Source organism: Hydra vulgaris, chromosome 02 (assembly GCF_038396675.1).
Source record: "Hydra vulgaris chromosome 02, alternate assembly HydraT2T_AEP".
Classification (NCBI taxonomy): Eukaryota; Metazoa; Cnidaria; class Hydrozoa; order Anthoathecata; family Hydridae; genus Hydra; species Hydra vulgaris.
In genome coordinates, this window is record NC_088921.1 from 2,038,281 (window position 1) to 2,105,467 (window position 67,187).

At 27.7% G+C, this 67,187-nt stretch overlaps 1 protein-coding gene across 1 annotated transcript; it reads right to left on the reverse strand.

Moving 5' to 3' along the window:
* Window positions 1–4,469: 4,469 nt before the first annotated feature.
* LOC136076644 (uncharacterized) lies at window positions 4,470–55,472 on the reverse strand. Its single transcript, XM_065789952.1, has 6 exons — window positions 55,025–55,472; window positions 42,074–42,381; window positions 28,355–28,402; window positions 23,582–23,629; window positions 10,787–12,142; window positions 4,470–4,638 (listed from the first exon to the last, which is right to left on the reverse strand). The coding sequence occupies exons 2-5, from the start codon at window positions 42,369–42,371 to the stop codon at window positions 12,063–12,065; spliced, it is 474 nt and encodes a 157-aa protein (XP_065646024.1). The 5' UTR covers window positions 42,372–42,381; window positions 55,025–55,472; the 3' UTR covers window positions 4,470–4,638; window positions 10,787–12,062.
* Window positions 55,473–67,187: the final 11,715 nt, after the last annotated feature.

Genomic DNA, 67,187 nt, shown 5'->3' on the forward strand with positions numbered 1-67,187 from the left:
TCTACTGGCATTAAAGCCCTCAACTTTTGCCTTTTTCAATCCCTAACTCAAAGAGTCAACTTTCCAACTTGCTTTCCAGACAAACTGAATCATTTACCTTCACTACTCTACTTATGCATTGTTTCTGATCCTAGTCAGTGCTCAGTTTCTCCACATTCACCATTAGGTGCTTCTGATCACGGTTTGATCTCTCTAAAACTATTATCTCATTCTTCTTCGTCATCTGAATCCCCCTATCATCGTACCTCTTGTAACTACCTTAAAGCTGACTGGGGCTCTTTCTGTGATTTTCTTAGTGATGGCCCTTGGGTAGAAATCTTTTGTCTTCCTGCTGACAAATGTGCTTCTTACATAACGTCATGGATTAAGGCTGGCATGGAATCTTTTATTCCCTCTCGATGATTCCAGGTCAAGCCTCACTCTTCTCGATGGTTTTCCTCATATTGTGCTGCTGCTATTGCCAATCAAAACCATTACTTCCGTATCTAACAGCAAAACAATTCTTAAGAATACAGACATCTGTTTATTACTGCTTAAAACCATTGTAAAAAAAGATTTGTCTAACACCGAGCCCGCTATTCTCAGGTCACGAGAATAGTGGGCTCGGATTTCATCTCAAAAATTAGGCTCTCGTGATTTCTGTAGAATCTTCAACAGTATCAATAATAAGGGCAAATCTATTATTCTAATTCTCTTGTATTTTTCAGACTTTGTCACCTCACCTAAAGATAAAGCTGAATAGTTTGCTAAGAACTTTTCACCAATATCATCTCTTGATTCCACTAGTTGCGTTCTACTTGATTTTGCCAAAAAACAGGTTGATCCATTGCTTGACATTCGTATCACTCCAGCTTTAGTATCTAAAGTGATTTCCTGCTTAGACTGCTTTACAGCTTGTGGTCCATACAACATACCTGTTATAGTCTTGCAGAAGTGTTCTCCATAGCTGTCGTCTATATTTTTAAAACTTTTTAACAAGTGCTTATCAGAGTCTTGTTTTCCAGCCTGCTGGAAAGCGACATCTGTTATCCTATTTAATCGCATCTGTTATCCTATTTAATCTGTTATCCTATTTAATTGCATCTGTTATAAATATTTTAATTGTAAGGATAATATGCATAAAAGTTAGTATAAAATGTTTTTAAGAATTTTTTAAAATTGATATTGTTTAAGATGGAATAAAGGTATTTTAGGATATAGTTTTTTGGACTCATTCAAAATGGATACAAGGCTCCTGTTCCATTCACAGACGCACTGTTTTTAGTAGGGTAGGAATGTAATAGTCTACTTTCTGTGAACAAGTTTGTGATAGGAGATGGTAAGTTTTTATTTAATGAGTCAAAAACAAAGAAAATTAGCATACTTTACTAGCGCTGGAAATGTTGGAATAAAAAGTTTTTTGAAGGACTTCGATGTATCAGATTTAATTGGTTGGAAGTTTATTATTCTAATGGATTGACTCTGAGACTATAAGCAACTACTAAATAAGATAGTTTCCAACTTGACTCCAAACCTGACAATAATATCTAAGATGAGATGAGAATAATGCACAGTAAATATTCTTAAGTGCAACTTTATTGACATAATGACGAATTATTGAAAGCATACTGTTAGCTCGAGAGTTTCTTGCTTGGTTCATTAATGTGAAAGTTCCATGTAAGATTACAATCAATTAATACACCAAGATATTTAACAACTCTTGAAGGATATAGCCATTTATTATTAATTTTGATTTTATTTTCAACATTTTTACAGAAAAAATTTTTTCTCGGAGAAAATTAATTCAGTTTTTTTTCGGTGTTGAGACATAATAGTTTAGCATTTAACCAGTGAACTATACCTTTTAGATCCGAATTAACATTCTTACATAAATAACGATACGATTTGTTGATGTGCAAAAGATTTTGCAAGACAGTAAACAGATGAACTGAGGAGAAGAGAACAGAGTTGATTAGGTTGTTAACGTAGATTAAAAATAAAAGAGGACCTAGAACAGAACCTTGAGGAACACCACGTAAAACTGATTTAATACTAGAATTAAAACCATTAATACTTACAAATTGTTTTTGATCTGAAAGATAATTCCATAATGTTTTAATTTAGAAATCAAAAAAATATGGGCAACAGTATAGAAAGCTTTTTGTAAATCGATAAAAACACCACAAACGAAATATCAACCAGTATCAAGAGCTTTCCTAATTTTTTCGGTTATACTTATTAATGCATGGCAAGTAGAATATTTTGATCGAAAACCAACTAGAAAATCATTTAAACAATTGAATGAGTTTAGAAAAGAGTACACTCTAGAAAAGAGTACACTCTAGTTTCTTAAGAAACTTAATAATAAAAGAGAGTAGTTTGAAAGTTTTGCATGAAAGTTTAGAGCCATTTTATTGTACAACTGCCTCTTGCTTAGATGTGCTTTATTTTTGAAAATTTTTTTGATTTAGATACATAAGTGACAAAGTTTTTATATATATTGATGCACTATAAGAAAATATTATACCCTGAAGTGATATGTGAATTTTATTGTTTTCAAATTTATATAAATAGTTATAAACACAATACTACAGGTGGTATAGTCATGACATTTGCAACTCTAAAAATTTGGTGATAAGCAATGACCCATTCAAGCAACTGCTACTTTAGCATTATTAATCACATAAAAACATCACTCTGACAAAAAATGTGCCTCATTCATTTATTCAGATATTCCTTCATCTGATACCCTAGGACTACACAGCTTTGAGCTACCTGTTCTTCTACCCCTATGGATCAGCCATCTTCAAAAGAAAGCAGCAAGTCTAACAGCAAAGGGGACATTGGAGGTACAAGCTATAGTTTAACAGGTGAAGTTGAGTAGTAGAGGTCATAATATAGACAGTTCATTCTGGAGACTCAAAGCCATGTTGCTTCACAATAAAAACAACTGGTCAACCATTCTGCTGGCTCCTTCTGTGCATCTCAGGGAGGACAAGACTAGTGCCAAGACGTTGATGAGTACCTTGATATATGATAACTAGAGGTAATCAAAAACCTGAAAATGGCATTATTCTACTAGACCTTCAAGGCTTTCAAACTAATTCTCGATATCTTTCGCATCACAACAAAAAGGTAAGAAATAGCTACAACGAAATAAGTTCTCTGTGGGAAACAGCAATGTGGAAGCTGCTGATTGAACTCCAGAAAACACTGCCAATACTGAAAATCAATGCACATATTCATAAAAATCTTTTCCAGAACCTGTCTGAGGCTAAGGTTAGAGCTTATATCTTAGCCAAACCACAGATAAAAAAGATCATAGAATCAAGATAATTATAAGGCTGAAAACTCTGTGGAAAACAGTTTATCCCAGAAAATCAAAGCCATGTTGCTTCACAATGAAAACAACTACCCTTCTGTTCTGATGGTTCATTCTACAAAATCTCAAGGAGGACAAAACTAATGTCAAGAAGTTATTGAGTGCCTTGATGTATTACAACTACAGAGGTCATCAAAGGTTTAAAATTGGCATCATTTTACTGGCCCTTCAAGCTTATTGTATAATTTTCAATTTCCAATTTCCTTTATTTCTGGGACAGTAAGGACACTACCACAGAAAAAGCTGGTTAGAAACCAAGTTCTTTGAGGGTAAGAGCAAAGTTTAGTGGGAGCAGCTGATAAAACCCAAGAAAAAACTACCACCACTGCAATTCAGGTTTCATCAAAATCTTTTTCAGAAGATGAGGCTAAGCAACAAAGCAACTTCGTTGAACCAAAAATCAAGAAATCATAGAAAATGATGCCCTGAAAGAGTAATTGTATATATGATAATCACAATTATAGGTAAATACAATTTTAAAATACAATCCTCTAGGCCATAAGACCAAGGTGACAACTAGAGTTAATGAGAATACTCTTTTTTATAAATTGTTACAACACTATATCAACCCTATAGTTTCAAAACATAAATCTAACTAAAGCAAACAAGGAGTGTAAAGAAACACACAAAATGTCACTAATATAAGGTAAAAGGAGATTCAAATGTCAAAGTCCATTCATCTCAATAAAATTAAAAAACAACAAGGAAGCTTATTCAGAAGGGCAAGGAAAGAGCTTATAGCAAAATTATATTAGATGTCATTATCAAGGACAGTATATCAAATGCATTATGGAGAAATACATTTAGTGACTACTTCGTGAAACTTATTATCATTTTCTTAAGTTGAGTTTCTTAAACCTCCAGAGGGGTTGGTAAACTCTTGAAAATCTATTTATTTCTGAAGCTTATTTCAAATGATTTTTTACTATCTTTGTCTATTTATTATGCAATTGCTGTTTATTATTAGACAAAATAAATGAAAATATGAAACTTTTCTTGTACTGTTTCATTAAAAACAAGTTACAGTAATTTCATAAAAGCAAAGTTTAGGCTCAATAAAGTCATTTTTTCAGTCTTTAGACGTGAGCAATTGAAATGAATCCTGACTAGCAAGTCATTTGGAGTACCACAAGGCTTGGCACTCTACTACACAACTCTATATACTTTAAATCAATGATTTGCCATATCACATTGCCAGCCATGTTGAACGCTACATAGACGATAACAAGATCATTAGCTTCATTAAGTTTGCAGACGGCGCACTCAGCATAACTACCCTAAATAAGCAATTAGCGAAAAGCTATATCAGCAGCAAAAAACTATACAATATATGAAAAACCAGTAACTGAAGCATTTGCTTAAAACATAACTTTTATTGATTTTTAAAGACACAATTGTTGTTTGTCAACATTTTTTGTAAAACTAATTAAACATTTTTAAGAAAATTATGTTCAAAGATTTAAATTTATAATAAAAAAATGCTATCATATAAATAAAAACAATATATAATTTTTTATATATTGTTTTTATTAAAAAAAAATTATAAAAACTTTTATAATTTTTTTTTTTTTTTTTAAATTTTTTATTTTATAAATCTTTATTTAAAATTGATTAGCATTACAAGTAATGAATTGTACAATTTTATCTGTCCTTTAATATCAATAGTTTGCTAAGTATACAGGGGAGGATTATTATTTATGCATCGAAAAGGCAGTAGAGCTTCCAATATTGCTTGGGAGGTAGAGGTCACTGACGCCATCACGAAGGATTCGGAGGTATTTTTGAATAAAAGTTTTCTGGTAAGTAATTGTTTTTGCGGTGTTAAGTGCATACGGGATCTATTAGGGTTTCTGCTGTTGGTTTGAGTTAATTTAGTAGTTATAGGATGGCATGGGTCTGCAAGGATCTTTTTGAGTGTATTAATACAGATTCTGTCAAGTAACTCTTCAATGTCAAAAATAATATAAATTAAATGTGTTTAATTTAAATAATCTTTAGAAACAATTAGTTACTTAATTTAAAACTGTTTCATGTTATGATGAAAAGCAATGTTTTATTCATGAAATAAAAAAAAAAGCTTTATTCATGCTTTCCTTTATACTCCTTAATTTAGGAAAATATTTTAGAGATATAATACACACAGATATAACGTTGTGTCAAGCAACTTGGTATTTTTAAAATATTTTCCAAAAAACTATAACTAACAACTATAAATTAAGAAAAACACAGAAAAATTCAGAAAAATAGTAATAACCTGATAAGTTGGCCTAAAATCTAAAACAACTATAATGTATAGCAACATAGGTTGGGTTAAATAAAATTGACATTTTTAATTTCTTGTAATTGGGACGCTAAAAACAGAAAAATTTATTAAAAAAATTATTAAAGTATTAGTAAAAATTTTTTTTTATTAATATTATTTAAAATGGCAACAAAACAACAACAAGTGTGTCATACAATTTTGTATGCTCAAGTGGAAATTCCTAATTTGCCTCTCAAATCAAAAATAAAAACTTTTGGATGTTCTAAAGGCATTATAAACCTTAAATAAGTATTTGACGCTTAATACAACAAATAGAAGCGTGACAGCTGAAACAATTTAACCTTAACAAATAACTGAAGATGAATGTTTTGCCAAAAATAAGGGCAAATCCTAACATTTTTGAGCAAGATTGTTTTTTTTGTTTTTTTTTTAAACACCTTCGCTTCCAACAAGGCATCAGGCAGCCACTAATTAAAGTTGGAATTTACTGAAAGAAAAAAGATGAAAATTATAGAGCAAAATAACGATTGACAGACGACTTAAAAGATTGCAAATTATATGAATCAGGAAAGCAAGATGAAGGAAGCGAATTCCAAAGAGCTGATGTTCAAGGAAAAAAACTAGACAATTAAGCGTTTTTGGAGCACTTAGGAACAGTCACAGAAAAAGGATGACACTTGATTGAATGACGAGTAACACGAGAATGAATTTTAGTAGATGGCACAAGAGACGCTAGCTATTTAGAGCAGTGCCCATTACAGTATTTGTAGAAAAAGAGAAAGAGAAGCAACATTTGGATGATGTGACAAAGGTTGGAGGTTGGCTGCAGAAGCAGGTCCAACTATGTTTACAATGCGTTTTTGCACCTTGTCTCAAAGAAAAAGGGCATCATTAAAAGAACAGCCCCAGATATGGCAACAGTATTCCATACAAGGCCGGATTTGAGATTTATAGAGATAGAGAATAGAATCCGAAGTAAGAAAGTGACAAGCTCGATAAAGAGATGCAACCTTAGCAGATGCTAATTTTGCAACTGATTTGATATATGGTTTCCAAGAAAGATTGGAAGTAAGAGTTAATCCTAGAAGATGAAGAGTAGGTGACTCATCGAGTACATCACCGTTCATAAATATATGAAGATCCAAACTATTGCGATAACAATTGGCTAAAAAAAATTGAGTTTTGTCTGAATTAAAGTTCACCAGACACTGAGCCCCATGCTGTAGCAGAAGTGAGATCCTTTTCAAGCTCAAATACCCCCTCCAAACAATCAGAGAGTGTTGGTCTCTTATCATGACAAGAATAAATGGTAGTATCATCAGCAAACAATGCCACCTTAGATGTGAGATATCTGGAAGATCGTTAATATAAATTAAAAAGTGTATAGGGCCAAGGAGAGAACCTTGAGGAACCCCTAAAGTTACAGAATAAGAAGAAGAGTGCTGTCCATCGAGGACAGCTTTTATACTACAATTGGAAAGGAAGGATTCAATAATCTTGAAGATGTTGCCGAATACACCATAAGAAGAAAGCTTATGGAGAAGACCAGCATGCCAAACTTTATCAAAAGTTTATGAAATGTCAAGAGCGATGGTCTTAACCTCTCCATCTTTATCTAATGCACGATAAAACCTATCAGTTATTACTGTTAGCAAATCAGCTGTAGAACGAGAAGATCAAAATCCATATTGATGGTCAGAAAGTAAGTTATTAGATTCAAGATGAGAAATTAAGTGTTTGTTAATTAAAGACTCAAAAAACTTGCTTATAATAGGAAGAAGACTTATGGGACGGTAGTTAGACGAATCAGATCGCTCTCCAGAATTTTTGAAGATAGGGAAAACAGATGCCGCTTTCCAGCAGGCTGGAAAACAAGATTCTGATAAGCACTAAATGAATAGTTTTGAGAGTATAGACGACAGCTCCGGAGAACACTTCTGCAAGACAATAACAGGTATGTTGTCCGGGCCACAAGCTGTAGAAGAGTCTAGGCAGGAAATCACTTTAGATACAGAAGCTGGAGTGATATGAATGTCAAGCAATGGATCAACCAGTTTGTTGGCAATATAAGGTAGAACGCAACTAGTGGAATCATATGGATGGATGTGTGATTTCTACCCAAGGGCCATCACAAAGAAAATGACGGAAAGAATCCCAGTCAGCTTTACTGCAGTTTTAAGAGGTTCAATAATAGGAGGATTCAGGTGATGAAGAAGAATGAGATATTAGTTTTAAAGAGATCAAACTGTGATCAGAAGCACCTAAGGGGGAATGTGGAGAAACTGAGCACTGACTAGGATCAGAAACAAGACTTAAGTCGAGTAGAGAAGGTAAATGACTCGGGTTGTCAGGAAAGCAAGTTCGAAAGTTGACTATTTGAGTTAGGGATTGAGAAAGGCAAAAATTGTGGGCTTTAATGCCTGCCGAATCACTGACACTAGAGCCAAGCCATTCAGAGTGGTGAGCATTAAAGTCACCGAAAACAACTATATTAGCTGATGGATAAAGAGAGAGGGCTTGGTCAATATGATCAGAAATAACATCAAAAAGAGTGCAATCTTGAGATGAAGGAGAGCGATATAGAACAAAGAGAAAGGCAATAGAGCGAAGTGGTGCTAAATGAAAGCACATGAAAGAATAGTCTGTGGATTCAAACCTAGTTTCACGACAAATGGGTGAATTCTTACAAATGTAAATGCCAAGGCCAGGCCAAGCATGTGACTATTGGAGTCTTTACGAATTAAAGGAAGATAACCATCAACACTAAGATCACAAGATGAGACAGCCGAACTCAAATTAGTCTCACAACGAGCAAGTATGTCTGGTGAACTTTGCAAGAGACAAGACTCAACAGAAGAAAAGTTACTTCAAAGACCACGAATATTAGTGAATGATAGGTTAAGAGAACTTGGTGATGATAATGGTTTTTTGTGTTTTATAGTTTTTGTGACTTTATTCATTTTTAAATTAGATTGAAGAACTTGACTCAAAGCATAGATAGTACTCAGAACACTGTTTAATAGCCCAAGCAATTGCCTCATTACTACTAATAAACCCTAAGCGTAACAAAGGGCTCCAAATGTGGCCTCTGTAATGCACACCAAAAGTACAAACAGGGACACCATCCATTCGCAACATGGCACTGTTAATACTTTGATATTTTTCAGCTGCTGATGGAATCAGCCTCTCTGAGAGCTACCACAGAGTTTGGGAAACCTGACTACCAGCCAGCCTCAGAACCATAAAACTGAGTTTTAGAACTGTACCCTCATTAGGAGATAATAGAATGAGTTGCCTAGTCATAAAAACAGAGACACAAGCAAAACCCATGCATTGAGTCAAGAAGATCCAGCATTCAACATCCTAAATTGGAAACAATGTATTAAAAATACATCTGTGCCAGCCTAATAGATGAAGAAGGGGCCTAATAGATGAAGATTTGGCTCGTAAATGCAAAACTAGCAGACAAATGGTCTGGACTATCAAGAAAAAGCATAAAATCAAGTCCTTCAAGATGTATGAAGCCACAGATCACAACGATGAGGAAAATTTAGTGGCAAAAAGTCGTGCAGGAAAATTATACAAATTATTGTGTAGAAAAAAAAAAGTATAATCATGGATGATAAAACTTATGTGAAATTAAATTTCAAAACGATTCCAAGACATCATTTTTATATGGGAGTTTCCAGGAAAAAGGCAAAAGCTAAATTTTAATATTTACTTCATAAAACTATAAAATTTCCAAAAAAATTATGGTTTGGCAAGCCAGATGTCAATATGGATTGAAAACACAAAGTTTTATCACTTATTCCACAATAAAAAGTGAAACTTATTAAATACTAGCTTTGTAGCTTAACCTCATCTTCCGAAAAAGATTTTAATGAAGCCTGAATTGCATTAATTTCGATTATTGCCAATGTGGAACACCCACGACAGTAATGCAATCTTTTGCTTGACCTAGCGTCTTGTCATTACTCAAAATCTATGTTAATAATAGTATCAATTTCATACCTAGAACACACAATCCTGCAAATTGTTCTGAACTTTGTCCAATTAGGCCATTATTAAAGCCGAATTACATAAGAAGTTTAGGAAAGCAAAACTAAGTACTGATCACAAAGCATAGCTCTCAACTAGTGCAAAATTTTGACTCCAATTAGGAGAAAAATTTAAAATTTTTATTGTACTGAGGAAACTTTTTATTTATTAATTTATTTATTTTTGTTCTAGACTTAATAAGCATTCAATAAAAAAAATCAAAAGAATGACAAGGTAAAACATCTAGGTTGATAAAAAAAGCAACTGGAACGACATTAGGAACCATCAGCAATCTGATTAAAAAGTACAAAATGTTAGAATTTGCATAGACAAGAAGCAACACTAAGCATACATCAAAGAAAGTAAAAGTGTTTTTTATTCAGAAGCAGACTAAGCTACTTAAATAGCTGGCTCAAAGCCTAGATTTTATAGCAAATAAACACCAATGTACTATTAAGGATCAAAAAAGTGACAATTTCTAAAGCAAAAGGAAGAGCTAATGATCATACTCCTAGAAGCTTAGACTCAAATCAGTTCAGATACGACAAAGAAATTAGTTGAATCCATGCAAAATCGACTTGCAGAAGTCTTAAAAGCTAAAGATAGTCAAACTCAATATTAAAAAGTCAAAAAATTTAATTACTTGAAGAAATGTTTAATAGTAAAAAAGTTTGGATACTTATTTAAAGTTAAAAAAAATGCATAGTTTGAATGCATCGTTAAGTTTTTAGCACCTGAAGTTATTTATTTTAATTTATTTAATTCTTCTAAGTTATTAAATTCTTGATTAAATTTGCATTTATAACAATCATAAATTTTTTATATCAACTTATTTTTCTTCTGAAATTACTTGTCAAAGTTTACTTTTAAAAAAAAAAAAAATTATTCAGGTAATTATATCTCCTAGTGTATAAGATGTGTGACACAGATGAGTTTATTTATATTGTTAAACATACTAATTACAAAAGAATAGAGTCTATCATTTGGTGAAGTAAAGAAAAAACACCTTTAAAAAAAACTTTATGTTTAGAAACTTTTGATTTTAATAAACTTACACTTTTGATAAATAGATAAACTTTATCTAAAATGACTTATAATAATGCAACAAAGTAATAAGGACTTACCAAAAATAATACACAAAAATGAAGATTCTTCACAAGATTTTTTTAATGGATTCAGGTTAAAAAGAAAATTTAATAAACTATTTTGATTTTTATTGGTTAAACCACAAATCATTGATAAACAACTCTTCAGCTTTTCATTGGCTATAATCTCTTCACTACTTAAACAATTATATGCATATACAGATGCACAAAACTCCATTATTGTCAAATGTGCAAATTGATAAAGATAACCTAGATTTGTTTCAATCCTTTCAATAAATCCAAAAAAATTGTCTTCATTTTTATCAAAGTCGATGATAAAGGTTTGAATATCTTCTTTGGAAAAAATTACTTTATTTTCAATAAACAATTGATAAGCAATTTTACAAATGTTTAAAATATATTTTTTATTGGAATTGTTTTCCATCAATTGATAAATCAATTCATTGTTTTTGATGATGTGTTTTTGCAAAAAGTATAAAAAAATATTTGCGTACAAATCTGTCATTGTTAAAAAAGAATTTTTGTATAAGTTTTTTGAATTACTAATAATTTTACACATTGAAGATAAATAAAATGGAACAGATGACATGGACTTTGCAATTGCAGATTCCTTTAAAGTTGCTTTCACAACATCTTTTTTTTCCTTTAAAACATTATTTTCTATATAATTATTTATTCCGCTTTCATTAAATCCCATAATTTGAATGTTTATCTTATCACAATGCTCTGTAGATATACTTTGGTACTTATCAATTGCATAAACTCATAAACTCTACCAGCAACTACATATTTATATTTTTGAATTTCTGTTAAAGCATTAACAATTGGATAGTAACAAGTCAAACTAGGATTTATTAACTCATTTAAATATTTAAACTCATCTAACCCATCAATTATAAACAGTACAGGATGAATACTAATATCAAAATCATTTATAATTTCTTTGTAGAAAAATTTACTAATTCATTTATATTTGAAATATTTTGACATAGATTAAGCCTCCTGCATTCCAAATAAAACACAAGTTTAACATTTTCCCAAATTAGGCCATTTGACCAATCAAGCAAACATTTTCTAAGTAACCATGTTTTCCCAATACCAGCTATTCCAGATATTAAAGTTACAGATTTTTCTTTCATAAATATTTCACTATATGGAATTGGTGTATAACGCAATTGCTTTTCAAGAAACTCTTTTCGTTCAACACTAAATACAGCATCTGTTTGAGTATTAACTGCATCAACGATACATAGATCAACAAATTTATGCATTAAATCAACATTTGCAGGTAATTTTAATGGTGGTTGAATTCACATATTTTTCCATAGTTTGTAAGATAGAATCTTTTAAGCGCTGTGCATATCTCTGATATATCTAAATACAATAACTCATCATCATCATCATCATCATCATCATATATATTATATTATTATCATATATATTATATTATCAAATATAAAGGATTACAAGTAAATATGAAGACCTTTCAAAATTTTAATTAAATAATTAAAGAAAAAGTTTTAAAATATTTTATACATGTTTTTTATTGAAAATATATGCACCAGATAAATCTGCCAAAAAGTTGTTCTTTTATATTTATAATACCCTAGACAGCCAAGTCTAAACAAAAATTAAAAAAAAAAAGTTTAGAAAAATTTGTTTGCTATTAAAAAAACAGACTTAAATTTTAAATATTTCATTATGTCTGAAAAACTGGAGATTTGGTAATACTAACCATATATCATTTTGAGTGCATTTTATTACATTTAATTTGGTTAGAGTTTAGCAATTACCAAGTTTTGTAATTACTGTTTTACTTAATTTTTTTAGGATTTATGCACAAGAAATGTGATGTCTAATTTTTGTTCGAATTTACAGAACTAAAATAACTTGTGAACAGTCACTGTCAAGCTAACCCAGGACAGTTTTTGTAGAATGTTATTATCCTTACCTTTATATTTCTTTATATTAAAATATGTTTCTACATTTTATCTTATTTTAAGTTGGTGTTTTTTAACTTTACTAAAGTTTAATTGTAATTATTTCAAGTCAAAACTACCGCAACGGTCCAATTGTCTGTCAATAATTAGAAAAAATTGCCTTATTTTTTGCAAAGAAAACTTTCACTAAAACTTCTGGATTCTCTGTAAAAAAATCTTGTGCGGACATTTTCAAGCTTAAGAATAAACATCAAATATATTAAAAAATAAATATTTATTATTAAATATATTATATTTATTTATTTGTAAATATATTTGATCAATTTATTCAATATATTTGATCAAGAATTTTTCAAGATTCAATTCAAAGGTCAATTTCAAGAATTTTTCAAGATTTAAACTTTTTTCCAGTAAGGATAAATTCATGTCGCTAGATCAACATATGCATCATAGGGCAAACCCTATGTTACATGTTCAAGAACAAGACTTTTTGTAGTTTTTAATTTAAAGGTGATAAACGTTCATAATAAGGTAAAACAGTTATAACAAATTTATATTAACCACTGCATATTATTAGTGGTAAATATAACTTAGTCACAATCAATACAAATTGGTAATTTATGGGTCAACCATAATATACACAAGGCAATTTTCAACTTTTGACACCACTTCCCTTGTCACAACATTGTAACTCCATAGTAACAAGTCCCAGTTGAATGAATAAAAAAAACAACAACTAACCTCTTCCCCCCTCATCACATCTCCTTACCCCAGAGTGTTGTGTAATTTATAGACAACTCCCTAACCACTATACATTATAAGGAGAGAGTGGTCTGAACAGGTTTTATGTCATTGACACAATTTAAAATTGAACCAACCACAAAAACTAAATTAGTAGGATCTGAAAAATACTTTGAGGTTTAAAACATATAATACTCCCTCCGTCCGGAAATATGGTATATATTTTAGCAATTTTTGTTGTCCGGAAATATGGTATACATTTGCGAAAAAATAAAATAAATCAAAAAATGTACATGACAAGTATATTATATTAACTTTATTTGAAACATTTTAATTAAATAAGAATGATTTTTTTCACTCGAAATTTGATTTGGCTTTATTGTACGCTTCTTTGGAGCATACATATTTTTCTAGTAGTCCACCTTCATGACGAAGTTTTTCTTTACTTAAATGAAGTATTTTATAGCAATTTCCCCCACCTGCTAACATAATTAACTCCATATATGCTTTCAATGTTATAAAAACGTTATCGAGAGTATTTGCTTCTAAGTGATGAATTGCAGCGGTATTAATTTTATTTGTCTCAAGAAACACTGATGTTTGAGCGTTTAGTTTTTAATTAAGAATGATATTGCTTACGTCAATTATTTCAGGTTATAATGTCATGAATATTTACTGTAACAATGTAATGACAGTTGCAATTTACTTTTATAATCACGATAATCTACAATTTTTGTTGAAATGTATACCATACTAGAAGAGAAAGAGAAACAACATTACAACATTGTGATAATGGTTGGCAAAGGTGGCCAGTGGTCCTTGTAATCCTGGAAAAGTTGAAATGTATTGAAATGTACCATATTTCCGGACGGAGGGAGAAATTTATTTTTTATAAATTCATTTTTAGTGGACTTGAAATATTTTACAATTTGTTGTTTACTAAAAATTGTGTATTTAAGAGACTTATATTAAACTGAATTATATTGTAAATAAGAATAACAACTGCAGGAACAGGATCATCGTGATCACCCTGCTACTGGTACCATGTAACCAAGTACTACCTGTCCCATGCCCTGCTGTCTTTTAGGGTTTATTTATTAAAGCAAAGGTTAAGAGAAATATACACTTACTTAAAAATTTCCCTGTCTTGGAGTAAAAACTAGAGATAGTGTCTCGATAAAAATACTCATTTTGGGCAGGTGTTAACTGCATCCAGCTAAAATTTCTCTGCCTTGGGGTTCTTGGTTGAGTAAAGGCTAGAAATGGTCTCAATAAAAATACGTATTATATGCAGATCCAGCTACTTAACTGCATCCAGTTCTTGTCTTGTAGAAGGCCTCCAGGCGAAGACTATGAAGGTAAATAGAATGATTCTATCGGTGAGCCTTGAAGCCCTTCTTTATCTATTAGGTTGGCTTGGATGTAAACATGTGTTACAATGTTTCCCTTTCTTTGATTGTGACTCTTCCTGTTAACTCTTAAAGAAGATACAGCTCTAAAACTCAGCTTAATGGCTCTGAGGCTGGCTGTTAATAAAGTTTCCCAAACTCTGTGATAGCTCTCAGAGAGACTGATTCCATCTACAGCTGTAAAATATCAGAATATTAACAGTGCCATGTTGTGTATGGATAGTGCCTCTGTTAATGCTTTTGGTGTGCATTAACTAGGCCACATAAGGAGAGCTAAGTCATAACTTTGGGTTAATTAGCAGGACTGACAAAGTGCTCAATGCTCTTGCTCTATCTATGAATGAGTCAAGTTGCATTAATGGATACAATCCTTTGATTTGCAAAGACTCCAATCATTGCATGCTTGAGTCGGGAATATACTTACCTATCAATTCAACAATTCGATAAGTATTAGGTTTGAAACCTCCGATCATTCTTTTATTTGCTTCCACTTAACACCTCTTCACTCTAACACCTTTTTCTTGGTTCTTTAACGCTCTCCAACTTTTCAAGACTTTTTTATGATTATAGCTTTTAGATGTAGTTTCTTATAGAATTGTCTTTTATCTTTATCCCTCTGCCAATATTGTTGTTATTGTTTACTTTAATCAAACTAAATGGCATGACTCTAACACCACTAACAACCTTGCTGGCACAACAACACGTAACTTCTTCATTTCTCAATCTCTCACTCAGATAGTAAACTGTGTGACTCTTCTTCCAGAAAACCCTAATTACTTACCTTTACTCCTTGATTTCTATTTTTTCTCTAACCCTAGCCTGTGTTCAGTGCCTCCATTTTTGGTTTTCAAAATTTCAATAATTTCTTATGTACCTAAAAAAAGTCATATTGTTATCAGCATTTTATAGTAAAATTCTTACTGACCAAAATGAAAAATCATATATTATTCTGGATTACAGCAAATATATTGGTTGCAAAAGGAAAAATCCAATCAACTTTAAATTGAGATTTCTATAAAACTACAAATGCTTTTTATTTCTTTTATTTTTTTTAATTAAACGTTACTTCCTTATCTATAATTGTGTTGATAAACTTTTGTTGACAAATAGCTTAAAGAATTTGATCTCTTGCCAAACAGCCCATATAGCCCCTTAAAAGTTGAAACTCTAATTGATGTAAACACATTTAATGTTAACAAAATTAAAATAAAATCGCAAAGGGAGGAAGTTTATGTTTAATGGTGAAAAGTAAAAAAAAAAAAAAGATTTTATGAAGAAAAATAAATCAAAAAACATTTTGGTAATAAAAGTTTAAAAGATAAGTATATAAACAAGAATAAAGAATTTAAATAAAAATAAATAATAAAAAAAAATAAATAATAAAAAAGAAGTAACATCTACCACCATATTTTATGAAAAAAGAAAACAAATTATTTTAATTAATTTTGTACATTGTTTATGTCATGATATACACAAAATGTTGTATTTATTTTTTTGCATTTTTCTCTGTCAAATTTATATAATAGCAATTGTTTTTAACTAGCGGCTTTTGACGTGATTTGTTGATGGACGCCTTTTTGTTATTGTTTTGTTATCGTCTCAAAATTTTATGAAAAAAGAAAACAAACTATTTTAATTAATTTGGACATTGTTTATGTCATGTATTTGTGTATATAAAAAATGTTCGATCTCTCTTTTTTTTCATTTTTTTGAGCTTTACTCCTTTATATTTTTATTCTGATTCCAACTTTTTTTAAGAATAATGTTCCCATTACTTCTTTTTTTATTACTTGTATTAATGTAGTTTACTTTATCATTTATCGTAATATAGACTTTAATATTGTATGTAGTAATGTATATTTTTTATTTTTAAGTTTGCCTTTATTTTGCTTTTTTTAAAAGTATAAATAATAACAACAAAAAAAGTAATTTAGACATAAATAATAGTAGTAATTATAAAAAATTATACTGTAATAATATTATTAATATAACAACAACAATAATGATAGTAATAAAAATAATTATAGATAATAGAAATAAAAAACATCAACTATATTTAAAAACAAAAAAGTTGAATAAACTAGTTTTAAAGGTTGAGAATGAAATGAGAGCTTTTAGTTCAAAAGAAAGGTTGTTCCAAGTTTTAATGCTTTGATATTTTATAGATTTATGCCTGTAATTAAAAGAGCGGTGTTTAGAGACAGACAGGTTTAAATAACTATCGGAACAAAAGTGGTAATGAGTGTTGGCACTTTTGGAATAGAAATTGATGAAAGTTAAAGGTAGGTTATTATGTTGGTGGCTCCAGACAAATAAGTGACAGCTTAAAAGTTGAGTACAGTCTCATAGTTTTAATACTTTAGAAGTTAGGCAGAGCACATTAGGATTTAAAATAATATTTGGAAATAAATAATCTTTAAAGCCTTGTTTTGGAGGTGGCACAACCTAATAAGAGCTTGTTGATGGGACTAACCCCATACTTGGCATGCATATCTTAGCTGCGAGCCAAAAATAGCATAGTATATGTTTGAGAATATCTCAAGATTAACATAATAGCAAATTTTGGCCAACATGCCATTAGATTTACTTTGTTTCATTGCTAAGTCTTTACAGTGGGATAAAAAGGAAAGATTTGAATCAATTTTTTACCTAGATATTTAATTGAGTTCAACAGGTTCAATTTTTTTACTAAACCTAAAGTTCAATCTATAGATTTTTTGTTTTATTTGAAATAAAGATAATGAGTTCAGTTTTATTAGAGTTGACAAAAAGTTTGTTGGAGTGAAGCCACTGAACTAGATTGGCAAGAACATGGTTTATGTGTTAATTTTTTATTTAATTAATTAGCATTAGATTAGTATCAACAGCAAAGTGGTAAACAGCAGCAAACTTAATGGATGTATGAAGATCATTTATATAAAGAAGGAAAAGCAGTGGTCCCAATACTAAACCCCCAGGAACAGTATTGGAACATTTTACAAGGGTAGATTTTGAATCATTGATAGAAACAAATTAGTTCTTTTGTTTAAATATGTAGCAAACCATTCAAGGGGTACACCTCTGATCGCATAATATTCTAATTTTTTCAACAAAATTGAATGATTTACTGTAGATGCTTTCTGTAAATTGACAAATACACCACATGCAAAATATTTATCAACGATTGCTTTTCTAATCAATTCAGTCATTTCAATGAGGGCATGAGTTGTGAAGTGATTGGCTCGAAATCCATACTGATGGATGTAAATGCATTTAAATTTTTCAAGAAAAGCATAAAGCCTATTAACCATGGCCTTCTCAAAGAGTTTAACTAAATTAGAAAGCATCTACTTAGAAAATTAGAAAATAAATGAGTTATTTATAACAAGTTATTTATTATACAGAGAGGTTTTGAAATAGCGTGTAGGACTAGTTGAAGGAGAAATGTAGGTACGCTATTAGGACCAATACTTTTTTCAGTTTTGAGCATGTTTGTAATGAGACCTGATATTTCATTTCCTGTTACAGGATTAATAAAAAACGATTTAGCATTTGGAATATTAAGAAAGTCACTAAATACCTGTTTAGGGGGTATGGCTTTGCTAAACAGTTAGTTATGTATAGTGCTAAAAAAAAATTATTAAATATATTAGATACGGCAGTGTGATCAGAGATAAGACTTTCATTCAATTTAAGTTTAAAAAATGCATTGTGTGTAGAAGGTCTAATATTAATGATTACTTTTATTCCCTTCCAGGTGTTTTAAATACTGTTCAGATTATTATTAAAATATTTAAAAAAAGAATGTTTTTTTGCTAACTTTTAATAAATTGGAAATTTTGGTTCCATAAAATTTAAAAATAATTCATTTTTCTTCTAAATATTTTTTGATTTTATAAACTTTTTATAAAGTTTGTTTTTAACTGAGATAGATTTAAGTATTCTATACGTTATCCAAGGTTTTGATTTCAGTTTAATTTGTTGGTTGGTTAGTATTTTGTAAGGAGCATGTTGGTCTTAGATTTCATCAAATGTTTTTAAAATGAAATTCATGGATTTATTAACATCAACTTTTTTAATGGAGAGTTCCCAGTTGATATCAGAAATTTCTTTAATAAATATACTTTTATTTAATTTTTTGAAGCATCGTCTGAAAGTTTTTACTTTTTTGGGGTGGTTGGGTTTGCCATGAATGCAAATAAATTGTGCTATGTAGTCTAAAATCGAAATTGTAAGGTTACTTGAGAATTGATCAGTTAAATGAAAGTTCGTGAATATGTTATCATATATGTTATATGACTGTTATTGATGTAGCTGTAATGTGTGATGGTAAAATTACAGAAGGACTTAGTGAGTAAGATGTTAAAGAATCAAGATATGTAGAAACAAGGTTAGAATCATTGTGACTTAATAGATCCATATTAAAATCACTTATTAGAAAGATCTTCTTTTTATTCATGACTTTACTTTTTAAGTAGAAGAGTTAAGTAGGAAGAAGTAAATTCATGTTGATTCATTTAATGATGACAATAAATGCAGCCAATTATTATATTTGATTTACAAGGTTTTCCAATTTCAACAAAAATAGACTCTAAATATTTAGAAGAGTAAATCATAAGATCATTGCAAACTACATAGTTTAAATTTGAGCTTAAGTATAAAAGTGCTCCACCTTTATTAGCCTCAGTAGGACAATCCTCAATATTTAACCCGTTTATGTATATATCAGTTATACTTGTATTGTTTATATATTAGATTCTGTAATATCTATTGCCATGGGAAAAATATTAAGAGAGCTGATAAGACTACAGAGTTCGTCAATGTGGAATGGTAGAGAAGCGATGTTAAGATGAATATATAGTTCTGAAATGGGAAGCATAGTTTTATTGAGATCAATAACGTCATAGTATTTGCAATTAACAGAACTGAGAAATTTATTTAGATCTTTTAAGATATTTTTAAAATTACTTGGAGTCTCAAAGAGTTTAATTAACTAGTAGATATATACCTGTATAACAATGTTGACTTAAGCTCCAAGTTGGGAATCGAGCTAAAGGCCACCTTAGATAAACAACTATGACAATACAAACCTGACTAGTCATTCAAAAGAAGATTATAAGAGTGTGCATCAATATGGTTACATATGGCATGGAACAATGAAATACAAAGATCATATTAGATTGGTCTTTAATTATCAGTTATATTTTTATGACATGTGTTGCGAAATAGAGATAAAAAAAAAAAAAAGCTACATAAAAGACTAAATTTGAAAACTTAAAACTTGGGTAACCGTTGGCGTGAAAAAACGAAAAATATTTTCATAACAATATAAAGAAATAAGAACAATGATAGAAAAAAGTGATTAACACTAAAGGTAACTAAAAGATAACGGTTAATAAGTACCAAAGAAATACCCAAAAAGATCTAAGAAGTGCCCAAAATAGCACGAATGTTACCATAAAAGTGTAGTGATCAAAAAAATAGTAATTTTTTATAAAATACTTTATTAAAACATGATTTCTGTTTTAAATCATCATTTTTTTACTTTTATTTGACCGAGTTTTTAATTTTTATTGTTGTGCTGTGTATGTATGCACTTTCTTTTCCAATAAAAATAACTTAAGACTACTTTTTAAAATAAAACCTTGTATATATGCTATAAAAAAGGTGCGTACATATAGAATGTATGTCAGATTTTTCATAAGCAGCACTATTTTAAACCAGAACTACTAATATTTTATGTAGTCCCACATTGTGGGACTACATAAAATGTAATGTGGGTCTATATAGGCATCTTCAAATAAAGGCTCCCAAGACTTATTGATAGTATTTTAAGTAATAATTTTTTGTTGAATTTGTTTAGTAGGATGTCCAATCATGATTTTAAGACATCTCTTGTCAGAAAGCTGTTATATAAACATTAAATTATATCGTAAAAAAAAAATAAAAATTATAAAAAAAAAAACTTCTCTACTAATGCTCTTTCTTCTTTCTTTTTAATTCTTCTTAATTCTTTTTATTTGCTTATTTCACTTTATTTTGTTCTTTTGTTTTATTTATTTATTTTTTATATTTATTTTTTATATTTAAGTTTATGAAGTGTTCATTTTTATTTTTTTCCTTAAATTTGAATGATTTTTTGCTTCAAGTTAATTTAGATGATCGTTGATGAATTATTTGTGCTTGTAAAATAGATGATAATTATTTTTGTAAATAGTTTTGTTTTTTCTTTATATTTATCTCCACTTTTCTCTTTTACCGTTATAAAAATGCACCCGCCATTTGCGAAGACATTACAAGGACTAAAAAGCATAAATGGTTTTAAAGAAATCTCAATTTAAAGTTGACTGGATTTTACTGTGCCTGTGATTAAAGGTGGAGTTGACACATTATGCCAGGTTGTCAGATGTTACTCGTGTAGGCAAAAGAGTAACCAATCACCATTTACACTGTTTTTTACGTTGAAGCATACAGCACTTATATTTTATTCTTGTAAATTCACCTAATTTATAAAAATAGGGACACACATGGAAGACTTTTTGATGATCCCTTTCAATGAAAGGGATCATCAAAAAGTCTACTTAAAAAATAAAATGCAAATAACAACCTTCACGTTATAGTTGCAATAGTAATATTTGCCAAATAATTCCAAAAAACTATCTATATAATCTATATAATCAAGCAATTTCAGAGAGGCACAAAAAAGATTCTTATTGTTGTAATATCTTTAACATTATTGAATCCTTCCTTTCCAATCGTAGTATAAAAGTTGTCCTCGATGGACAGCACTCTTCTTCTTATTCTGTAACTTCAGGGGTTGCTCAAGGTTCTATCCTTGGCCCTATACTCTTTTTAATTTAAATTAACGATCATCCAGATATTTTCACGTCTAAGGTGGCATTATTTGCTAATGATACTACCATTTATTCTTGTCATGATAAGAAGCCAACACTCTCTGATTGCTTGGAGGGGGCATTTGAGCTTGAAAAAGATCTCACTTCGCTAAAGCATGGGGCTCACAGTGGCTGCTAATAAGTGGCTCAGATAAAACTCTTTTCAGCCAATCGTTATCACAATAATTTAGATCAAATGTGTTGCAAAATTAGCATCTGCTAAGGTTGCATCTCTTTATCGAGCTTGACACTTTCTTACTTCGAATTCTATTTTCTATCTCTATAAATCTCAAATCCGTCCTTGTATAAAATACTGTTGCCATATCTGGGGCGGATATTCTAGTGATGCCCTTTCTCTTTTAGACAAGGTGCAAAAACGCATTGTAAACATAGTTGGGCCTACTCTTTCAGCCAACCTCCAACCATTATCACATTGTTGTAATGTTGCTTCTCTTTCTCTTTTCTACAAATACTAAAATGGGCACTGCTCTAAAGAGCTAGCATCTCTTGTGCCAAATTCATATCTCTTGTGCCAAATTCATTATCGTGTTATTCATCATTCAATTAAGTCTCATCCTTTTTCTGTGACTGTTCCTAAGTGCTTCAAAAACTCTTAATTGTCCAGTTTTTTCCCTCGAACATCAGGTGTTTGGAATTTGCTTCCTTCATCTTGCTTTCCTGATATATATAATTGGCTATCCTTTAAGTTGTCTGTCAATCGTTATCTTGCTCTACAATTTTCATCCTTTCACTTCCAGTAACTTCCAACACTAATAATGGTTGCTTGCAGCCTTGTTGGAAGCGAAAATAATTAAAAAAAAAGAGCACATAAATATATATATATATATATATATATATATATATATATATATATATATATATATATATATATATATATATATATATATATATATATATATATATATATACATTTGTATATATATATATATATTTGTATATATAAATATATATATATATATATATATATATATATATATATATATATATATATATATATATATATATATATATATATAAGAACTTTATCTTTTTTCTGTTGAATAAAGTTAATTTTAATATACATTAATGATAGAATATAGACTATAATCAATTTAATGTTATAACAAATTTTTGTTACAAATTTATCTTTTCACATAAATTAAAAAACATATTTTTAGGCTGAAAACAGATATTATTAAGGGGAAAACAAATAGAAGAAAATTTTATAATTAAAGCCATTTTAAAAATTATGTTTAATAAAACAAAATATATTTTTATTGTAAATACAATTCTCTCTAAAAGCTATAGCTTCAAAATACAAACTAAGGAAACTCAAACAAAGCCTCTGCATGGACAAATTGAGCATGATACTACCAATGACACAGTGAGGTCTTGGTCATATTTTTTTACTTTTAAACAAGATAAAAACAAATAATTTTTTTTGATTTGTTTTAAATATCATGTTTATAAGTAAAATCAAAATAAGGTATCACTTGATAAATGAATATAACAAATTTGTTTTATTCAATCAAATAATTCTTAAGAGAGATTTTAGAAATTTTGAAGTCACCAAAGATAATGACCATTGAAAACCAATGATCACTTACATGAGCAACTGACAAAGTAAATAAAACTAATGATTGTAACATTATTAAAGCAATCTTTGCTAACATGATACTAAATTTAATTTACAATATTCTTTTACAATGTAATCAAGTCATATCAACAATAACAACTGAAATATCTGTCTCTAAATCATCTGAAACATCCATCACCATTTCTAACATAATTTTAAGGCAAACAAAGGATACTTAATCCTGGTTGTTAATGTTAAAAAAAACGTAGAATTACCTTTCTTAGCAGAAAATTTTGTAGAGCTTACTGGTGAATTTGAAGTTTCTAAATGATATATAAAAAAAATTGGTGTATATTTATTTAAAAGAACATGAAAAAAATAATGACATTGATTTATAGTATTCTTTACCGCAACCTAATTAAATATTAAAATAAAATTCAAATATTTTAATGTCATGAAAGTCACAATAACAACAAATAATCACTGAAAAAAATAAAATCATTTCTATTGTACTTTAAAAACAAACAAAATATATAATTTCATCATTTCTATTGTACTTTAAAAACAAACAAAACTGAAAATAAATTCAGGAGAAACAAACTAAAATCCCCTATTTTTATGTCAGAGTTTGTTGTCTTAAGGCACTTGATTAAGTAAAGGTTAAAGATGCACAGTGAGCCTAGAAGGAAAAGTTTTGGAAATAGGATCATAACTAATGATCAAGATATCCTAGAAAATTCATTGAGGAGTTTTTAGAAAGATATTTTTTTGCTTTTTATAGGAAAATTTAAATTTTTTATATTAAACTAAATTTGTGGACAGGGTTCAAAAATAATGAAAAGATATATCAAAAATTTAAATAACTTTAGGGTCTGGTTTCTACTGTTCTATTGATAAGAAGTTTAGTATTTAAAAACAAGTATTCTGTCAAATTTGGATTTAAAATAATGTTAGTATAATAAAATTATAAGGAAAGAGTTCTAATGATTCGAACTTGCAACATATATTTGAAGATAAAATGTTAATAACTTTATAATTAATCATAAATAAGGTTTTCAAACATATCATCAAAATATCTCTTTGGTTTTGAAAACATACGCTCATGAGATCTGCTTGTATGGTCAAATAAACCACAATTTTGGCATAACTTTGGAGGATGTGAATGGATAATTAACTTAATTTGACTTAACAGTTTTGTAGGCTTTAATGAATTGTGTGAGTCTATTTCTTTGATTTGTTTTACATTTTTATTTGCCTCCATTAGATTTATTTTTTATTTTACTTCTGCTGAAACAAACACAAAATTATATCAAGTAAACAAATAAAAAATTGAAAATTTTCATATTTGTAACGAAAAATAAAATATTCACATATTTTAAGAAAAAATAATTATCACTGTTCAACATTTTTAAATTAAGTAAATTAAAAAAAGTACTAACTTGCCTCAGTTCCACTTAAAAGAAATGTTAAATGATTTGAACTTGCTTATTTGAAGATAAAAAGTTAAAATAGTAGAAAATGTGAATAACTTTATAATTAATCATAAGGTTTTCAAACATATTTTCAAAATATCTCTTTGGTTTTGAAAACATACGCTTAGATCTGCTTGTATTGTCAAATTAACCACAATCTTGTCAAAACTTTGGAGGATGCGAATGGATAATTAACTTAATTTGACTTAACAGTTTTGTCAGCTTTAATAAATAGTGTGAATAAATCTATTTCTACGATGTCACAGTGTCACGAAATGACTTTTAATTCGAACCTCTTGTCCCGAGAAAACCCTTTGGAGGTTTGAGAGTACACATGTGTAGAATAACACTAGAGTTGGTTTTGAAATCTTTCATCATCGTCCGAGAAAGAAAAATCAGTTTAAAGTTTTTAATTTTATTGCTCAGAATAAAAATTTTACAAAAAATTTCTTTAAAAAAATCTTGTTCTCTATTATAACATATAAATTTCTTCAACATATAATGTGTTTGCAACTCTAAACGAAGCAAAACCAAAAAAAATACATACAAACTATTCTTGAAAGACAAACAGTTTTCTACTTTCAGCTTTGAAATTCAAGCTGTGAAAAACATTAATGATTCTAGATACTTATACAAAATTATTCTACTCAATTGATTAAGAAGCAAGCCTTTATTAAACTCTTACATAGCATATGTAATTAATAACTCTAAATGTCTCTTCTGCAAATAGAAATCAAAATAAATGTTTACTGTTATACTCGATCAAACAGTTTCGAAGATTCCTGGGATAATCCCGATGGATGGCTGGCCTCTTGAAACGTTGCCAATGAAGACTGAAGTTGTGGTGAAGTGACTCTGTGGCTTGCTCAGAAAAGATGCCCAGAGAGTGGTTGTGGCGATCAATAAACTGTGTCACATGGAAGAAAACAGCATGTGCTTTGGGGGTAACACTTGTGTTTGGAAGGTTGAGATAGGAAGCTTTAAACTCTTCAATAAGCTCACAGTAGTTCTGTTGGAGTGTATTCCCAAAGCAGGCATGAACAACAGCATCAAATTTTCTGAGGGTTTCAATAAATGGAAATGCCAAAAAGCAAGCATGCTTCTCTGCAAGTTGTTGAAGTGAGTCAACATTTTTCAAAAGCTTTCTACACTCATTGCCAGCAAATTGTCCTCCATGAAAAGGTTGTTGTTGAATGTTGATCATCTTTGGCCAACTTTGGCCATCTGCATTTTGCCAAACCTGACAGAGGTTCTTAAAGAGGTGGTTCACAACACCAATAAGAAGGTGAAGTTCCATAGGAGGAATAAAATCTAGGACAAGAGTATCATCAGAAAGTCTTATTATTGGCTGGTGAACAACATTATGAAAGTTCCTTGCCTTTTTTGTTTGGGCACCGGCTGCTTGGAAGTCTTCAAAATCAGAACGAATGGAGCCAAATGTTCGAAGCTCACCACTGTGATGAAGATTCTTTGACTCAATGTCACACCAGGTGCAAGGGTGTGCACTAGAGTGAGATTGCAAGCCACAAATTATGTTAGCAAGCTTCATGTCGCATGACAACACAAAAGACATTCTCTCTAAACACAGTTTATCCAGGATTTGTTTGACATTGTCATAGTTTTCAGAGACATTTTTTTGCAATGGCCACCAAAAGTTGATGCTTCACTCCTGAGTCTTTGAAATTTTTAAAGAGAGGTTTCTTTGATGGAGGAGAAGTAGCTGGTGTTTCTAAGCTCATAATACCAAAAGAAACTTTCACGAACCCGCCTCCACCATCTATCCCCACCTTAATAAGCTGGTCTGACTGAGGGCCTCTGACTTCAGCAACAGTGTTTCTTAATGCCTCCATGCCATTGCAGTACACCAATAAATGTTTAGACTCTCGCAACAATTTAGATCAAATGTGTGGCAAAATTAGCATCTGCTAAGGTTGCATCACTTTATCGAGCTTGACACTTTCTTACTTCGAATTCTATTTTCTATCTCTATAAATCTCAAATCCGTCCTTGTATGGAATACTGTTGCCATAGCTGGGGCGGATATTCTAGTGATGCCCTTTCCCTTTTAGACAAGGTGCAAAAATGCATTGTAAACATAGTTGGGCCTACTCTTTCAGCCAACCTCCAACCATTATCACATTGTTGTAATGTTGCTTCTCTTTCTCTTTTCTACAAATACTTTAATAAGCACTGCTCTAAAGAGCTAATGTCTCTTGTGCCATCTACAAAAATTCATTATCGTGTTACTCATCATTCAATTAAGTCTCATTCTTTTTCTGTGACTGTTCCTAAGTGCTCCAAAACCTCTTATTTGTCCAGTTTTTTCCCTCAAAGATCAGGTGCTTGGAATTTGCTTCCTTTACCTTGCTTTCCTGATATATATAATTTGCTATCCTTTAAGTCGTCTGACAATCACTATCTTGCTCTACAATCTTTATCTTTTCTCTTCCAGTAACTTTCATCACTAATAGCGGTTGCTCGAAGCCTTTTTGGAAGCAAAGACGTTTTAAAAATAAATAAAAAAGCATACAATTGATTTTGAAAAGTTTAAATATTTCTGCATAAAAATATTTTAGGTTGGGGGAGTTTAATAACCCAACTTTAATGGTTTAAAGCTTATTTTATATATATATATATATAATTTATTTTATATATATATATATATATATATATATATATATATATATATATATATATATATATATATATATATATATATATATAAGAACAGTATTTTTTTTCTGTTGAACAAAGTTAATTTCAATATACATTAATGATAGAATATAGACTACAATCAATTTAATGTTTTAATAAATTTTTGTTACAAATTTATCTTTTCACTTAAATTTAAAAACATATTTTTAGGCTGAAAACAGATATTATTAAGTTGAAAACTAAAAGAAGAAATTTTTATAGTAGTAGAAATAAAAGAAATAGAAGAAATTTTTATAGAAATTTTTATATTTTAAAAAGTATGTTTAATAAAACAAAATATATTTTTTATTGTAAATACAATTCTCTCTAAAAGCTATAGCTTTAAAACACAAACTAAAGTAACTCAAACAAAGCCTCTGCATGGACAAATTGAGCATGATACTACCAATGACACAGTGAGGCCGTGGTCATATTTTTTTACTTTTAAACAAGATTAAAACAAAAAACTTTTTATTTTTATTTTAAATATCATGTTTATAAGTTAAATCAAAATAAGGTATCACTTGATAAAAGAATAAAACAAATTTGTGTTATTCAATCAGATAATTCTTAAGAGAGATTTTAGAAGTTTTGAAGTCACCAATGATAATGACGATTGATAACCAATAATCGTTTACATGAGCAACTGACAAAGTAAATAAAACTAATGATTGTAACATAATTATAGCAATCTTAGCTAACATGATGCTAAATTTAATGTACAGTATTCTTTTACAATGTAACAAAGTCATATCAACAATAACAACTGAAATATCTGTCTCTAAATCATCTGAAATATCCATTACCATTTCTAACATAATTTTAAGGCAAACAAAGGATACTTAATCCTGGTTGTTAATGTTAAAAAAAACGTAGAATTACCTTTCTTAGCAGAAAATTTTGTAGAGCTTACTGGTGAATTTGAAGTTTCTAAATGATATATAAAAAAAATTGGTGTATATTTATTTAAAAGAACATGAAAAAAATAATGACATTGATTTATAGTTTTCTTTACCGCAACCTAATTAAATATTAAAATAAAATTCAAATATTTTAATTTCATGAAAGTCACAATAACAACAAATAATCACTGAAAAAAATAAAATCATTTCTATTGTACTTTAAAAACAAACAAAATATATAATTTCATCATTTCTATTGTACTTTAAAAACAAACAAAACTGAAAATAAATTCAGGAGAAACAAACTAAAATCCCCTATTTTTATGTCAGAGTTTGTTGTCTTAAGGCACTTGATTAAGTAAAGGTTAGAGATGCACAGTGGGCCCAGAAGGAAAAGTTTTGGAAATAGGATCATAACTAATGATCAAGATATCCTAGAAAACTCATTGTTGACTTTTTAGAAAGTCTTTCTTGCTTGTTATAGGAAAATTTAAATTTTTAATATTAAACTAAATTTGTGGACTGGGTTCAAATTACCATAATTGGTTATTTTTGGACCATATTTGGTCATTTTTGATAAATAAGAATTTTTTGATAAATACTCAAAATTTAATTTTTTTTAGATAACAATTAAAAAAGTAATTTATTAGACATAATGAAAAGAAAATTCAAAAATTTAAATAACTTGGGGGTCTGGTTTCTACTGTTCTATTGATAAGAAGTTTAGTATTTAAAAACAAGTATTCTGTCAAATTTGGATTTAAAATAATGTTAGTATAAAAAAATTATAAGGAAAGAGTTCTAATGATTCGAACTTGCAATATATATTTAAAGATAAAAAGTTAAAATAGTAAAAAAAGTTAATAACTTTATAATTAATCATAAATAAGGTTTTCAAACATATCATCAAAATATCTCTTTGGTTTTGAAAACATACGCTCATGAGATCTGCTTGTATGGTCAAATAAACCACAATTTTGGCATAACTTTGGAGGATGCAAATGGATAATTAACTTAATTTGACTTAATAGTTTTGAAGGCTTTAATGAATTGTGTGAGTCTATTTCTTTGATTTGTTTTACATTTTTATTTGCCTCCATTAGATTTATTTTTTATTTTACTTCTGCTGAAACAAACACATAATTATATCAAGTAAACAAATAAAAAATTGAAAATTTTCATATTTGTAACGAAAAATAAAATATTCACATATTTTAAGAAAAAATAATTATCACTTTTCAACATTTTTAAATTAAGTAAATTAAAAAAAGTACTAACTTGCCTCAGTTCCACTTAAAATATTTGAAGAGAAGAAATGTTAAATGTTTTAAAAATGAATGACAGAGTAGAGGCAAGTTAGCACTTTTGAAAAAATCTAAGATATAATCTGATTTTTTATAAAAAATAACAACATAAATTTATAACATAATTACATAATTAAGTTTCGTTAAAAAAATTTATAAATAAAATATTGAATGGAAACTAACGAAAATTACTCAACTTTTAAAGATACAAAAAAAAAATTGAAAATTCATCAACTTCAAAATTGCATATCATCACTTAGAAATTAGCTAGAAACATAATTTTTTAATTTTAGTTTCTGAATAAATAATTTTTATAGACTTTCTCAAACAAATATTTTTTGTCTATTTCCACCTCTGGACCCACTATGAAATGGTGTCTTGATAAAATAACTTATCTTGGGCAGATGTTAACTGCACCCAGCTAAAAATCCCCTACCTATAGGCTCTTGGTTAAGTTAAGGCTAAAGAGAGTGTCTCAATAAATTTATATATTGGGCAAATGTTAACTGTGTGTTGTTAGTTGTGCAGATGTTAACAGCTACTGCCTTGTAAAATAAGCAATCCTAAGCAAAGACATCAGGAATAAGTAAAATAATTCTATTGACCAGCCTCAAACCCCTTCTTCCACAGTTTGGGAAACCTGACTACCAGCCAGTTTCAGAACAATAAAAAACTGAGTTTTAGAGCTCTACCATCATTAGGAGATAATAAATTGAGTTGCCATAAAGTAGTCATAAAAACAGAGAAACAAGCAAAACCCATGCATTGATTCAAGAAGATCCAGCATTCAACATTCTAAACTAGAAACAACCTATTATAAAATCATCTGCACCAGCCTAATATAAACCAGCAAAAATGAAATGAAGAAAGGGTGTGAAGCTGGTCAACAAATAGAATCTGTTTACCCTTTAAACACAAGACAGGATCAGAGACATGACATAAATCAAGGAGAGGAGGTATTAAAGTCACCAATAAAAACAACATTATAAGAGTACTAAAGAGAAAGGGTATGGTCAATTTGATCAGAAATTACATCTAAAAGTGTGTAGTCTTGAGAAGAAGAAAGTTAAATATGTTTTTAATATGTTTAAAATGAAAAAAATTATTTCATTATTTTTTCATTTTAAACATTAAGATTATTTCTTTATTTTTTTCATTTTAAATATTTCAAAATAATTTAATAGTTAGGAAATAATTTTAAATAATTTAAAATTATTTCCTTACTATTAAGATAATCTTTTTATAATTTTAATTTCATTTTACAAAGTATTTTTTTCATTTTAAATATTTCAAAATAATTTAATAGTAAGGAAATAATTTTAAATAATTTAAAATTATTTCTTTACTATTAAGATAATCTTTTTATTAATTTTAATTTCATTTTAAGAAGTATTTTTATGCTATTAAAGAAAATAGAGGGCTAACATCCTATGGGGAGCATAGAGTACGGATCTGAAATAGGGACAAGAACAAATCCCTTGTTTTATTGGAGAGTTGCCTCATATAGAAGATGCTCAGAAAGGATTAGAAAACATTTAATGACAATTTGTACTTTGTTAACCTAATTTTAGTTTTTATTGCATATTTTTTGTAAATATATTTTTTTCAGTATATTATTTTGTTATTTTGTATAAATTAATTATAAATAAAATAAAATAAAATTTTTTTGTATATAACAATGTAAGTAATGTTAAAAAAGGAAAAACGTGTTGCTGACTGTTTCATTTTGCTGACTGTATCAAAAACAAGTTTTCGATTTGCCAACTAATGGCATTTAATGAGGAATGGGGAAAAGGGTGTGTCACATCCCACACACCTATCACTTCGCACTGACCTTGTATACATGTATAAACAATATATACTATTTTTTGTATATATTAATTTGTTCCCCTTTTTTCTTTTTGTTTTACAAACAGCTTCTCCTGATTAAAAATCCTTATTATTTTTGAATAAAATTTACCTAATTCACTTCATTTTTTTTTATTCATATTTTTGTATATATAGAATATGTATTATAGAATATGCATTATAATAATATTAACTTTGTATTTAATTTTTGTGTTTCAGCTGCAAATAATAAAGAATATTCGTATTTTATGACTATTAAAAATACATTTATGGAAATTGAAAAGTCAAAACTAGAAAAAGACATTGGTGTTTGTATATCAAGTGATTTGAAATGGGCCAAACAAGTAAAATATGCAGCCAGTAAAGCAAATAATATGCTCTCACTACTAAATAATACATTCAAGTACAAGGATAAAGATCTAATAAAAACATTGTATTGTACGAATGCTAGACCAAATTTAGACTTTTTGATTCAAGCATCGAGTTTGTATTAAACAAAAGATGTTAATGAACTAGAAAAAGATCAACGAAAAGCAACCAAAATGATACAGGAACTATTTGAGTACAAAAAAAGATTTGAAATTTTGGATATGACAACTTTAGAGACTTGGCAGGTAAGAGGTGGCTTGATCCAGCAATTCAAGATATTTAAAGGTATTAAAAAGATTGATATTAAGCAAAATCAAGCAATGAACTCTATTTGCTCATCAGGTCCAGCATCTAACATTAGAAGAGCAAAACGTCAATTGAATCCTAAATTGATTAGAAATTGTATGAAAAGACAATATTTTTACAGCAATAGAGTCGTTTATGGATGGAATAGTCTACCAGCAGAAGTCGTTAAATCAATTACACTTAACAACTTTAAATCAAACATGCAATCGGTCGATTCAAAAGCAATAGCAAAGAAGATGAAAATCTAGAAAGCTTATTAACGCTTTTTTATTTAAAACTAAACAGTAATTAATATATACCGGCTGTCATAGATATTGCCTGGCGCTTTATCTCATCAGCATTAACTATTATTATTATTATTATTTTAAAGTTTTATTTAAATATAAAATTAAAAAAAATTTATAATTGATAAATGACAAATTTTAATTAGGATAGGTGAATGCAAATTTTTAAACATTTGTTTCTAAATAATTACAATTATAATTGTAATAGTATATATATTAATATAATATATATTTTTATATATAATATAAATTTTTAAATATTATTATTAATAATTATAATAGTAGTGGTAACTAAGGTTAAAACAATAAAAAGTATTTTTAGATTTTAACTTCAGTCAGATTGCAAATTTTTTTTAAAGAAATTTAATGATTCAGTTTTCAATTTTAATAATAATTAATTAGATAATTTTTAGGTTAACAAATTGAAAATTTGTTAACCTAAAAATTATTTGAAAATTGAAAAACTATCGTTGCATGCTATTTTTAACAATAAACCAAGCAAGTTAGTAGTTTTTCAAATAAAGGGTACTATTTTATCAATCTACAACTAAATGTTTCTAAAGAGTTTTTTATGTTATAAATAAGTCTTCTTATAACAGTTTTCTATTTAAAAAATGTGTATTCTACATCTTAACTTAACTTGTTAATTATAGAATAAATTAACTAAAGTTCTTGAAATAACTTGTTATTATAACAATAGTGATATAACATAATTACAGCAAAAGAAACCATAAAAAGCAACCATAAAAAGCCACTTGAAAAGTTGCTGAAATTCTTCAGAAGAAAATAGAATTAAACATAGTAACAGAAGGCAACAGAATTAACATATTAACAGAAGGCAAAAGAATCAACCATATTAACCATAATAAGAAGTAAGTAGAAACAAAAAACTTTAAGAAACTTCTTAGTACAAAAGATTCTTGAAGATTTTTTCCTATAAATTGGACTTTTCATTGCACACATTAGTTACTATCACATTAAATCACTTTTAGTCACATTACTTCACTCTTAGGTCACTTCATTTTTGCCAAAAGAGATTTTAGATTTAAGCACATAGTATACAAGCGCTGATCCGATGCGGATTATAGAGCAACTGAATAAACATGGACATTTGTGTTCAGAATGGTCATAATATTTTAAGCGCCGTAACCATATCCAGCGTGTGAGCCTAATGTATGTTTTGTGTATCTTTTAAATTATCTTTTAAAGCTATAGCTTCAAAGCATAAACTCAAAAAATTCTAACAACATTCTCTGCACAGATAAACAAACTGAGGAAGGTACTACCAAGAATATTTGGGTCAATTCATGTCTAATCAATCCAAAAAAACATTTTCAGAACCATGACATCTCAGATTTTGATGATTTTTGGAATACAAGCTTAAATTAGTTAAAGAAAACTTGACTAAAAATTTAATGTCTGACTCCTTAAAGTTTCAGAGATATCAATACTCAGTCCCAATCTCCTTTTTGATTGTTTTTATTAGTGCCATTTATTTATAAGGCTAATTTTATAACAAAACTAGCTTTAACTTAGGAAATACTTGCTTAAATATTGCTAAAAATTTGTACCAATCTTATTTAATCATACCATTTAGGCATTAGGTCTTGAGACATACATCTTAATATGCCTAAATGATATGATTTTGATCTTAAGACATACATCTTAAGGTGCCTAAATGGAGCATCAGAAAACTTATTAAAAGTGTTACACCATTTTGAAATTGAAGTTTTATATAGAAGCTTTAATTTTTTTAGTGTTTTAGCCATCATTTTTGTGTTCCTCTCCCTAAAAAATAGTTACAGGTTTTCAACACTATTGAGCAAGTATTTTTTAAGTTAAAGCTAATTGAGTTATGCAATCAGCTTAAAAAATTAATGGCGTGGAAAAAAATGATCAAAAAAGAGATTGGGACTGAGTATCCATATCTCTAATTTCGTTATTTATTTTTTCATTATGAATCAAAGATTCATATTTTTAAAAGTTGAATTTTTAAGATTTTAAATTGCGTCTTTTGGTTAAAAAGTAATGCTGACTTAACAACATTTCGATTGACCATGGAAACTTCTAAGATTTACTTAATAAGATATTTTTTATTTATTAGGTCAAATTTAGACAAGATTAATAATATAATCTTGTATAAATTTCTAAGTTTAAATTTATTTAGACAAGATTAATAATATAATCTTGTAATAAATTTCTAAGTTCAAATTTAGGCAAGATTAATAATATAATCTTGTAATAAATGTCCAAGTTCAAATTTAGACAAGATTAATAATATAATCTTGTAATAAATTTTTAACCATGGTAAACATCAAAAACTACTCTAATTTCTACTCTATATTTCATAAACACATTCAAAATTATATTTAAATAAAAACTTACATAATCAACTATATTTTTAAACTATTTACTAAATATAAAATAACTATGGTATTGGTAACGTTAATCTTTTACTGAAGCCCAAAAGACTAGTAACAAATATATAATGTTACTATTTTGATAACCTTAATTTTTAAATGTATGCTATGCGACTGAGACTTTTGCAGAATTAATTTATTATATTAACCAGTGTTCCTTATCTAAAAATCTTACATATAACAACTGCTTAACATTTCATTAATTTTTTAATCATTTCATTCCATAAATAAAAAAAAGATGCATTAATATATTTACAATTAAAACAAAAAAAAACCTTTTAAGCTTCAATGATTCACCTTGTACATCTATAATTCTGTATTATATGTACATCTTTATATCTGATTGCAGTATTACAAAGCTGATAGAACCAGCTAACAACTTCCCACAATCTCTTACAAGTACCTATTTAAATTATGTTTGAAGAATCCAGTACCAAGGCATTTAAAGATTATTGTCATCCATCATTAGTGGTACTGCTTGCATTTTTTTTAGGGTCAGAAATATTGAGACGCAGAAAGAATTCTTTCAAATATTTAGGTTTCCAACACATATTCAGTCCAATAGTGTCTATTTGAAACTATGTATTTATACCACAAAAATTACATTTTATAATTTTTTTTACGGTTTATGAAATCAGATATGAGTTTAAAAACACAGTACAAAGCTACAATCAAAGAGTCTGTTAAATATTTGGTTTCTATTATCAAAAATGTTTTGCTTCATGGTAAACCTGGGATTGCACAATGAGGCAGAAGGGAATATTGCAATGGAAGTCTTGAAGTGATGGTTTTATAAAAGCAGATAAAAGCTTAAACGCGTTATTAGTTTACTGAGTTTATGCTGGAAACAAAGATATAGAACACCATTTAAAAAGTTCAGGAATGAAAGTAAATAGTACATTTTAAACAAATTATAACAAAATAATTAAAGTTGTTAAAAGTATTTTTCAGGGAAAGTTGATCAAATGAATTTTCTCATTTGTGAACTGATCAAATGATCTCATTTGTGAGCTGATCAAATTGTAAAATTCATTTTAAACAAACAATAACAAAACAATTAAAGTAGTTAAAGGTATTTTTCAGGGAAAGTTGATCAAATGAATTTTCTCATTTGTGAGCTGATCAAATGATCTCATTTGTGAGCTGATCAAATGGTCTCATTTGTGAGCTGATCAAATGAATTTAAGATGAATGAATGTGAATTTTAATTTTTTCTACAGTACTTGAAATTCCAAGAGCTTTTACTGACAAATCTAAACAATACCTTTCTCAAATATTTGTTTTAAACAACAGCAATTACTAACCATAATTACTAAAATGGTTTTATCCATTACTAAAAACAAGGCCACAATTTTATTCTTAAGTATAAAATTTGTTTTTTTAAAAGGTTTTCAGAGGATTTACAAGTCTGTGTGTAAAGCTCATCCCCTCCCTCCAACACTATCTATGTTGATACATTTTCAATATACACCCCCTACCCCACTTCCACCAAAAATTCCTGGATCCTTCACTTATGCTGATGATACTACCATTTATTTTTGTCATGATAAGAAGCCAACACTCTCTGATTGCTTGGAGGGGGCATTTCAGCTTGAACAGGATCTCACTTCTGCTACAGCATGGGGCTCACAGTGGCTGGTGAACTTTAATACAGATAAAACTCAATTTTTTCAGCCAATTGTTTTCGCAATAATTTAGATCTTCCTATATTTATAAACGGTAATGTACTCTATGAGTCATCCACTCTTCATCTTTTAGGATTAACTCTTACTTCCAATCTTTCTTGGAAACCATATATCAAATCTGTTGCAAAATTAGCATCTGCTAAGGTTGCATCTCTTTATCGAGCTCGACACTTTCTTACTTCGGATTCTATTCTCTATCTCTATAAATCTCAAATCTGGCCTTGTATGGAATACTGTTGCCATATCTGGGGCAGATCTTCTAGTGATGCCCTTCCTCTTTTAGACAAGGTGCAAAAACGCATTGTAAACATAGTTGGACCTGCTCTTGCAGCTAACCTCCAACCATTATCACATCGTTGTAATGTTGCATCTCTATCTCTTTTCTAAAAAATACTATAATAAGCACTGCTCTTAAGAGCTAGCGTTTCTTGTGCCATCTACTAAAATTTAGGTTTCATCCTTTTTCTGTGACTGTTCCTAAGTGCTCTAAAAACTCATTCGCCTAGTTTTTTTCCTCGAACATCAGTTCTTTGGAATTCGCTTCCTTCAACTTGCTTTCCTGATTCATATAATTTGCAATCCTTCAAGTCCTCTGTCAATCATTATCTTGCTCTACAATCTTCATCTATTCTCTTCCAGTAACTTCCAACTTTAATTAGTGGTTGCTTGCAGTTTTGGAAGCAAAGATGTTTAAAAAAAAAAAAAAGAAAAAAAAAACTTATACAGTTAACAGTTTTTAAAGTCTCAACCGTTCTCTTGTTATTTAACTTTCTTCTTTGTTTTCTGCTTTATTAAAAGCGAACTTGTTATCTATTTTAATATAAATTAAAATGTATAATTTTTTCTTGAAAATAAAAAATAATCATGATGCAGAATTAAATTTTTTTAAAAAAGCAATTGGTTAGAAAATTAGTAAATCAATAAAAAAAAAGACTGATATCGAAAAAAGTAAGTAAGCTAAAGCTGATACTATTTATTTAATCAACACACATAGAGATTAACAGAAAACTTAAAATAAAGTAGATGGCACATCTACTTTACTTTAGTGTAGCATCTATTATAGTATTTAGAAAATAGAGAAAAAGAAACAACATTATGACGTCTGACAATGATTGAAGGTTGGCTGCAAGAGCAGGCCCAATTATATTTGCAATGCATATTTGCAGCTTGTCTAAAAGAGAAAGGGCATCATTTAAAGATCAAAAGCACATAGAAGAACAGTCTGTTGATTCAAACTTAGTTTCTCAACAAATGGGCGAATGGTTACAAATGTAAATGCCAAGACCACACATGGGACTTTGGAGTCTTCACAAATTAAAGGAAGATTACCATCAACACTAAGATTACAAAATGAAACAGCTAAACTCAAATTAGTCTCACAAAGAGCAAGTAGGTCTGGTAAACTTTGCAAGAGATAAGACTCAACAGAAGAAAAGTTACATTGAAGACCACAAATATTTGTGAACTATAGATTTAGAGAACTCAGTGATGGCAATGGTTTTATATTTTATAGGTATTATTACATTATGGTATTATAGTTTTTGGTACTTTAGTCAATTTTGGATTTGTTAAAAAACTTGACTTTAGGCACAGGTAGTATTCAGTACACTATTTAATAGTCTAAGCAAATGCCTTATTACTATTATTAAAGCTGCAACAAATGACTTCAAAAGTAGCCTGGACAGTGCACACCGAAAGTAAAAACAGGGACACCATACATGCGCAACATGGCACTGTTAGTATTCTGATACTTTACAGCTGTTTCCCCCTCTCTGAGAGCTACCACAGAGATCAAGAAACCTGACTACCAGCACACCTCAGAATCATAAAAATGCGTTGTAGAGCTGCACCCTCATTAGGAGATAATAGAATGTGTTTCCTAGTCATAAAAACAGAGACATAAGCAAAACTTAGGTATTTATTCAGGAAGATCCAGCATTTAAAATCCTAAACTGGAAACAATGTATTATGAATACATACCACAACAGCCTAATAAATGAAGAAGGAAAAAAAGAAGTTTTTTTTTTTCTTGACAAAGATTTATGAGTAGTATGCAAAGAGTTTGCTAAAGCCAAAATGTTTTATAAAATGTTTGCATTACTCTTGATTTTGACATTGAAGCCATTGAGTCAGCATAATACAAAAATAATAAAATATATACAGAATAATCATCAAACTGGAGCTTATAGAGAAAGTGGAGTAACAAAATTGCCACTTCCTACTAAAACATGCTGGAATTCTTTATTTGATTCACTTAAAAAATATGTCAAATAATAATAAAATAATAAAAATAATAATAATAAAAAATAATAATAATAATAAAAAACTAATAGTAAAAAAAAAGCATAATTTCACGATGTTTGAAAAAATAGAGAATTGAATCCCATGATCAATAGAAAAGTGACATACAGATAAAGTTGATTGAAAACACTAAAACTAATTGGAATCAGACTATATAAGTTGCAAACACATGAAACAAAAATAGATGACACTGTTGAAATTTTCAAAAAGCTGATAACAAAAAATAAAAATAAAAAAATATTGGAAACTAAATATTCAGAAACTTTCAGTGATGCCAGTTTCCTTGCAAACACACTAGATCCTAGACGTCTTTTTGAAATAAAAATGGAACTGCAAGGCTCAAATTGATAGTATCGCAATCGCCACTTGTGATTGTTTTTTGCACCTTTGCAATTAGTTCTTTTTTTTAAAACGTTTTTGCAATTTTTGTTTTTTTTATTCTTTTCTAACTTAGCATATTTTTTGACCTTAACACTTTTAAGAAGGGCCAAATAAAATGATAAATTAGGAATAAACTTTTAATATAAGTATAGAATATTTTTGCCTATCGATTTTATTAGGGATATCCATAAAGTACATCACGTTAATTTAACTTTTAAATAGAATTGTGATTATTTGCTCTCTTTCACAGAGATTTTCAATCGACACAATACTTTTGAATTTTAAATATTCTCGGAGTTTAATTATTTTCTCCGTGGAAGCAAATAATATCCTAATTTTATTTAAAAGGTCTCAAAAATCTTAGGACTGCAACATTATAACTGATATTAAAGGTTAAATGCACAAGCTTCTAGTGCTGGAATTAAAAGAATTTTTCAGCTTTCGGACTTATTCATTCTAAGCTAAGAAACAAGATAGGTAGAAAAAGAAAAGACAAAACTTGTTTTTATATACAGAATATAAGCAAAGAGTACTGTTGGCTCATAAGTGATATCCTTCAATAACGCTCCATTTTTTATATAGTAATAATGATCGAGTCAAAAAGAAGCCTGTAAATTGTTCTTTTCTAAATATTTGTTGTTCCAGAGTTATGAACCCTTTAACTCTTTCCTTTTTAACACTTAAAAAGTCATTATTGGAATTTTATGGTTTTTAAACAAAATTTAAAGGCAACAAAACACCTGTATCTTAAAGGCAATGAAACACCTGTATCCTGTAAGTCTTTTTTTATATTAGGAAAGTAAAGGTAGAACATTATAAGTAAAAAATTTACCTCAGTTTTTTTAATTATTATTTTCAGAAATTTTTTTTTTTAAAACTGAGGTAAACCCTTTCTTAGTCTAAAAATCATAACCTGAAATTTCACATTTTTGAATTTTTGGTATACTTTAAATACATTTCTCTAAAAACATAAAAACTTCCTGCAAGATATCCTATTGTTTTTGGAATGGGTATTCATTGTAATTTTTTGGATTTAAAAAAAGGTACGTCAAAAAATTAAGGGGGTACATCAAAAAATGTTTTAAGTAGCGCTCAAAAATCACCTACTAGGAGAAATAGGAAAGGTCTCAAGTTTGAATGTATAGATGTTCTATTACTTGATCATACACAGCAAGGTCTTAAGATTGAATGCATAGATTTTCTATTACTCAATTGCATAACAAGTCACAAAAATTTGACTGAAAATAACACAACTTGAGTCACATTTTGGTAATGTGTTATGCAAATCTTGGAGAAAGCTGCTGTTAAATATGAAATCAAGAATACATTTTTCATTTTCTGGATCTATTCTATTTTAAAAAATTTTCACCATTGTGTTTAACCGAAGACCAAACAATATTTTTACCAATAAAGTTATTTTTTTCATAAATTTCAACCAACTTTTTTAGGTACCCTTTCATTGTTTTAATGTTACCAAAGATTTATTTGAAACATTTTCACTCTGATCAGGGGAACCAGTTTCAGGAAACCTTATTTTAAACCGTACCTTTATTTTTTTAAATCTTCTAAAAATGTTTTTGATATTTCTGACATTTAATAATTTTTTATTTTGAAAAGGGCTGATGTGGATTGCTTCTGTTAAGTTGTTACAAGTAGATTTAGCTCCTTCAACCTTTTCTTTAGAAAGTAAACATTCTAATGGCTCAAAATCAAAATCAGTTGTGTTTTCAAATAAATCTTTGATAGTTGCAGTAACTGTTTTAGTCTGAATTACAGAGCATAATTAATTATGCTAACTAATTCAAACTACAATTTTTAATTACTTCAAATTACCTATCTTTTAATGCAAAAAAAAAAAAAAAAATATCAGTAAAATGACATTATTGAAATAACATTAAGCAAAATAATGCTAAATCTGAATTTTATTAAATTTATATGACATGTAAACATTTTTAACCTGATGTTTGTTGAACATAGTTTAAGTCAACTAGTTAATGGCAGTCGGGTGTCAGCAACCGAGCTCAATCCAATGTCGGCATTAAGACAAGATACTCTGTTCTGATCAATTCAGAAGTAATTAACTAAATGCTTAATAAAACAAACTGAATAACTGCAAATAAAGAAATGCCTGAAAATAAATTCATATGTTTAATAAACATTAAAAGTGTTTACATGTCTTCAATCATATAAATTAAAAAAGAAAAAATCATTTGTCATTTTATTTGTTAATTTAATTCATCATTTTAATATCATTTTGACGTAACTTTATTTCAATAATGTGATAGTACCCCCAAAGTTTTTTTTTTTTACAATGAAAGAATGGTATTATGGATAATATAAAATTTAACCTTCAATCTTGGGACCTTTCCCATTTCTCATAATGGCTGATTTTTGAACGTAGTTAAAACATTTTTTGACAGTTTGATGACTCATAAGTATTTTCGTAAGCAATACTCAACAAATATTTTAAACCATTAAAATGACAATGAAAAACTTTTAAGTTTTGAGATGAATGTATTTGAAGTCCCAAATTCAAAAGTTTGTGATTTCAACTTAAGATTTTATGACTAAGAAAAGGATTACCTGAATTATTTTATTTTAAAGATTGTAAAACAAAATCTTTACTTCTCTTATATAAAAAGAAACTTAGGATGCAGTTAATTCTCAGAAAAAGGCAAAAAAGAAAAAACTTATTTAAAATTATCATACAAAAATTATAATAAATATGAAAAACCTCAGCAAGCATCAAAATTAATTTGCATCAAAATATTATTAATTTAAAGTGATTTTAAAATAATTACCTGCAAATTCATCTATTTTTCTTATTAGATCCACTCTCCTCATGTTCCTTAAAGCTGTTTTTAAATCCTCAAGTGTTAGATTACCTTTCATTTGCGTCCAAGTAGTTAACATTGAATAAGCTTTATCCACGGTTTTACTATTATCTTGATCAATTATTTCTAAATAATTGTCTCCAATATTTAATCTACGACCAAGTGTTCTCCACTCTACTCCAACGCTTTCACTAATATTTAACTTAAACTCTTGGCTATAAAGAATGTTTTCATGTTTCTTTGGATATGTACTATTTTGTGCCATTTTGATGTTTCTACAAAAAAAGAAATACATGTTTATATATATATATATATATATATATATATATATATATATATATATATATATATATATATATATATATATATATATATATATATACATATACATATATATGTGTGTGTGTGTGAGTAGTGTGATGTTAAACTGAAAAACAGGCTATTTCAGTATGACATAACACTGCTCACCGAAATCAGCAGTATAAAAAATATATATATTATATATATAAATTTATATATATATTTATATATATCCATATCTACTATAGTATATTTATGTGAGCACTTGCTCACTTTTTTTGCTTATCTAAATTGATGCAGCTTTTTTAGAAAGGGAATAAGAAAACGAAAAAACTCTCCCAACTCTAAAACTCCGAAACATGAACCTTGACGAACAAGGCCGTTGCGTGGAGAAACAAGTTGAGCACAGTACTACCAGGGACGTGGTGGGAATCGAACTCGGAACCTCTTGCTTATGAAGCGAGCACTCTACCACTACACCACTACCGCATATATATATATATATATATATATATATATATATATATATATATATATATATATATATATATATATATATATATATATATATATATATATATATATGTATATATGTTTGTATATACATATATATTAACAAAAAAAAAAAAAAAACTTTATCTATGGTACTTTAAGTTTCATGTCTATACAGCAATCATCAGCCATTGAATACAAATTTAAAAACAAAAAAAACCGCTAAAAATTACAAAATACTGTGTAGTGGGATCTTTACATTGCTAAGACATACTTGATGGCAACCAAAAAAAAACAAAATATTAGCTAATCACTGGTGTCGTATAGATAAGAGAAATTTAGATGTCATATAGATGAATTTAGGTGTCAATTTAACAAGTTATCACCTTTACATGTTAAAATAAGGAATTTTTCGTATAAGAAAAGAATGCAAATTTTTGACAAAGTGGTATAAGTATTGCAATGTTTTACAATTTTCCACTTAATTAAGGGTGTTATCTTTTATGACCAAAATTTCTTTAGACAACTCGGTATCAGTTTTATATTTATTAATGTTAAAAGATTTCCGATGATTAGTATACTGAAATTTAAATGGAGTTTCACATTAGCCAAAATATACTTTTTCTTTGTAGTCAGGTTTATTTGATGACACGGTGGCTTGATAAACCATATTCTTTGACAAGCAGTGACTGTTTATGGGACAGATGGATTTGTTGACACAGTGGCATGTTTTTCCCTCATCTTTACCTTGGCTATATAATATCCTGTGATTGTGCAAATTAATGATGGACATGATGCATACATGAGTACCTTGTTTTAATGGTATTTCGATTAAATATCCTACAAAGTTTGTGACCAACCAGAAAGTGCAGCTCTACCATGTTCAAAACCGACTGCCTATTTCTGTTGCAACATTTGTACTGAAAGGTGGGTTGTACCAGATTATGTTTCCCTTGTGATTTTTGAAGGGGATTGGTTTTTTATTTGAACTAATTTATTTAAACTATGGTAAAGTAAATTTGAGTAATGCAATTATTATTATTAGTTTTTTTAATAATTGAACTATGAAATCTTTTTAGAATATGGCCATTATAAGGTATTGTTAGCATTAAGCAGATTTCTAATCAAAATAATCACATTATTAAGTTGTTTGATTAGAACATGATAATTATTAAATATCATCAAACCGGTGGAAGGGATTATGTTCGTCGACTGAATTATCAAAAGTAACAGCAAAAATTCTTCAGCTATCTCCTAAAAGTGCTGCTTGTGAAAGAAGTTTTAGCAGTTATGCAAATACTCACAGTGCCAAAAGAAACAAATTAACAAATGAAAGAGCTGCAAAATTATGTATGCAACAGAACAACCAATCTTGCCTAAAGAACAAATAAATATTTCAGATAAATCTTACGAATCAATAAATGTTTCAAATGAAGAGTCGCCTGAAAAAGAACTTTAGCCATTTGACCAAAAATCAGAGTTTTCTAGTCAAGATTCTTTTGTAGATGAGTTTGAAATAAAAAACTTAAAATAAAATTCTTATCAATTTTTGAATTCAAATTTTGAAAAGAACAATGAATTTTTTGACCATTTTACTAAAAAAAAAATCAGTAATTTAACTCTTTAGTTCACACTTTAATAAATATAATTTTAATATAATCTAAAATACTCAAACAGAACTAAATAGAAACATTTTAGATAAGTTGAAAACATTAAAAAAAGTTAAAAGTAACTAAACAAGAACACTAAAGGGATCTGCAAAAGCAACAACATGTATATATATATATATATATAAAATAGTAGAAAATCACTTTACAAAAATTTTTCATTAAACACCGTGTTTCATCAATAAAGACTCATCAGAAATGAATGATCAAATTATTAAAACTTCATTTTATGTCAAAAATTAATTTTCAGAAAGTGGTAAATGTCTTAACTACTGTAAATTTTCACATATTTGTGAAATATGCTGACACTATTATAAAAAGAATTGTTTAAAATTAATAACTGCTATTTTTTTTTGGAAAAAAAAATGTCAAAAGGAGGGGGGGGGGGATTCAATGTAATTATTATTTTAGCTTACTTTTTTTTTTAGATTTTTAGGAGAAACTTATTTTCATGCCTGCATTTAGAAATCAATTCCGATTTTTTGTTTAACAAAATTTTTGGGCTCGCATGTGTAATTATTTCAAATTTTTCTTGTAAAAATAGTATGCATTTTTTGGAAATATTGTTGTATGCAGGTGCTGTTTTAAGGATGAACCAATTCAGTAAAATATCATAAATATTTTTATCTTTTAATTCCCATATGTATTTTGACAGTATGGTGTCTTTTGCATACTTTATATTTTTAAAGTATTGCTTATGATCAGCAAGACATTTTTTCCATTAACCCTCTATTAAATCAATATATTATTTAGCAGGTACATTCTTAGAGGAAACAACACATTTATATACCACGATTTTTGATAAACAATTTCCACTCATTGGACAATTGTTATTATGTTTACAATTACAATTTTATGTCGTTTTTTAATTTAGGATTTCTATTTTGTTTAACATATTGTGACCTTTTATTATTCTTTCCATATTTTTGGTGCAACTGCAGCTAACTTTAATTGTATTTCAATTAAAAATTTCATGTAATTTATTAGAGGATGGAAAATGCTTATCGACTTGTTTTAAAAACACTTTTCCTTTGTTAGCGTAAACATTTTTGCTATATGGAGGGTTGAACCAAACTGCATTTCTACTTCTATTTTCCTTTTTTGTATTCTTTTTTTCAGGGTCAAATTTTAGTTCAAATTTTTGGAAACCACTATTTTTAAGGGCATCTTTACAAACTCATCTAGAGGAGTTGAATGCATGTTCATAAAAGGAGTTTAGGTTTAGCCTGTTACTAATTGAAATTGGAATTTGATTTAGATTTTGGGGTTAGCGATTTGAGTTAACATTAATATACAATAATTCTTCATTTGGTTTTTTGAAAGGTTTATATGAATTTTCAAAGAGGTTAAATGTGACATCAAGAAAATTAACAATTTTTAAATTATGCTTATTTCACTTTGAAAGCCAATATTTAAAAAAAATTTAAATCTTTTCAAATTCTCTCGAGCTGTGGCCCAGATTTTTTATGCATTACTATTAAACCAATGATACAGGACGAAATCATTAATATTGATAATTTTACTTAATAAATCCTAAATATGTTCTCCAACAAATTGCACATTATTACATCAAAGCAGTCATGTATGTTTTTCTTTTTCCAAGTTTCCTTATTAAAATAAAGTAAGGTTTGTCAGCAATATTTTATTGTACAGATTGTATCTTCTGTAATAACTGCGTGGCATTTTGCAAATTCAATTGTTTTTATTTTAAAATACTTGCAGTTATTGTGGGGGAAATATCAAACTGAATGAATGTACAGTCATTTTTATTTTCAATTATAAAGAATCAATTTATAACATCAGTGGTATTTTTCCACTGTTGTAAAATTATTTTAATTCTAAGAATATTATCAATTTTGTCCAATTTAATTTTGCTTACATGTACAATCTCACTTTATGAGGGAACCAATAACCAACAAAGATTCTGAATTAATTGCATTTTAAAAATTTTTAGGGGCTTTCTAAACACTAGCAATACTGTTGATTAAAATTTTTTTATATACTTTTCTGTTGCGACTTGGTAAATGTTCTTTTTTTTATCAGCAAAAACCAAAATATTAGGGTTTGATTTAGTTTACTTTATATCCGACTTTAATTTTGATTGAAACTTGTTTTTTAAAGGGCAAAACGTTACTGTTTTACCTAAATGTAATTGGTCATTTTCATCTTTTTCTAAATCAGGTAAAAAAGGTGGAGTATTTATTGTTTTAAATCCATAACAATCATGTATTTTTTGTTTTGAATCCATAATTATTAGGATGAAACACAGTGTTAAATGAAAAATTTTTATTAAGTAACTTTACGCAAATTTATTATTGCTCTGTTATTTTGAGAACATTGAGCACTCTATTTTAAAGAACACATTTTAAAATTGTTTATATATATATATATATATATATATATATATATATATATATATATATATATATATATATATATATATATATATATATATATATATATATATATATATATATATATATATATATGTATATTAGGGTGGCTCTTAAAACAACATTTTTGAAAAAAACCTGTTCTGACCCCTTTACTTTGTTCTATATAATACTAAAACACTAGGTTTAAAATTTTTTTGAACAAAAAATTATTTTAGGGGTAGCTCAAGACCCTTAAAAATTTGACTGGTCCCTAAAATTTTGAAAATAAAAGTTCTTTTAAAGTATGTCAACCTGGTACTCAAAAGAAGCGAAATTATATAAAAAACTTTAAAAATAATAATCAATTTACAAAAAAATAACTTTTTTCTCAAATAAATGCACAAAAACTATTGTTTTTAAGCTGAAAATAAAAAAAGTCATTATTTTCAAGTTTTAAAAAAACAGTTTTTTTAAACATGCTTTTTTTGTAAAGTGATTACTGTTTTTGAAGTTTTTATCTAATTTCGCTTCTTTTGAGTACCAGGTTGACATACTTTAGAAAAATTTTTGTTTTCAAAATTTTAGAGACCAGTCAAATTTTTAAGGGTCTTGAGCTACCCCTAAAATAATTTTTTGTTCAAAAAAATTTTAAACCTTGTGTTTTAGTATTATATAGAACAAAATAAAGGGGTCAGAACACGTTTTTTTCAAAAATGTTGTTTTAAGAGCCACCCTAATGTATATATATAAATATTTTATAAGGTTTTATTGTGCTCTTGACATTTCTAAAGCCTCTAATAAAGTTTGGCATGCTGGTTTTCTTCATAGGCTCTTTTCTTACGGTGTATCTTTGAAATCTTTGAGATTATTGTAAATAATCTCAAAGATTTCAAAGATACACCATAAGGATGTATACAATAATCTCAAAGAGTTTACCTCAAAATAAACAATTATCTTTGAGATTATTGTTTATTTTGAGGTAAAATCTTTGAGATTATTGTATTCATCCTTACCAATCGTAGTATAAAAGTTGTCTTTGATGCTCTGCACTCTTCTTCATCTCCTTGATGCTCTGCACTCTTCTTCATCTCCTCTTGAAAAGAAGCCAACACTCTCTGATTGCTTGGAGGGGGTATTTGAGCTTAAAAAGAATCTTACTTCTGCTGAAACATGAAGCTCTCAGTGGCTGGTGAACTTAAACTCAGTCAAAAAATTTTTTAGCTAATCATTATCGCAACAAACTAGATCTTCCAATACTTTTGAATGGTAATGTACTTGATAAGACTTATCTTCTAGGATTAACTCTTACTTTTGATTTTTCTTGGAAACCATATATTAAATCAATTGCAAAACCAGTATCTGCTAAGGTCGCATCTCTTTATCCTTCTCGCCACTTTCTTATTCAGGATTCTATTCTTATCACTTTAAATCTCTAATCTGTTCTTGTATAGAATACCTGGGGTTCTTGTATAGAATACCTGGGGAATTCTTTTATAGAATATCTGGGGCAGATCTTCTAATGATGCTCTTTGTCTTTCAGAGAAGGCGCTAATGCGCATTAAAAACGTATTTAAATCTGTTCTTGCAGCCAATCTGTAACCATTATTACATCCCCATGTCATTGCTTCTCTTTCTCTTTTCTATAAATATTATAACAGGTGCTGCTCTAAAGAGTTAGCGTCTCTTGTGCCATCTACTAACATTTAGACTCATATTACTTTTCATTCAATTAAAAAAATAAATTATCACATTGTAATGCTGCATCGCTTTTTCTTAAATAAAAATTAGGTCCCTTCTCATCATTATAGTAAGTCTTTCCTTTATTGTGAATGTTTTTGAAAAAATTTTATTTGAAAATTATTTTTCTGTTTGTTTTTTTTCAGGTTTTTTTTTGTTAAGGAAAAGAATAATGGAGAAGGCTTAACTGTTTTAATGTAGTAAAATTTAGTTTTTACTTTTCAATTTTTTGTTTTTATGAATTGGAAAATTAGAAACATTTCTTTGTTAAAAAAAATTAATTAAAATTATAATAAAATAACTTAACTAAAACTAAAATAAAAAAATTAGATTAAAACTTACCTAAAATAAATAATAAACTATAACAATACGATTATTTAAATTACATTGGGAATAAATAACTTTGAATTGTTTATCTTTACTAATGTTTTTATAATAGAATATTATGTGAAATCCTTTTAAATAAAGTAACAACTTACATCTGAACATTGTTTAATAAAAATGCACATTTAAAAGTTAAAAAAAAAAAAAGATTCTTTACAATTTTTCGCAGTAACATAAAGAAAAGAAAAAATAAATAATAACTTTCATAAAAAATTTGTTCTTTTTTTCTTCTTAACAAAATCTTTCTACTTTTCCAGCATATAAACTTTAATGATTCTTATATAAAGTTTATTAAAGAGACAACCATTGTTTAAAGTCGTCGCTTATAAAATTTGATTTTCTTTAAGTACATTTATTATAGTAAAATCTTATATAATTAAATAATATAAAAAAAAAATTATAAAACTTTTATTGATACTTTAGTTAAATCATTTATCACTTTATTTAAAAGTAAATAATGGTAGTTTATTTAAAAGTAATTTTATTTAAACAAAATAATATTATTAAATAATATTATTGTTTTATAAATGAACTTTTAATTTGAATTTTTTTTCCTCATGATTAGACACAATATTTAGATGATGAGACACAATATTTAGTCAGAATTCTTCTTCAGTCTTTATACTTCATTATGTTTAACTTAATTATTTAACAACTCTTTTTATTTATTTGCAGCCTAATAACTGTTAGTAACAGTTTTAAGTTATATTTTTTAACTTGTATAATTTTACTATCAATTTTTGCTACTTTAGATCAATTACTCAGAAAACTTAGTAAGGAAAGCTTATTATGGAAGTATGTTTGTATGTAAGCTTAAATTATGTATATATTATTTTTCACTACTTTAGACCAATTACAATGCTGGTGTTTAATCATATTACTTTTATTTTTACCTTTTGATGGACTTATCAAGAGGACTTTTGCTTGTCTTATTGCAGTAGAAGATGTCTTGAATCTTTAATATGAGAGATATTTCACCCTTTTAATTACTGAGACACTAAAGGAAGAGACAGCAAGTCCAATGCATCACAATATAGATAGTGAAAAGTTAATGAGTTTACTTAGTGATGCCAAAGGAAGATCGCCTAATGCAACAATGGGTTATATATCATGCAAATTAAGAAAAAAAAATTAGATTATCTTGATAGCCTAAATAAGTTATCTAAGAAAAGTTACTTATGTGGTCGACTCACATGGCTTGCAAAAAAAGAAAGATAAATCAACTGAACCATACTGTAATACAGTATGGTTCAGTTGATTTATCTTTCTTTATTTGCAAGCAATACAGCAATACAGCAATACAGTATATTGAGAGCAGAAATTTCAGAAAGACAGTCATGCAAAAGGCAAAAAATAGATGTAAAAGAAAAAAGAAATTTAGAGAGAGAGAGAGCTGCGTGAACTATCTTTAAATGAAATAAATTCATTTAAATCATAAAAAAAATGAATTTTTATTAACACTTAGATGATTTAGAATGATCTGACTTATATGGTTTAACTTTACTGATGATCTGACTTGAATGATTTACTTTCTGAAATAATTGTTGGTAGAAAACTCTGCCATAAATGGTTTGATTCTGAAATACCAAGTCAGACATGTATGAATGTGTAAATAATTAAATACTTAATTATTAAGTATTTAATTTGTATAACAAATAAAATACTTAATAATTAAGTATTTAATTATTTACACATTCTTTAATTTGTATAACAAATAAAATACTTAATTATTAAGTATTTAATTTGTATAAAAATTAAAGAATGTATTGAAATAGTTTTCAAACAAAATATTGGATATTTTAAATAATATTTATATATATATATATATATATATATATATATATATATATATATATATATATATATATATATATATATATATATATATATATATATATATATAGGTATATATATATATATATATAAATATATATATATATATATATATATATATATATATATATATATATATATATATATATATAAATATATATATATAGGTAATGTTGCAGAATAGTGGCGTAAAATAATTTTAATTTTTCGCTTGTTGTGAGAATTGCTCAAAGTGGTGACTTTTTAATATAAACATACGGAATATTTTAATATCTTTTTTAGATTTTTTTTTTTAAAGTTTTTTTTCTATTATTTGATAGACTGCCTGCCCCAACCAAACCCTCCATCAATGTATTGGCACTTCTTTGTAGCAGCAGGCTATAAGATAGTCGATGTAGCAGCACTGCCTTGTAGCAGTAGGCTATAAGATAGTCGATGTATGTACTGAAGCCAATTAATATTAGTCTATATTAAAAAGTCACCACTTTGAGCAAGTCTCACAACAAGCTAAAAAATAAAATTATTTTACGCCACTATTCTGCAACATTACCATATATATATATATATATATATATATATATATATATATATATATATATATATATATATATATATATATATATATATATATATATATATATTAGGGATATGACTTTTTAATTTTTTTTCAAATAAAATGTTTCCTGTATCATAAATCGATGAACTTTTACCTAAAATCATGAAAAAAGGCCCAAATAGCTTTCTGCAACAAAAAAAGCTCACCCCCAAAATAAAAATTTGATTTACCATTTTTATACATTCATTTTTGACCGATGTTTTAATCTTAAGCTTATTTCTCAGCTTAATTCTATTTATTTCATTATTTTGTTATGAATTTATAAATATAACGCCACACGTTACCATGGCAACGAAACGGCCGTGTGCCGGCAAATACTTGGAATTGTTATGTGATGACGTCATTGTGTTACCACGGTGATATAGACGACTGTAACAGACTGTAGAAGATTATAGAACTTAGTAGAACATTCTGGAAGCTCTAAATAATTATATAAGCGAGCTGCTGTCAGAGCTCAGTGTTGATAATGTGAATAGTTCTATGAAGTACTCTGCGTGTAACTGAGCTAATAAGGAACTACTGTAGCGAACTAAAGACGCTGTAAGTGTACGAAGTATAAGTAGTTGTAGCATTATCGTTAGGATACGGACTGGATTATCGAACTGTTATCAACATTGACTGGATTATCGAACTATAATTGGATTACTATACAGTTAAAGTATTTTATTAATTAAACGACTTTATTAAACGGATATTTACGCTCAGCTATCCGTAAAGTCGTAACAATATTATATGATGTCTCACAAGAAAAGTCATACCACAGTAACAAAGAACAAGAAGACTTGGACTAAAAATTTGGTGAGATTTCAAGAGTCACACAGAAGAAGAGGAAGCGTGGCTGTAGAAGAACATTCACTCGATGAAAAATCCAGAATACCACTTCAATTGCAGATCGTAGGAAGATACCAGTTTCTCGGAGCATATGTTAAAGGAAGAAAAGAACGAATAGACCAAATTTCTAAGGAAATTACAAAATTGTGGGACAATAAACTGAATTTTCCACGTGTGTCTGATCAAGTGATAAGAGCAAAGCTTATGAAGGTGCTGAAGGTCTATGATGAATGTGTCAAGCGTGGAAAATATGATGTTCTCAATGCATTATTTGACATCACGAAAGTGAATGGCCAGTGGTTATCCTCGGAAGATAAACGTCTATACCACCTACAAAAAGAAAGTAAAGGACAGGTGGGGTACTCAACAGGACAAGTGGCAAGTAAAGAAACCATTCACCCTTCCAAGAGAAGGAAAGTCCAGTCTGGAACAGCAATACCTTCCACATCACAAGTCCTGTCTACCACAGACAGTGGTACTGAATCTGAAAGCTGCAAAAGTAAGAGTGAAGATGATGAAGACGACGACGGTGATAAAGACGATGATGAGGACACTCAGAAAAAAACTAGAAAGCACTACAAAAGTAAATTTGCTGTAAGTATGGTTACATCAAGTGGAGTTTCCACAAAGAAAGCTGCTAAAATAAGCAATGTATTATCACAACAAGGTATTGATATTCCAACTCCAAGTCAATCAGCAATTTACAAGTCCATATTCAAAGAGACAGGTAAATTAAAAAAAAAAATGATACAACAACTTAAAATGGAACAGTGGTCCTTACACTTTGACGGCAAACGAATAGATGATAAGGAATATCAGGTAGTTGTACTTCAGAATGAAAGAACTGACGTGAAACTTGATGCACTCGTTTAAAAGATGGCAAAGCTGAAACTGTTGCTGAAAAAATTGCCAAACTTATTGATGAATACAATTTGTGGAATTCAATTAAGATGATCATTACTGATACAACAAACGTCAATACTGGGAAGAGAAATGGAGTTGTTGTGAAGTTGCAACGTATGTTTAAATTAAAGGGTGTCACAATACCACAATTTATCGGTTGTCAGCATCACGTACTAGACAGGATTCTCCGTCTGGTGATGGACGAAGAACTTGGGGGTGATACCAAATCTCCAAACATTGAATACCCATTTGTGTCTGAACTGTTGAATAAGTATGATGAACTGAAGGATAAGTTTGTGAATGGAACTGTAGAAATTCTTGATAAATCAGGGTGGAGAGACGATATGAAGTTTTTGTACCATTTAACAAGAGTGTTTAGGTTCTATGAAGAACAAAGAAACTTCCCTCTGATTCACTTTCAGAACATTCCTAATATGAGCAATGCCAGATGGAACTCAAGAGCCATTCTCGCCATTCTGGCGTTCATTCTTATGCCTGAAGCGAGAAAGAATTTGGAGAAGGTTTGCAGGTTCATTTCATATGAGTGGGCAGAACATTGGTTTAGTAGTCAAAAGTACAATGACAATGACTTCAAGAATTTATCTGATGTATTGAAGCCTTACAAAAAGGCATTGCAGTCATTCAAAAATCACTGGAAGAAAGAGCCATCCGTCATCGACATACCACGAAGTAATCAGATAGCTGAACGTGCAATCAAGGTGATGCAAGACCTGTATGCTTCCTGCAGAAAGAAAGACAAACTGCAACTTCGATTCATTCTAAGTAATAAGCGCTAGACTCTTTATGAGACGTGAGCATCATGTGACCCATGTACTAAACACAGTAGGCCTATAGACACAGACAGTTATGTATATTGTTGTACTAGACGCTTTGATACTGTTAATTTTGTAATACTTGTATAATTATATATCACATAATGTTTTTTTGTTATATCACAGTACATGTTGCATAAATAAATAAAATAACAACAGGAGTATGACTCTTACAACATCTTCAGCCTTTAATATTCATTTACTGTACAAAAGTGTACCTATTGAAAATTCGATTTTTTGGTTTTGGGGTGACCTTTTTTCAAAATATGTCAAAATGAAACATCTATTCGTTCTTTTTACATAAAAGTTCATTGAATTACGATACAGGCCTAGTAGGTTGCAAAAAAGTCATATCCCTAATATATATATATATATAAATATACATATATATATATATATATATATATATATATATATATATATATATATATATATATATATATATATATATATATATATATATATATATATATATATATATATATATATATATATATATATATATAATATATATTATATATATAAAATATATTATATATATAATATATTATATAAGTATATATATAAGTATATATATATATATATATTTATATATATATATATATACATATATATATATATATATATATATATATATATATCTATATATATATATATATATATATATATATATATATATATATATATATATATATATATATATATATATATATATATATATATATATATATATATATATATATATATATATATATATATATATATATATATATATATATATATATATATATATATATATATATATATATATATATATATATATATATATATATATATATATATATATATATATATATATATATATATATATATATAATATAGGCTGAACGTCTCAAATACTTTATTCTAAATCACTACAGTTATTTGACTATAAAACAATGTCTCACCCATTTATTGACGTGCTGCGATTTATGCCTGTATATCTTACTGTATGTCCGAATTGTTATGCGGAAACTATTAAGAGAGAAACGTCCGGAACTTGTTATGAGAAAGTTGTCGATTCTGGATATTGTAAAGTTTGTTAAAAATACAATTACATTTCTTGATATAGGCTGAACGTCTCAAATACTTTATTCTAAATCACTACAGTTATTTGACTATAAAACAATGTCTCACCCATTTATTGACGTGCTGCGATTTATGCCTGTATATCTTACTGTATGTCCGAATTGTTATGCGGAAACTATTAAGAGAGAAACGTCCGGAACTTGTTATGAGAAAGTTGTCGATTCTGGATATTGTAAAGTTTGTTAAAAATACAATTACATTTCTTGATCTGTTTAAACATAAACTAAAACTAATACTTTTAAATAATGATAAAATTAAAGATTATTTCTAATTTATTCAAGAAGTGATTGTTCCTCGCAGAGCTGAGGCTAAGCTACGTATAATACCTTTGTCCATCCCCGGCCGCATATTTTGAAACCCTATACAGGCTCAGAATAGGCAGAAAAATGAGCAATCTGATTCGCTGATTTTGAAAGAGAGGCAAGTGCGATTTTGTTGAAAAATAATTAAAATCAAAACAAACAGATTTTTGCAATAAATTTCGAAGTAATGATATACTAATTTTATCAATACAAGTCATGTGTTACTATCAACTTATTTAAAATGTTTCAAAATCTATATATACAAGAGAATTTTTACTCGTAAAAATCTCAATAAAGTTTATCTTGGTGATAAAAATTTTATCTATTGTTAATTTTAAGAAACGAAAAAAAAAAATGTGTTAAAGTAAATTTGAAAAAATCTACAAATGTGTTTCTCTTAAAATATGCTCTTGGCCTTAAAGCATTCTTAAATACATAGCTTATATAAGTATGTTGTACGAGTCTAATAGTGAAGCACTTTTGCATACAAAGTTTATATGCAGTTTTACATGACTACTGGTGAAGAACTTTATTTATAAACTGTTTACATGTTTATTATAAAGAGTTGAAAATTAGAGTTTTTTTAAAAAGAATTTTTATTAACACTTAGATGATTTAGAATGATCTGACTTATATGGTTTAACTTTACTGATGATCTGACTTGAATGATTTACTTTCTGAAATAATTGTTGGTAGAAAACTCTGCCATAAATGGTTTGATTCTGAAATACCAAGTCAGACATGTATGAATGTGTAAATAATTAAATACTTAATTATTAAGTATTTAATTTGTATAACAAATAAAATACTTAATAATTAAGTATTTAATTATTTACACATTCTTTAATTTGTATAACAAATAAAATACTTAATTATTAAGTATTTAATTTGTATAAAAATTAAAGAATGTATTGAAATAGTTTTCAAACAAAATATTGGATATTTTAAATAATATTTATATATATATATATATATATATATATATATATATATATATATATATATATATATATATATATATATATATATATATATATATATGTATATAGGTATATATATATATATATAAATATATATATATATATATATATATATATATATATATATATATATATATATATATATATATATATATATATATATATATATATATATATAAATATATATATATAGGTAATGTTGCAGAATAGTGGCGTAAAATAATTTTATTTTTTCGCTTGTTGTGAGAATTGCTCAAAGTGGTGACTTTTTAATATAAACATACGGAATATTTTAATATCTTTTTTAGATTTTTTTTTTTAAAGTTTTTTTTCTATTATTTGATAGACTGCCTGCCCCAACCAAACCCTCCATCGATGTATTGGCACTTCTTTGTAGCAGCAGGCTATAAGATAGTCGATGTAGCAGCACTGCCTTGTAGCAGTAGGCTATAAGATAGTCGATGTATGTACTGAAGCCAATTAATATTAGTCTATATTAAAAAGTCACCACTTTGAGCAAGTCTCACAACAAGCTAAAAAATAAAATTATTTTACGCCACTATTCTGCAACATTACCATATATATATATATATATATATATATATATATATATATATATATATATATATATATATATATATATATATATATATATATATATAATATATATCATATATATATATATATATATATATATATATATATATATATATATATATATATATATATATATATATATATATATATATATATAAATATATATATATATATATATATATATATAATATATATTATATATATAAAATATATTATATATATAATATATTATATAAGTATATATATAAGTATATATATATATATATATATATATATATATATATATATATATATATATATATATATATATATATATATATATATATATATATATATATATATATATATATATATATATATATATATATATATATATATATATATATATATATATATATATATATATATATATATATATATATATATATATATATATATATATATATATATATATATATATATATATATATATATATATATATATATATATATATATATATATATATATATATATATATATATATATATATATATATATATATATATATATATATATATATATATATAATATAGGCTGAACGTCTCAAATACTTTATTCTAAATCACTACAGTTATTTGACTATAAAACAATGTCTCACCCATTTATTGACGTGCTGCGATTTATGCCTGTATATCTTACTGTATGTCCGAATTGTTATGCGGAAACTATTAAGAGAGAAACGTCCGGAACTTGTTATGAGAAAGTTGTCGATTCTGGATATTGTAAAGTTTGTTAAAAATACAATTACATTTCTTGATATAGGCTGAACGTCTCAAATACTTTATTCTAAATCACTACAGTTATTTGACTATAAAACAATGTCTCACCCATTTATTGACGTGCTGCGATTTATGCCTGTATATCTTACTGTATGTCCGAATTGTTATGCGGAAACTATTAAGAGAGAAACGTCCGGAACTTGTTATGAGAAAGTTGTCGATTCTGGATATTGTAAAGTTTGTTAAAAATACAATTACATTTCTTGATCTGTTTAAACATAAACTAAAACTAATACTTTTAAATAATGATAAAATTAAAGATTATTTCTAATTTATTCAAGAAGTGATTGTTCCTCGCAGAGCTGAGGCTAAGCTACGTATAATACCTTTGTCCATCCCCGGCCGCATATTTTGAAACCCTATACAGGCTCAGAATAGGCAGAAAAATGAGCAATCTGATTCGCTGATTTTGAAAGAGAGGCAAGTGCGATTTTGTTGAAAAATAATTAAAATCAAAACAAACAGATTTTTGCAATAAATTTCGAAGTAATGATATACTAATTTTATCAATACAAGTCATGTGTTACTATCAACTTATTTAAAATGTTTCAAAATCTATATATACAAGAGAATTTTTACTCGTAAAAATCTCAATAAAGTTTATCTTGGTGATAAAAATTTTATCTATTGTTAATTTTAAGAAACGAAAAAAAAAAATGTGTTAAAGTAAATTTGAAAAAATCTACAAATGTGTTTCTCTTAAAATATGCTCTTGGCCTTAAAGCATTCTTAAATACATAGCTTATATAAGTATGTTGTACGAGTCTAATAGTGAAGCACTTTTGCATACAAAGTTTATATGCAGTTTTACATGACTACTGGTGAAGAACTTTATTTATAAACTGTTTACATGTTTATTATAAAGAGTTAAAAATTAGAGTTTTTTTAAAAAGAAAATTTGTACTAAGTGCAAAACTAGCTTACATGTTCCATGCCAATATATGAGCTCTGAGGAGATTTTGTTTTCATGCTTTGTTTCAACCATAGTTTGGAGGAGGCTGATATATTTTTTTATTACGTAACTTTAATAAAACATCGTGTTAAACCATTTAAAACTTTTTTTAAATTTTGGCAAGCTACATTAAGTTATAAAATATTTGAAAATTTAACAAAAGAAGCGATATTTATGTTTGTCTACAAAACATTAATTTCTGTACAGTTACATATAAACACTGACATTAAAAGCAAGAAAAAGTATTGAAGTCAAATAAGTTAACCAAATAAAAGTGGATTATGGCATAAATATAAGTGGATTATTGCAAATGATTGTGGCATTTTTTGTATTGTATTAATTGAAAAAAAAAAGATTTAAAAAACTAAACTAAGTGGTTAAAGTCAAACATTTTAATGAAAAAAGAGTAATAAAAAAAAGAAAATAAAATTATCAAAAAAAAGAACTAAATAAGTTGTCATGCTATGAATATTTTTGCTATTATAAAATGTGTTTTTTATGTATAAACTCTTGAAATATTTCACTTGAATTTGCATGTGTGCAATCTTTCTACAAGATTTCTAAATGTTTAATTTCTTACAAGATTTCTAAATGTGTTTCTCATCAAATATAATGTCTGTGTTTTATAAAGCATGCTCGATACAAAGTTTATATGCAATTGCACCAGACTACTGGTAAAGTACTTAAAATATGCAAAGTATAAACTTTAAGCTGAGGCAGAGGTTGTTCTAAGCTCGTTACTGCATCTTTATACCAACTTGTTAATTATAAACAGTTTAACATTTAAAATTTTGGAAAAAGAAAATTTTTACAAATGTTTTGCCAAACTTGCTTACATGTTCCATATAAATCTAATAACTCTGAAGAAGTTACTGTTCAACCTAAATTTTGAGAAGGTTGATAAATCGTACATCAATATTTTTCTTTATATATATTATATAGAATGAAAATTGCGTATTAATCTAATGGAAATAATTTGAATAATAAATTGGATAATAATCTATTGGAAAATTTAACAAAAAAAAAGTGATATTTGTTTTCTCACTGAACATTAAAACTTTACTGAGTATTAAAGTCAAAAAATTTAACCAAATAAAGGTGAACTATGGCAATTTTTGTAATAAAAATAACTTCATCAAAATTAGCTTTTACATTTGAAGAAAGCAAGGTTTCAAAAAAATTATTAATATTACATCAAAATAAAACATGACGCATCTCTGTTTTTATATTAATAAACAAGAGATATTCACAGAAATTTAAAAAAAGAACACTTGTTTTTATTGGTTATACCAAAAATTACATAATGAAACTATTCATAAAATTTGTAAATATGAAGTACATTTTATTTAAGGTTTTTTTCTAATTTTTTTAGAGCAGACATATTTTCTTTTTCTTCTGGAGTATATAATGTAAAATAAATTATTAGCATTATAAATATATAAAATTTATCAAAGTTTGCTGCTTTATTTAATATTATTTACCATCAGTTGCTATTAAAGGATACACATTTTATATTAATTATAGAATACAATAACGAGTATTTTGTTCAGGTTAAAAGCTATATATCAACAAACATGTATTGAGTTTTGAAATTGAAATAAACAACAACATGAACTTGCATGTTTGCAATTTTTCTTGTTTCTACCTTTTTACACTTAGTTTTTCATAAAGGTGTGGTAAGTTGAGAGTTATTGCTTTTGGTAATCAGTTTACTATATCAAAATACACTTGTGAACATCAGGTTATAGATTTTTTCTAATAGCTTATTATGCTACAATGCTTTGTGATCTTTTATTACTATACATTACCAAAGGATATCTAAATTCCCTCTTGCTTACAATTGCTTTTAATTTAAGAGTGTTGCAAATCATCTGGGCTATAACAACCAATAAGCAATATTCTCAAACTTTTTTTAGTGTTGTATATAATTTATATATGGGAGTAATAAGTGTAAAGTTCGAAAAGAAATTTATTAGGCTATTTTTTCAAAATACTTTTCTTGCTAAATGATCGGATAAATGGGAACTTAATTTGAAAAAAATTATACCAAGTTAATAATTGTCTATTGATATTAGTAAGTAAATTTTAAAACTGTTTTAAAAAATCTATCGTATGAGAATCACAGCATAGTCAAGTTTTACCATCTGGTTTATAGTTTGTTACAATGGTTGTCTTTTTTATATCTTAGAATTATAAAAACAATTAGAAAAACAAACTAATTTTTTTAAATCTTTATTTTTAAGAAAAAATTCTGAAAATCACGGGTGTTTTGAGTTAAGAGGGTTTGTATAAGTATTTGTACTATATTGCACAAAATTGGATAGAAAAATCATACTTTTTTTTACTATTATTATTTGGTTTTTTATGAAATTACTTAAATTCACTTTTATATATTCAATACGTTTTTTGACATGTTTTGATTTAAACGCGCAAAAGCCTCTCTTTCAAAATCAGCGAATCAGATTGCGCATATCTCTTCCTATTCTGAGTCTGTATAGGGTTTCAAAATATGCTCCCCGGCCTCCATTTTTCTCTCCTTCCTACACCATCCCTTACTTTTGAAAAAAAGTTATTTTTTCTAAAGGTCTTTTTTTTTAATGAAGATATAGAGATATTTTTAGATATATAGGAATTTTTATTAGAAATTGACGATTATGCCCCTCCACCTTAAAACCCGAGTCCTCGTATAAAATACTCAGTATTTTAGTATTTTATACAAAAGAAAATTAAAGACATTAATATTAACAAAGTGTAACCTTTAATAAAAATAACCTTTATAATAATTTATATTTTTTTAACTGTCAAAGAAAAAGAAAACTTGTTAAAAATACAATTTTTTTTTTTAAAGTTTCTAAAATTCTTGATTTTGAGACTATTATCGTTTTTTGAATAGTTTATATGGTAAATATATACTTTATAAAGTATATATTTACCATATAAACTGATATTTATATTACCATGTAAAGAATATATATATATATATATATATATATATATATATATATATATATATATATATATATATATATATATTGTTTTTTTTTTATGTAAAGTGTCAAACTCTTTGCTTTTGATTGTTGCGATACGACAAGAGGCACGTTTAAATAGGGGCAAAAAGAGGTAGTGTTTCCCCCTCCTCCACCTCTTGGGATATATATCTCTTTTAAGACAAGTATTAATATATACCAATAATATTTTTATATTAGTGCAGAACATAGTTTTAGTTTTACGTTATAGTCTCCCTTTGATACTAGAAGAGATGTCTCTTTTTATAGTTTCCTTTTTGCAACTAAGGGATAAACAGGAAAATTTCGTACGTTTTTACAAGAACTTTTCAAAATATTATGTTACATTAACAAGTTGTTTAGAAGTTCTAAAACGGAGTAATTGTAAAGCTTACATTGTAGTTTATACTCTTGTATCTGTTAAATTATTATAACTGATCAATCCCAGCAAGCACATAACGTTATTTCAATGTTGATTGTGTTTTTTTTTTTGTTTTTTTCTTTTTTTTGGTGCCCCAAGAAGTCCTTACGGTCTTATCACAGAGCACCGCTTTTGAGCATTTAATTGGAAGTTCACGCCTCCTTCTTAACCGATGTCGCAAAACTTGCCCAGAGGTGGGGTTTGAACCACGAATCCTTTGTTTCTGAGGCAAGTGCGGTACCACTGCGCCACGGTTGCTCAAATATGTTGATATATGGTTAAAAAATAATCTAAGAAATCAGCGTTATTTCAACGTAAGTTCAACTTTAAAAGTAAACGTTAAAAATCTCAACGTTATTTCAAAGTTTGCTTTTAGTTTTTATTAAACGTCGAAAATAAATTAAAGTTTGCCAACGCAAATGTACTAGTATTTTGGTATCGGTCCTGATTTAAAACAAAACTTATTATTGGTCTTGGATTTGTGCGTGGAAAAGTTATTTAAAAACTTTAATAAAAGTAATAATGTAATAAAAGTAAAAACATTAAAAAATGTTATGCTATGAAAGTTACGATGTGTAATTTAACAAAAACTAAAAAAAATTAAATAGACTTTGCATTATGCACGCGTTTTTTTGTGAGTCATTTTACATTGTGTACTATACTTTAAATTGAATATTTTAGGTATGTGCTCTTTTAGCTTTTATGGCACCAATTTTAAAGTTGAAATCTGTGATCACTTTTTAACAGCCTTCTCGAAGTAGATGTTGTGTGGATGTATTTTGTTGTCCAAACTTTATTTCGAAAGTAGGGTGTTTTAAGTTTGTTTTATTTTGTGATTTTTTTACAAGTCTCAACGTTTTTAATGATTTCATTGGTATTGAAAACTTCGCTTCTATTTTTGAACTGCATTTGTGTTGAAAGCATGTTGATTTATTTTTGCAACATTTCATTTAATTTTATAAAACAGTTTCTTATGTACCTGAAAAATTTCATCAAAAAATATTATCACGTTCATGCCCTATTTTGTCACGCAATGAATGCTACCAAATATTTTGTTTCCAACTTTGTTTATGGAAACTTGGGTTTGAATCACAATTATAATGAGCACATAATGACTGTATTTGATATATACTTAAAATAGAGTTATATATTATTTATAGTATATAGTTATATATTATGATATTATTTAATATAATTTTAACGAATATATAGTAAATATGATAACAATATAATAAATAAATCATAAATATCACTAAAGTATTTTTTTGTTTTTTGTTTTTTTTTTAACTATTTTTCAGAAAAATAAAATTGATTATAAGATGATCTATTTGAATAATTGTAGATAATTTTTTTAGTACATCATGAGCCCCAAAAAGAGTCACAGTGTATTTTATGGTAAAGCTAAAAATTATTGCTTGCAACTAACAATTGCCTGCTCAATTAACCAATGACTTTAGAAAAGGCTTGTATTGTATATAATCATAACCAACAGTGAATTGTTTAAAATAACTTCTAAACTAGTCAATAACCTTTTCAGCTATAAAGTTTATCAAAATCAGATTATGCATCAATGGTCAATATATTCAAATTTCCTGCATTATTTTTTCAAGAGATTTTAAACATTTGATTGATATCTGCAACTAGTTCCTTGTATTCTAAACAACAAAACCTGCTACAACAGTTTCAATGCAGTTAACCACAACTTCAACTAACACAGTTTCGTTTTTGTTATTGCCATTTTCTCTACTTGCCCGGCTCTAATGGCCTCTTGTGATGAACCAAAACCATCCAGGTTGAGATCCTACCAGTTGAGTCCCAGAAAAAATGTTTTGAGAAAGAGGTCAGCCATTTTGGTAAATAAAGTGGCTATTAAGAAACAAAAGCATAATGAGAAAAATTTAGGAGATAAAGCAAAAGCAAGGCCATATAGATTCAAATATGTTAATCAAGTTATTGTTCGCAAGATTAAGACGATCTCTCAGCTTTGAAAAAAACTAAAAGAAAAGCACTAAAATCTACCGCTAAAGAAACTTCAAAACGAAGCTTTTTGTTTAAAGCAACAGTTAACATTTACGCAGAGCAAGTTATCAAAAATTTATGTAATTTCAACAGCTTGCTGGTAAAAATCTGAGATTTTTGTACAGCAAAATGATAAACTGATTTTACAGGAGTAGACGGATCAAACGCAATTTTAAAATTCAAAAATTTTAAACAAATTAACTTTAATCCTTTATATACATTTTCTGGTGAAAACGTGCGTCACTTTTTAAAAAACATTGATCCTGACGTAAACATTCTTGACAATTATTCCTTAGAAACTAACTATTTTAAAGTTTATGAGGTTACAAGTATTCTAAATAAATCACTACATAGCATGTCATTAATAAATATAAATATTAGAAGCATGAGCAAAAGCATTGAAAATCTAAAATTAATGCTAAACAATATGAATTTTCAATTCAGTATAATCTGTCTTACAGAATCCTGATGTCAGAGTGAAGATATGAGTAACACTAATTTGAATTTAACAGATTAAGTCTTTTCACCAACCAAGAAAAAATGGTATTGGTGGAGGCGTATGCATATTTATTCACAACTCGATGACGTGTAAAAAAAAAGATAGCCGAAGTGTGAATAACTCGAATTGTGAATAATTTACTATAGAGAGAGTTAAACGAAAAGTAAAAAAAATTCGTTTATAACAGCTTTATATCGACCACCCGATGGCAATTACAACTAATTTGAAAGTTAAGTTTCAAATTTTCCTGTGTTTCCAACAACAAATACTAAATGCTGTATAATTAAAAAATCCATAACAGTATACATAGGACATGTAAACAAAGACTCGATTGCGATCTTTAGACAGCTTTTGCATGAAATCAATTGGGAGTTATTGAATTATTGCAATGACGTACATTTCGCGCATACGATTTCTTTATCCGTGTCTTTACAAGGCTAAACGACAAAGTTTTTCCTAAAATTCAGAAAGTTGTATAATCCAAAAGTGTGCATAGCCCGTGGATGATTAAAGATCTTTTAAAATCATCAAAAAAAAAAAGCTTTACAAAAAATTTTTAAAAAACAAAAACTATGAAAATGAAACTAAATATAAAAAATACAAAAATTATTTCGAAAAAATAAAAAAGCAATCTAAAAAAAACTTCATTTTGATCTTCTCCAGAAATCATTTGGAAACGCTAAAAAAACTTGGACAATAATAAAAAAAAGGACAGGGAAAACAAAAATTACATCTAGCAACCTCCCTAATCCACTAAAAACTGATAAAGGTGAAATTTTTAATAAAAAAAAAATTACTCAGAGACTGAATAAATTTTTTATAAATGTTGGGGAAAATTTAGCCAAAGAAATCTCTCCAAGTAGCAAAACATTCCAGTCTTTTTTGAAAAAATCAGATTTTATTATGGACTATTGGGAACTTTCCATTAAAGAACTTTGTTTAGCTTTTGACTTTCTTCAGAGAAATAAAAGTCCAGGTCTTGATGAAATTAATGCAAATGTTTTGAAAAGTGTCTTTGATATTATTGAGTTGCCTCTTTTCATTATTTTTAAACTTTCATTAAAAAGCGGGGACTTTTATGATCAATTAAAACTTGCTAAAATAATTTCATTTTATAAAAACGGCAACGATTCTTGAGAATCAAACTACAGACCTATCTCAATTCTTTCCTGTTTTTCAATGGTTCTCGAACGTATTATGTATAATAGAATACATAATTTCATTGATAAAAACAAAATTTTATATGCTAAACAGTTTGGGTATTGGAGAAATCATTGCACTGAGTGTGCAGTGATGGATTTGGCTAGCAATATTTTGAAAGGATTTGATGACAATAATTATACACTTGGAGTTTTTGTTGATTTATCGAAGACATTCGACGCTGTCGATCACCGAATCCTCCTCTATAAAATAAAAAGTTATGGAATTCAAAGTTCTAATATAAAATGGCTGCAGTCTTATCTACAAAATTGTAAACAATGTGTGACGTATGATTTAACTTGTACGCAGTTAGTAGTTATTGGTTGTGGTGTCCCTCAGGGCTCAATACTTGGTCCTCTGCTATTTCTCTTATATATTAATGACATCCACCTATCCTCTAAGTTACTTAATTTTGTTTTTTTGCTGATGTTACTGTTGATACAAATACTTTTTTTTCGGGATCTAATTTAAAATTTGTTTTTTCTACTGTAAACACAGAGCTAATAAATCTCAATGACTGGTTTAAAGTCAATAAACTGTCCGTAAACAAAACAACAAACAAAAACAAAACAAAAAAAAACGTAAACAAAACAAAAAAAAAAAATACATTCTGTTCATGAAATCTTCGAAAACTGATAACATACCCCTGAAACTTTTTTATTTATTTATAAACAACATTAAAGTAAAAAGAGTTCATTCAATGAAAATCCTGGGCATAATATTTGACGATCATTTAAATTGGAAAAATCATATCCAATTAGTGGAAAACAACATTTCAAAAGCTCTTGGGATCGTTTTCAAAACGAAGCACCTTTTGAATATAATGTACTTAAAAAGCTTGTACTTTTCATTTATTCATAGCCACATTAGCTATTGCAATATGGCCTAATTGTTCATCATCTTTAAAAAAAATTATAACAAAAAAAAAGCAAGCGAGCCGGTTAATTTTGAATGCAGGTAGATATGCATGTATATATATATATATATATATATATATATATATATATATATATATATATATATATATATATATATATATATATATATATATATATATATATATATATATATATATATATATATATATATATATATATATATATATATATATATATATATATATATATATATATATATATATATATATATATATATATATATATATATATATATATATATATATATATA

What these genes read in the sequence shown, in the direction of transcription:
- LOC136076644 (XM_065789952.1), bottom strand. Translation starts at nt 42,371, where the DNA reads ATGGCACAAAATAGTACATATCCAAAGAAACATGAAAACATTCTTTAT. An exon ending in AAAATTTTCTGCTAAGAAAG is followed by an intron (nt 23,630 to 28,354) that starts GTAATTCTACGT and finishes TATATCATTTAG; the next exon opens with AAACTTCAAATTCACCAGTA. An exon ending in AAAATTTTCTGCTAAGAAAG is followed by an intron (nt 12,143 to 23,581) that starts GTAATTCTACGT and finishes TATTGTATTTAG; the next exon opens with ATATATCAGAGATATGCACA.